The 72089-nt window shown below is 38.6% G+C and overlaps 1 protein-coding gene and 1 non-coding gene across 3 annotated transcripts; both read right to left on the bottom strand.

The window, feature by feature from the left end:
- Positions 1-8219: 8219 nt before the first annotated feature.
- TRNAG-GCC (transfer RNA glycine (anticodon GCC)) lies at positions 8220-8290 on the bottom strand. Its single transcript has one exon. It is a non-coding gene; the product is annotated as a tRNA-Gly (tRNA).
- A 3635-nt stretch (positions 8291-11925) lies between these two features.
- Positions 11926-16626, bottom strand: LOC145113634 (uncharacterized). 2 transcript variants are annotated; one of them, XM_079049706.1, is made up of 9 exons: positions 15958-16626; positions 14854-15039; positions 14688-14780; positions 14417-14599; positions 14236-14338; positions 13637-13822; positions 12840-13555; positions 12429-12730; positions 11926-12338 (listed from the first exon to the last, which is right to left on the bottom strand). In XM_079049706.1, the coding sequence occupies exons 1-9, from the start codon at positions 16180-16182 to the stop codon at positions 12278-12280; spliced, it is 2055 nt and encodes a 684-aa protein (XP_078905832.1). In that variant the 5' UTR covers positions 16183-16626; the 3' UTR covers positions 11926-12277. The 2 variants fall into 2 exon arrangements, with proteins under 2 accessions (XP_078905832.1, XP_078905831.1); XM_079049705.1 differs by having other exon boundaries at positions 13637-13825.
- Positions 16627-72089: the final 55463 nt, after the last annotated feature.

A 72089-nucleotide genomic window follows, 5' to 3' on the forward strand; every position in this document is an offset into this window, starting at 1 on the left:
CATGAACCAATCTTGGGCCTACCACCCTAACGATGTCCAATACTCTGGCCACCTCCTCTGAATCTCCAATGACGGTCCCATCATCAAGGTGCCAAGCATGAATAATAAGCTTGCAATTATCTCTAATTTGATGTATAAGTGGGTGCAATACTAGAGCAAAAAGAAGTGGTCCCAAAGGGTCGTCTTGTTGGACTCTAGTAGTGGATCAAATATGCTTATCTCCCAAATACAACCTTGTTGCATGTCCATATAAGAATTTAACCCATAAGGAAATGGAATGGCACCTCATCCAGACCTCATGAAGTAAGGTAGAACTATCCACAAAATTGAAGGCATTCGAGAAATCCACAGTAACCATTGCAAGAGATCCATCATCATGACGTGCACTCAAAACCCTATTGACACTATGAAGTACAGCTTCAGCGCCAACTGACACACCTACTCCAAATTGAAAGTCATTAAGGTATTGTGTCATTTCTTTACCAACTCCTTTCATAGCAACCTTTGAAACCAAACGCCTCCATATAGTGCCTACAACAATAGGACGGAATCCATTGTCAGGTTTTAGGAGCGGATTAAGAGGTGCAGACGCTGCAAATTATGTCAAACATGACGGATATCTTCCTCCTAGCCATAGATTAACCACTGCGGTGATGGTATTTAACATATGTGGCTATAGCAGACCCCTCCCCATATAGAACATCCAAATGTGTTGAGCTCTCAAGCCGTCTCTCCCACACGAATTTCCTTTAGGAAATGTTTTAATACAACCAAGGACATTGTCAATATCTACTATAAGGGGAGGCTCAGAATAAATGGTGTTCGGCATGCATGGGGGTGGCTAGTATGGATTCTTAGCCTCTAAAGCTTTGATAGTGTCAATGTCGTGTGAAGCAACACCCGAGGAGCACAACACTTTCACTATTGCTGTAAAATGCCCATCAGCAACCTTACGGAGACATTGTCTGACGTTGGTGTTGCCCTTTGTTCTCCCAGTGTCCGATTTTAGCAGCAACAGGGAAGGTGGAGGCACTCACCCCTGCTACATTGAGGATTGCAGACGGCCGTCAGGGCCGGACAGAGGTGCCAGTGGCGAAGAGCAGAGCCTTCCAGTTGACAGCAGAGGAGGCATGTGCAGCTCCTGATGTCGTTACGGGTATGTATCTTCTCTTTATCTCTTTATTTGTATTGATTATTGCTTATGTTTATGTGTTTGTTATAGGATCGTTCTTAGTGAACGGTATATCAGCCTTGGTACTGTTTGATTCGGGTGCCACCCGATCTTTTGTGTCGCTCGCGCTCAACAAGCTATTCATAGGGGATCTTGGAGAACTAGATAGCCCGCTTGATGTGGAGATAGCAGACGATAGGACCGTCAGGGTTGCGAGAGTTCACCGAGGATGTACACTAAAGTTATTTGATAAGCAGTTTTCTGTGGATCTAGTCCCTATTCCCCTGCGAGGGAATAAGGTTATAGTGGGTATGGATTGGTTGAGCCCCAATGGGGCAGTGATCGACTGCGAGCAGCAGCTAGTGAGGGTTTGGACTCCTAGTGGGGGAGGGTTAGTGATTCAGGGCGAGAGGCTGCAGGGTGGATTGACTCTATGCTCAGCAGCGAGAGCGAGGCGCTGCCTTCAGACAGACGGGCAGAGCGAGAGGACGATACAGAATCTCGAGGACATGATACGCGCATGTGTTTTGGATTTCGGTGGCAGTTGGGATACGTATCTTCCGTTAGCGTAATTTTCGTATAAACAATTACCACGCCATCATAGACCGACCTCCCTTCGAGATGCTCTACGGGAGGAAGTGTAGGACCCCAATTTGTTGGGGAGAGGTCGGTCAGAGAGTCATTGGGAGTACTGAGGTAGTACTCAATACCAATGAGAGGATCCAGCAGGTCCGAAGCAGGCTCCAGACTGCTCAGAGTCGGCAGAAGAGCTACGCCGACAAGCGGCGTTCAGACTTGGAGTTTCAGGTGGGCGACATGGTCCTCCTGAAGGTGTCACCTTGGAAAGGTGTCATTCGGTTCCGGAAGTGGGGTAAGCTGGGCCCCAGATATATCGGCCCTTTCAGGGTTATAGCTCGGGTGGGCAAGGTGGCGTACCAATTGGATCTTCCAGCAGCTCAGCCAGATCCACAATACTTTCCATGTTTCTCAGCTGCGGAAGTGCTTAGTGGATGACTCAGCGGTTGTGCCTCTAGAGGATATTCAGGTTGATGACAGCCTGAATTACATCGAGAGACCCGTAGCTATTCTCGATAAGAAGACGAAGGAGCTAAGGAACAAGAGGGTTGAGCTGGTGAAGGTGCAGTGGCAGCACCGCAGGGGTTCAGAGTGGACTTGGGAGCCCGAGGAGGAGATGAGGGAGTACTACCCGGAGTTGTTTTCCGACGTAACAGACTTCGAGGACGAAGTCTAAGACAAGTCGGGGAGAAATGTAACACCTGGTTTCTGGTACGCATTTATTTATTATGTATTCATTTTAGTAGAGCTACTCGACGAGTTGGAAGCCCCAGACTCGTCGAGTAGAAACAAGATTTGGACGTGGGGTTTTAAGCTATCTACTGGACAAGTCGAGAGCCCTCGACTCGACGAGTAGGTCTGCCAGAGTGAAACCCTAATTTCGGGGTTTTGCACCCTATTTAAGCATCTTAATCCCCACCTTTTGGCCTCATTTCCAGCCTCCAAGTCCCAAACCCTAATCCACGAAATCCTAGAGCATTGTGTGAGTGTGTGAGCCATTTTTTAGTGTTCTTGTGTGATTTGAAGCTTGTAGAAGAAGAAGAAGCTAGAGGACTCCAAGAGAAGATTGTAGATCCAGAAGCAACATCTCATTCCCTTCAGTTTCTGGTAATCAAGTCTCTAACTTGTCTATTAGTTCATTAGATCTCCTTATTTCCACTTTTTGAGAGTTTTGGTTCAAGGAGCTTAACCCTTGGGATTTGGACGTCCCAAGCAAGGATCCTTTCAGATCTGGGATCATTAAGGGTTGTTAAGGCATAAAGGTGCAAACTTTATGCCATTCAAGCCCCCATGCAAGCTCTAAGGTGTTGTTATGGCCTCTTTAGCCCTAAAAGGCCATGCATGGAAGGAAAGTCTGAGGCTTTACGTGTTCTTTTGGTGTCTAGGACCTAGATCTGGGTTTTCATGCTTTGGTATGGAGTGATAAGGCTTTTGGACAAAGATCTATGTCCTAAAGAACTAGGGTTTTTAGCTAAACCCATTTAGAAGGATTATTAGCGGGTAAAGTTGGAAACTTTACCCTTAAAAAGGCATTTCCAGTATGTAGATAAAGTATGGAGTTTGGATCTGAAGAGTAGGGGCTTAATCCTTTAAGTTGATCCAAACAGACCAAGGGACTCGGCGAGTCCAGAGAGGGACTCGACGAGTTGATGTCGTTATGTCCCGATTTTGTACAAGGTAGAACTCGGCGAGTCTGCTAAGGGACTCGACGAGTTGGATCACGATTTCAGGATTTCAGGATTTGTAGAACTCGGCGAGTCGGGGGGATGACTCGACGAGTTGAGTCAACTCGGATGGTTGACTTTGACTTTGACCAAAACGTTGCCTTTGACCTGGGGTAAAATGGTCATTTTACCTTAAGGAGGATTATTATGTTTTGACTAAGTGTTATTGTGATAATAATAGTCGGGGAGTCGTTGGAGCAGTTGTTAGAGATTCCTCACTCGAGATTTTAGCAGTCAGCTTTGCGAGGTGAGTTTCCTTCAGTAGGAACGGGTCTACGGCCCCAAGGCCGGCCCGTATACGTGATATGTTCAGTAGACGAGTGTGGGTGGGGCCCGTATCTCATATATAGCACGATATAGTACAGATTTATATGCTTAGTTATACTTGTTGTATGTGTGATACTTGTATGTTATTTGCATGACTAGCCGATTGTGGGCGGGGCCCGTATCTCCTAGTAGCTGAGTGTGTGCGGGGCCCGTATCTCATAGTAGCTGAGTGTGGGCGGGGCCCGTATCTCATAGTAGCTGAGTGTGGGCGGGGCCCGTATCTCCTAGTTTCATGTTATATGTGTATGGTATGTGGTAGTTTGGGGAGACTCACTAAGCTTCGTGCTTACAGTTTTCAGTTTTGGTTTCAGGTACTTCCGGTAGCAAGGGGAAGAGCTCGGGATGATCACGGTGCACCCACCATTTGTTTAGCCTGGGATGTTTATACTCTGATATGTTAGACAGATTTTTATGATATTTGAGATATATGATCTATGGTTTTTATATTATGGTTTATGTTTGGATAATGATTTTCAGTAATTCTGGATTAATTAATGATTTTAAAAACGAAATTTTTAGACTATATTTTTGGGATGTTTCACATGTAGCTAAAGAGTTCAATATACAACAATTTTGTAACGATTTCCTATTCCCATACCTACTTTCTTGTCTATTCTTAGGCCTGAACACCTGCAAAGTACATCGGGGAAGAAGCAATAACCTAACCCATGATTCAACAGACTCGGGGTGAGCGACCACCTTGTTAAGAGTTGTTTGCAACGCTTGAGAGAAATCCATACGCCAACTACGAGGGATACTTTTGACGGTCGTGATAGGCGTCTTGAAAACACAATCAAGCAGCCCAACATCCAAAGCCATCCCTTCAAGTACTACGGTTTCATGCCCTATGGAAGCCGGCTTTGAAATGTCAATAATGTGTCCACTCATGCCGTCAATCCTACCAGTAAATTGTGCAAGACCATCAGGGTGGTGGCAAAAGCGACTCAATGCATGAATACTCATACAATTAGCACATATCTATTGACCAAACGCCTTTAATGTTTCTTCTACATCCATATACAATCCATGGTCTCCAGAAATAGCCTCCCGCAACACATTTTTACGTTCATCGGAAGCAAGGTGTAACCTCTTAATATGAGATATCAAACGAGAAATCCCCTTAGACCCCATCTGACCATCTGGGCAATAATGAAACCCCCGAAAAAGGACATGGCCAAGTACCGATCGAAAAAGTAGAAGAAGAAGCCATGAAAATAAAAGATAAGCAAATTAAGCCTCGAGCTAAAGCCCTAAAGAAGATGCTGAAACCCTAAGATGGAAACGCCGCAACCAAAAGTTGGCGTGCACCAAATGAAGAAATCATCGGGAAGAAACACTACATTTCCTTGAAAGCAAGGGCGATGAGCTCGCTATCAATCTTGATTCCAAATTCGGGGGATAAATAGCCTTAAAGAACTTTGTACAATAATAACCATGGTTTTTCATGAGACTTAAAATAAAACAACTTGAATAGAGTTAAAAATCTGGTTGTAGTATTTGAAAATTTCACTTTGGCATTTTATCGAACACTTGGTGGGAAGTGAAGTTGACATCTGATTTCAACTTGTAGGAGGTTTGCTTGAAACCCATCATTTGCAAACCATAAACAATAACTTAAAAACAACATTTCCATTCAAAAATTACAAATCCAAACATACATCTATTGTTCAGATTGATAAGTACCCGAAACTCAAAGGCGAATTACGAATTTGATTAAATTTAAACACCTTCATATGTTATTTCTTGTGTAAAGTTGTGTTAATAAATGTTTTGTATATGTATTTATGGGACAAAATTTCAAGAATGGTCCATGTGGTTAGGTCGAAATTGTCACTTTGGGCCAAACAGGTTTGGACTAGCACTTATGGTCCAAAGGTTTTCATTTTCTTGTCACTTTTGTCCAATTTACTTTAAACTTTTTTGTAATGACGATTTTGCCATTGGATTTTGTTTTTTCAGTTTTTTATTTATTTAAATACTTTTATAATTAAAAGAACAATAAAAAAAATATTTATCTCTCTCTCTCTCCCTACCTACCTTTTCTCTCTCTCTCTCTCTCTCACACACACACACACACACACACACACACACACACACAATGATTTAGGGCTTTTATGTAAAAAGGGATCTCATGAGATACAATTAAGTGGTCGAACTTAATGAAATTAGGGCTCATATACCCCCGTTTTTGTCTGATTGTCAAACGAAAGGAAGTCGAACACGAAGGAATTGACATAGATAAAATCAACGACGTTGGCAGAATGGAGCATAAGGCTTCGTCGGTCGAATTGCAGGCCAAGATTGTCTCTGGGGTCGACTAGACCGAAGTAATGAAGGCGTGAAGAAGCAGCAAAGTTTCGCTTGTTCCCATCCGAATGTAAGGTGCGAAGGAGGAAGGGAGGGAAGGTGGGCGTCGAGAGAGGGGGAAAAGGTCTCTGGTCCTCAGTTGGTCTGAGACGAAGAAATAGGATCGAAGGTAGGAAGTGGCTCGATGGTGGTAATCTATAACAAACAAGGAGCAGCCGATCTCTGGCGATGGTTACTCGGTCACGAGGAGGGGGAGGCATCTCCGGTGGGGACGGTTTGTCAGCAAGGATCGACGGAAGGATGAGAAAAGGTTCGAGTATAGATTGTTAGGTGATTGGAGTTCATACGCAGAAGGTATCTCCATTTTTTTCGTTTTGAAAGAATCCGATTAAGGGAAATGGTCTCCAGCTAGTCGTTGAGGTTGGAAACGAGGCAACAGCCCCGATTGTTTGCCTTCATTTTTTTTATAGAAATCAATGGGTGTTTGGATTGGGTGTTTGAGTTTATTGTTTGACAGGGGAAGAGCTTGAAGCACCGATTTCATAAAAGAATCCTAGCAATTACTTCTCAAACCCTCCTCAACGAACTTAAATCCCCAAATCAAAACCAGAAATTGAAGTGGAAACAGGTAATGGGCATCGATTAAATCGTTGAAGAGGGGGTGGCGGAGATGAGATGTGTCAGTGAAGGTGGAGTTAGGGTTCCGACACTATGATTATGACAACCGGCTCTGGTGGTTTGGGTGGTGTTTGTCTAGTAAGGAAGAAAAGGACGATAAATGGTTTTGGGAAGGAGGGGGAGAGAGAGAGAGAGAGAGAGAGAGAGAGAGAGAGAGAGAGAGAGAGAGAAAGAAAGAAAGAGAGAGAGAGAGAGAAAGATAGAGAGAGAGAGAGGGAGAGAGAGAGGTAGGTAGGTAGGGAGAGAGAGAGAGAGAGAGAGAGAGAGAGAGAAAGATATGTATTTTTTTTCTTTTTTTTAATTATAAAAGTATTTAAATAAATAAAAAATTGAAAAAACAAAATCTAAGGGCAAAATTGACATTACAAAATTTTTGAAAGTAAATTGGACCAAAGTGGCAAGAAACTGAAAACCTTTTGACCATGAATGCTAGTCCAAACATGTTTGGCCCAAAATGACAATTTCGACCTAACCACAGGGACCATTCTTGCAGTTTTTTCTATTTATGGGAGTATGAGTTTTTTTATATAGCACTACATATTATAACTGGAAATGACAATAGTAACTCCTTTAATTAGATTGATTAATTTTAATTACGTTAAAAGCTTTAAGGTAGCGTTTGGTAATGGGACTGAACAGGACTGAACTGAACAGAACAAGATAGAACTGGACTGGACATAACTAAAATGATTTATCTATATAGCGTTTGGCAAAGCTAGGACTCAATGGAACAAGATTGTAAAATTACTAAATCATCCTTGAATTTATCAAAAAGTTTATAAACTATTCCCATTTTGTTTTAGGGTATAATACGTTCTAATAATCGTATTAAAGAGTAATTAAAAATAAAAAATTTACACACAGCCCACATATTAGAATTTCTTTTTGGCTTTGGCGGCTGCTATGGGGGAATGCATAAATCATGTTATAAAGTAAATTAAAATAGGATGTAGAAGATAATATCGATAATCACTAATAAAATTAATGTAATAAAATAAAAAGGAGAAAAGAAACATAAATGAAATTGATATTTATTCACTGCTATCATTTTTGCAACTTGAAGCCCCTTTGAATAAATAATTGAAAATGTAAGAGGCAAAACAAAAATGTAATAGAAGTAAAAAATGATGGAAGAAATGTTAAACTGAGGAGTAGAATTTGTTTTAGGGTGGGTATTTTGGTCAAATATTAACAGTTCCATTGTGTTCCACCTTTTTGGGTGGGACTAAAATTTTAAGAATTAGTCTCATTTGACTTGGTCAATAACCTCTTTTGTTCTTGTTCCATACATGTCAAACGCCTTTTAAAAACATCTTGTTCCGTCCGGTCCAGTTCTATTCAACCCACCAAACGCTACCTAAGAGAACTATTGTTTTTGAGCTAAATAAATAGTTTGAGCAAATGTTTAATTTTTGCTAAAAAAAGTTAATCTGAGATGCACCAGCCGGGAATCGAACCCGGGTCTGTACCGTGGCAGGGTACTATTCTACCACTAGACCACTGGTGCTTTGTTTGTTGGGCTTTGAGGCAAAGATTTTATAACATACGATTGCTATTAAACGAAGTAGAACGCGTTTACCAAACTCAGAGACTCAAACACATCGACCCTTACTGTGAAACATGAGCCGTTGAACAGCAATGATCAGAATCGGTCCGCATATGGAATTCTTTCCTAACTTTGGTGTGTGGTCTTCTTTTTTTCCTAATCTGTTGGCCTCTCATATTAGTCATATTATATGCCATATTGCCTCATACTTGGCTCATTCACACTTTGGATGACATCTACCAAATATATCCACGCAGAATATGAACTTGTTACTACCATTAAAAAATAATAACCTTAAGTTAACAAATGTGTTTATACAAATGAGGACCGACTAGATATCTCTATTAAGAATATATATATATATATATATATATATATATATATATATATATATATATATATATATATATATATATATATATATATATATATATATATATATATATATATATATATATATATGAATTTTATGTTTCCCTCTAATGACTCGGTTACGATAATAGAAAATTTTCACGTATTTATAAATTTTATAATAATTAGTAGTATCGGTAGTAGCAGCAGCAGCAGTATGAGCTTACTACTAATGGACATCCAATATCCCAATGTACGTCATAGTTTTCATAAACCCAAGATAAATGATCAATTCAAAAAAATGATAAAAAGTGTCGGTTAACTAAAAAATTTCTAAGAAAATTTATCAAACAACTAAACAAGTAAAAATGATTGTTGTTTGCAGGGACCTTTCGATGTTACCGGTAAAGTGCGCTTGGTTGCTTAAGCTTTTATTTAAATGACTAAATACATGTATTAGTGTAGTCACATATGTTTTCTTTGATTTTGAAAGTCTATTATCCGAATTGTGCTTTCTCGTGTTGCTCTTAATAAATGGTTTGTTCACAAGCTAGACGTCATGAATTTTTTTCTTAAACGTGCATCTAACCAAAACTCTCTCCGTGGAACAACCTTTGGGCTTCATTGGTCCATGTTTCCATCATCATCATATCAAAAAGTCTTTTGTCTTAAACAAGTCTCATGAGATTGGTTTCAACGTCTTAGTGACTTTCTCGCTCATATTGGGTTTGTGACTTTATGTGCAGTCAGTCTGACACGTCTCTCTTTGTTTTACAAATATGTTTGTTCACCTTATATTTCTTCATCTATGTTGACTATATTATCCTCATCGACACTCATATGGATACTATTAGCAAATTCATATCACGGCTCATACAATGAATGTGTTATTAAAGATCTGGATCAAATAAACTAATTTATTGGCCTTGAAGTTTCTTGCAATGATGATGGGTTATTTTTAAGTCAAGCCAAGTATACTCATGATGTTTTTATATGGGTCGATGAGCTTGACTCCAAACTAATGGACGCTCCTCTTGCCACCATTGATCTCCTTTCTAGTGATGGTACGCCTTATTCAGACCCTACTCTATATCGATCTTCTACTTTTTTTTTTACTAGAACATTTCAATTTCTCTCAACCCCACATCTAGATTTACCTTACGGCGTGAATCAAGTTAGCCAATTCTTTCATGCTCCCACCTAGAACACTTTCAATCCATACATAGGACTATTCATTATGTCAAACAGACAATTATGTTTGGTCTCTCGTTTCTATACTTTCTGACTCCTCTTTGTGGCTATTCAGATACGGACTAGGCTCGTTGCCATGAAACTCGAAGGACCACTTATGTGTACTCTATCTTTCTTGGTGGCGATCTTATTTCCTTGAGTACCAAGCAACCAACAGTGACTTGCTACAATAGTTAATTTGAGTATCGTGTAATCACAAACATGATTGTTGAAATAGGATGCCTTATGCGTCGCTCATCTTCTTAGAGAGCTACATGTAGCGGCCATGAAAGTAATTGTGTTGTGTTTATCATTTCCTAATATTGTGTACATCCTTGTATTATATATGGTTATTAATACGACTCCCACAATTTGTAATGAATTTGTCAAACCCTACGATAGGTAACGAATCAAAAACGTATCAATGATAAAATAGATAGGTTATGAACATTTTTTGTTTACTTTTAGAATTTTAGTTTTATATAAAAGTATTAGTAAGATAGAATGAGAGTAGACTTGTATATGAGATTAAAAAAAAAATGAACACACGGAACGTTAATTTTGGAAAATAAGAATTTTGAAAAAATTGTTGCTCGGATGCGCATATATTCCGAAATAATCGGGATAGCTGTAGTGACCCAACATTAAACAAAAGCGCAGTTTTCTTCATTGCAAGATTGCACCAGCGGGGAATCGAACACGGGTCTATATCGTGGCAGGGTACTATTCTACCACTAGACCACTGGTGCTTTGTGTTTTGTATTTGGCTTTGTATATTATATTTATGGTAAGAAAATAAGAACTAACAAAAACACGCCGTATTTTGGACTTGGATAAAGTCACTTAATATTAGTATATGATTATTTAGGCGTAAATACATTACAATTTTTTGAAAACGGGGACTTTAAGACTTCCCATTCATAAACAAACCCAACATAATTATTCATTAAAAAACTAATTTTTTTTTCTTCTATCTATACAACTCAACTAAATCCAAATTTTCACTTCCATTAAAAACCCAACCAAAATCATTTTTTTATTTAATAAATAAAATTTATAATTCTTTTTTAGCTATTGATATAAAAAACGTTTAATTAGATAAATATGCACATAATTATTTAAAATATGAGTACCAAAAATTATGTGAACAAATAACAAGTTTATATTTATGATTTTTTTTATTTTATTAAAAACTGTCAAAAATATTAAAAGGAATTATTTGTGCTGACCTTAAATTGATATTTCAAAATAGATTAATAAGAGAAAATCAAAATTAAATACGCAAATATGTCAATATTATATTTAATTTGTAACAAAAAACAAGTTATAAAATTTAGTATTTTTTTAATATTTTCTAAACTTAGATAATTTAAGATTTTATACATCATAAATTCTTTCAAAAGAAAATCAATTATCCTTTTGTAAAGCCACGTTATCCTTTTGTAAAGCCACTTGCAGTTAATAACAAAATAAAAAGAACGACCGGCGTTGTGTGCACCAAACCCGTCAGTGGGTTTTTAAGGACTTCTCTCTTTTTTTTAATATTTTTTAACCAACCAAACACAAATATATTTGCCATTGAGACTAGTCTAATAAAAAAAAAGCAACTTAAGTTATTTACGTATCCATAGTTTTAAATATTAATCACTAAATTTTATTATTTTGATTTTTGAAATCAGAAGAAATACTTTGCTACCCAAATACCTAAAAAGTACAAAGACATTCAATATATTTATCCATTTGGCCAGTATTTAAATTCAAATACATGTTCTATACTTGTATTAGTGAGTAGTAGAATGAACCATTTAATTCCTTGAGCACAAAGTCCAAACTGGATAGCATTTTACCATAAAGTTTAGAATAATTCTATCAAACCGGTCAAAAGTATTATATGAATCAAATTCATATGCATACAATATATAAAATATATAATCAGATTTAATCATTAAAGTTAAATCATTTATAAAATTATCCATACTAAGAAGTAAAAACTATTAGCTAACTCACCAGGACTATTTTACAGATGATTTACAAACTTAATAATAAAAACTAAAAAGGGGTTCAAGTTTCAAAACCAAAACCGGCAGTTAAGGCAGCTGACATAAGCACAAAAAACCAACCCACTAGAAAACATATTCAACAAAAGTCTCCTTTTTCAACTTCTCGACCTTTTTTAACCCTCTCTTATCTCTCTACATTATATCACAACAAACCAAAAAACAAAAAAACAAAAAGGTCTATGTTCCATAGATAACCCGAACTCAAAACTAGGAAAAAAGGTTCGATTTCCTTCCTAAGATCAGTTATATTAGCAGCATATATCTAAAACTTATCCCGCTTTCCTTCTTTTTTTTTTATACATGTTCTCTAGGAAGATAAAGGAGGAAACTCGTCTTCGTTCTTGAGATGGAATGAATTCTCTCCAATCCTAAAAGTAGAAAAAATAATGTAAAAATTATCAGCCCACTATCCAAGAATATTGTAAAAAAAAAAAAAAAAAAAAAAAAATTTAAATTACCTTCCCTGTTTTGTTGTATTCGCATCCAGTTTTTTTGGGGTTTGTGGAGTCTCTGGGAGAGACCGAAAAGATCCAAACTCAAGTTTCCTTGGTTGGTTTACAAAACCACCGTTGACCTGGTCAACACGACCTTGTCTTGGAGACCGTATTTGATTATTATTAGGTTCCACCACCAATTTGGTTTCACGACCACTAGCACGTGGCACGTGACCATTGGACGGTGTTGGCCCACGGCTCCTTCCTCCTCCTCTGCCCCCCCTTGTAGGTGACCGTTTCTCCTTGGATGATGAATTACTGCTATTCTGCAATACAAGAAATAGCAATGTCAATGTACTTTCATTAATTTGTTTATTACTATCATTATAAGTGAAACAAACTACATTCCCTAAAAAAAAAAAAAAAAAAACATACAATAACAGGGATGTAGAGCCCGGTCCCACGTAACGCAGTATTCGGCGGGTAACTGAGATAAGTCGGGGTCGGGTGTCCCATCACTACACCATTTGTGTTTGGCTGGAAGGGCATTACGGAGCATGGTGGGTCCCACGGGTGGTTCTTTTTTTCATAAGGTGAAGTAGGAGGACTGGGACTGGGAGTGGCCCGAACCATAGCTGTAGACAAGGCATAACCATGGCAGCCTTGACCATATAACAGATTCCTTATATGTGCATCATAGTCCCCTGTAAGATCCGAAAACGGGTTCAATAATTCCGTTTCCCCAATCGACAAATTATCCGACCCGTTTTTATCGAAACATAAGCAAAGGGTATCTCCGTCCACGATCTGGGACTCGCTTCTTTCCATCCATAGCTCAAGATCCGACACCTTGTTTTCAGCTAAGTTGGGAATGGGATAATCCTTGTCATCAAAATCGCCATTTGAGAATCTTGAATACATGTCATCCTCGTAATATACGGCTTCACTCAGGGACGATATGGACAAATTGCCAAACCCTTTGACACCACCGTATGTAAAGGCGGGCCCGTATTTCGGTTTGTGCCTTTGCAATGTGTTTGTAAAAAACTTCTTGATTTCATCTCCGATATTCATATTGCTGCTTGATTCGAGAATCCGACCCAGCTTTTTAGCCCCAAATCTAAATGCACTCCGTATCCGATAATAATTTCCTACAATGTGTGAAACGATTTTAAGATATATATTTTTTAAACTAAATAAATAAACTTGAAGAAAGAAGTGTTTGTTTTTACCTCTGTGGACACTACGTCCAAGATTGTTGTTTTCTTTCAAGGGATCAATAATGTTGAGATGCTTTAGGGTAAAAGCTCGTTGATCTGTCTCAAGCCCCTTAGAAGGCACTATGAACATGTCCATACAATTCTTCCTGAATTCCCCAGTTAGCAAAACATCTGTTCCTTGGTTTTCTGGGGTTTCAGCTGCTGACAGAGAGAGAGAATCACCAACATATATAGGTGGGAAAACGGGTGGGTCGCGAGGGAGGTTAATCGGTCAAAACGGGTTGGCTTGACCCACCAACACTTTTTGTCCATTTTTTGAACTTCATACATGATTAGTATGTTCAAGAGATAAATGCAACAAATAGAACTGTTCTTTCACATATCAGTTTACTTTCATTTCTTTCTATTACAGCATTGTACTATTTGAATGACATTGCTATATTTTTTTCAAAGTACAACACTGTAAGAGAAAGATACTATAATAAACACATAAATGAAGGCACCTTGCTTGAAATTTCTTGTATTTAACTCTATATTTAATATGATTACAAAACAGTGACCTGTTTTTCACATAAATGGATTGAAATTTGAGCCCTTTACATATTTCTTACCAGAAAAGTCAGGCATGGAAGATTTGGAAACCGGACCATCCAAACTAATGCAATATTCATCCCAGTCAAACTTGCTATAATAATCCAAAAATCTGTAGAGAACCTAAAAGGAGAAAAAATAGATGATTAGTGGACTTGAACTATGATTTAGTCTGTAAAGTGCAAGAGATTTTATTATTACCTCTGTGGGGCTATTTAAAGATGCATTGAAGACATGGAATATGTATAGGACTAAAGTTTCCAATGCATAAGTAGAAATTAACCCATGATGAGCCCCAAGTATACGGCTTTCATAGTAACACCATGCTTTTATCAAAATAATACTGCGTTTAAAAAGATGATCTTTGCCAACAAGGCGATCAACCTGCATCAAGATTCAAGAAAGTTTCAAGTTATAAGTAATCAAGAATGATGATGTTAAAAATTTGACATAAAGCATAATAAGATGATACCTGTTCAAGAAAACACAATGTACAAAGTCCACCCAACTGATTAAATGATATATCTATGACAATGTCTTGAACAAGGCATTTCACGAGCTTCACCTGCCAATAAAAAATCGGTTTTTTAGTCATTTTCACATAAAAGAATGTGATAGAGCTATGGGGATTCGATTACCTCAGCATCGATGAATTGGGTATCCTTCAGTATAAACTCAGTGTTTCCATTCTGCTCTTCTTCTTGAAGAACACGAAGAACTTCACGAGGCAAATTTTCATCCAAGTTAGGAGTACTAAGGACTGTTAGATCAATGTCTCCATCAGGAAGATAAGTCTTGAGTGGCACTGAACCATATGGGAATACCTACAACAAGTGCACCACCAAAAGTTAGATCAAAAAGACATGATCCATAAAAGAAGGATGTGTAATGTACCAAAAAGTTAAAATATGTTAATGAAACAATAAAAACGGATGAGAAAACAATAAAAATAGAATAGAAAAAGATACATGAACCATTCCTTGAAATAATCCAAGTAAAGCCAATTTCTTGGATATTGTATTCATTCAAGTAGGATACAAAAAACAACAGAGACGTGTGATGTAGCAAAAGGTTCAAATTAAACAGTGAAACAAGAAACAGGGAAAGAAAACATATAATACAAGAGATATATGTTCACTGTTCCTTGAATTAATTCAAGATTAGATGAGTACAAAGTTTTTTTCTTTTCACTCAATTTTCATTTCAGGAGAAGAATATGCAACGATAGCATCAAGCTATAAGCAAAAGTCCTATATTGCTTTCTGAGATTCTTGGGCATGTTATTAAGATCAATCAACTTCTTTTTTAACTGTCGATTCCATAACTTGTCAGTAAAATCTAAGAATGCAACTTGAAAGAAACATTTGTCTTCTAAGACTAAATACCAAAGTCACGAACAAGATAATGAACAACACGCATCAAGAAAAGCTAAAAATCCAAGTGGACTCAAACTGAGGATATCAATTGTTCAAGACTTCAATCCAGTCGCTTAAACATCAATTATATAGCTACATAACAGATTCGCGATTGAACATATAACACTTGCAATAAGGGGGTGTTTCGATGTTAGCTTCAGAAGCAACTCGAAGAATATAATCAAAATGATTAAAGAAATAGTATGCGCAATCAGATCAAAGTTCATGATAAACGGTATAACCCAGAACACGGATGACGGACAAGATTTACGCATGCAAAATGAAGCATAAAAACAAGAAATTATGGAGTAACTGAGTCTAATTAACCTCTAATCGGAGATTGCATCTGATGAGCTTCTGCACGTATTCAATCACGTCTTTCCTCTTCTCATCAGAATCCAAAGTCGGGTGGATGCAATTCAACACTTCTCGAACCGGGTCTTCAGCTAAAACCCAAGTCTCCGCCCGAATCGAATTCGGATCCGGATTAGACAATGGTGCGGCAAACGAGGGCGAAAACGGGCGATCCTCTTCCATAGCAAGATCGCCCATTCAAAAAGAACCAAGAGAAAAATGAAAAAAGATATAGGTGTATCGTATATTTATGGTAACGCAAAAACCCTTGGAAATATCAGTCAAATTCCCCAAAATTCGCACAGAAAAGGGGGTTTTGAATGTGATAGCAAAACCATGATTGTAGAATCGGAAGCAAAATTGAGGGGAAAACTAGGCAAAATTGGAAAAAGGTTTGAAGGGTTTATGGAGAAAGAATACACACGGAATTCTCTATGTTGTGTATACGCTTATCTATAGAGCCCAAATCCAGAAGGCTCACCTCTCGATCTTTTCTTCTTCGTCGGTTACTCTGACATGGATATAGAGATATACAGAAAGTGTACGCATAGGTTAAATATATTGTCTCTTTATGTATGTTATGTATCGATCTCTGAACCGAGCACGATACGCGACGCCCTGGAAGCGAAGGGATAATTTTTGAGCAATTAGCAAAGAGCATGTGTTCTTTACAAATTATAATTTATAATCTATTGGAGAATTTTGCGAAATGCAAACCCTACAGTATTAGTTACATTACTGTTTCTGTCTCTTCCTCTGTTTTTTTTACAATAATCATCCTAAAAAATGATGATAGAGTTGCAACATAATTTGGGGTTGATGGCGACAAATAGCATCATAATATGTCAAGATTTTCAATTATTGCAAAATACATTATTACTAAATATAACAATATATTATTTATTGTTTATGTTTATAAGTACAAGAGTAGATTACTCAAATTGTTCATTAATTTGGTCAAAATTAAGTATTTGACTTTTACAAACAAAAAAATATCATTGACTTTTATATTTTTTCAGTAATTGTTATTATTTGTTTATTATTTATTAATTAAAAAAATAAATTAAGTGATTTATATAGATATATGAGACTCACTCTCACTCCGACCGCCACCACCACCCCTACTAAAAGAATTGATAACTACCGGTAGTCATAACCATCCACCGATAACCACAACCAGAAACCTAAAAATCATCAAATCAACCACCATACGCCACTTGAGAAACCTCACTGTCACCACCACCTCTACCATCAAACCACCTCTACAACCATCTGGAAAAATCCCCATAAAAACCTAAAATTGATCGCCAAGGCGCCAAGCAAAAGTGGTTAAGGTCAGCGATAAACAAGCATATATAAATAAGGTTTAGGTTACAAGGTAGGAAAACGAAGAGAGTGGGGAGGTAATAGATGAGAAAGAAAAAATAAAAGAGAGGGAACGATTACAGGTGCAGCAGTGGGAGGTGTGGGAGGTGATTCAGGGCGGCAGTCCGATGAACAACCAATTGTGGATCATGTTTGATGTTGTTATGCCACTTTTTTGTGGTGCATGAGCTTCAAAGTGTAGGTAGGTGGTGTGCGATGCTCTACGATGAGGATCCAGTGGTTTCTGGAGGCGAATGGCAGCAGCGGGCGGTAGTCTGACGATGATGGTCCATAATGGTTTAGGTTCATTTCAAATCAGATGGGATATATATATATATATATATATATATATATATATATATATATATATATATATATATATATATATACACTAGCCGTTTACCCGCGCCAAGCGACGGGTGAATATTTTTTTTCATAAATTAATATCTAGAGGCGATTAGTTCGACGAGTAGTGATTAGTTTCAATTCAACCATTAGTTTGTTTTAAGAGAAAATTACAAATTTAGCCTAATACACTAAATAATTTGGGGAAAATAGCCAAAAAAAACCCAAAATTACAATTTTAGCCCCTAAAATCGCAGATGGAATAAAGTTATCTACGATTTTGCAAGTCCATCTGCGAATGTACAAGTGCCTAAAGCACATATGTGCTTTAGGCAATTGTACATTCGCAGATGGAATGGTCCATCTGCGATTTCGTGGGTTTTGTATAAAAACGTTTTTTTTTCTTCATTTTTCACTTTCTAAGTTGAAGAAACTCTCTCTCTCTCATTTCCTTTGACGATTTCTTCAACAATATGGACAATTTCTTCAACAATCCCGCCAATATGGTAAGATCTTAACTCATTTTATGTTTTAATCAACATTTATCTAGTGTATGTTTTTTTATTTATGATTTATTCTATTACTTTTTGTAAAAAAAAATGAAACTATATTGTGTGTTATTTAGTAATTATGTTGTATTTGATAGATAGAATATTGTTTATTAGTAGTCTTAAAGTTTTGATGTTATTTGGTTAGTGGTTGTATGAATGTACAAGTATAAATTGCGTAAAATGTGCATTGGGTTGTTGTACATTTAGTAAAATGCCTACAATATGTTGTTGTCTTTTACTTGCCGTTTGTTTATTTGTCGTTTATGTTGAAAAATGGTTACAATATGTTTTTGGTTAATGTTTGTATGAATGTACAAGTATAGACTGCGTAAAATGTGCATTTAGTTGTTGTACATTAAGTAAAATGGATACAATATGTTCTTGTTTTTTACTTGTCGTTTGTTTACTTGTCGTTTATGTTGAAAAATGGTTACAATATGTTTTTGTTTTTCAGCAAGAATATTGAAATTATTGTTTGAATGTTGTTTAATGATTGTTTATGTTTGTAATTTGAATGTTGTATTATTTATTTATTCCATTTAATATCCCGATATTTTAAATGAAATAGTTGTTAAGTTTTCTAATTTTTTGTTGTTTTTTCAGCATGATTATAAAATTTTTAATGTTAAAGCTATTGTCAACTTAAAAGGATCGGGGTGATACATTTGGGAAGTATTGGAGGTGCTACATGGTGCATGATGCGATAGTTTTAGACAAATTGTGTTTGGTAACTTGTTAGACGCCCCTCATTTACAAGGGGACGGATTGTTGTTCTATAAAATGTTTCTTCATCAGATACGGCCGGATGTCGTTTAATCCCCAGTTAGCATAAAACGGTTATATTTTAGAGTGGGGGTATGAAAATGGTTTATAGCCCGGAAGAGTTTTGTATCCTAAAGAAATTGATAAAAAAAAAGATTATTAAAAAAATATGTAAGGGGTCAAAGTGTAACTTTAAAATATAATAGGGGATCAAATCGTAATGTATAAAATACCAATAATTTAACTTTAAAATTATGAGGGGTGAAAACTGTTAAATAAAAATTAATTGAGGGAAAAAATTATAAATATGAAAATCTTCTATGACCGGAACCTAAATGGTTATTTCTAGAAAACTATCGTTTTATATTTAATAATGCATGCTTGACAATATATAACATGATTTGGTTTTAATAAACTTGGATTTGGAAATAGAAAAAAGAAATATAAATCGTGGCAACATCATAGAAAAAGAAAAGGACACGACAGCACAATCGACGGATAAAAATAGAAGTTGAGATGAATAGTGATACGCCTCACAAACCGATTTTGGTAATTAATATATATATATAATATAAGTTATAAAACTTTTGAGTGTTAAATCATAATTAAGAAAACTTTTGAGTTGCATTAGTTAAAAAATGGGGTTTCAAATGAATGTGGTTTGAGGAAGTTAAAAAAGAGGGTTTCAAATGCATGAGATTCAAGAAAAAATGTCAGCTTTATAAGTATGTATGATTATACCTTTTATGTGAATTATTTGAAACATAATTATTTATACTTTCAATATTGTTTTAGTTGCACATGACACCAAAGCAAAAGCGAAGACCAAAGAAGAAGGTTGATGCCAAGTCAACAACCCCCGTTCCTCCTCCAGCATTTGCTTTTGTTCATGACTTCTCGGTTTTGCGCCTACAACCTTATGTAGCAGGCGGTGAGGTTGTGTTACAAAATTATTTTTTTCATGCATATAAACTGGAGCACCGTTTCTACAATTTGGATTTAAATAGAGAGTTTTAGAGTGCGTTGTTTGGGCATACACACAACGGATGGTTGGATGAAGCGGTAACTATATTTTATTTTTTTATTCTAATTGTTTTTTATTTATTAATTAATAACAAAAGTATCATAACTTTCGCAGCATATGACGATTTGGATTAGATTGTTGATGGAGAGACGATTTGATAGTGATCGGTATACAATAATGTCTCCTAATTTTTATGTTTGCCATTACTTGGAGGATGGTTTGGATTGGAGGGCGTTTATGTCTGGTATTGCTACATACCCCGACTTCATGGTTCCTTGGTGGAATGTGGATACGATAAACTGCTATTTAATTTTAGAAATTAATTTAATTATTGTCGTTTTATTTTTGTATCGTGTTATGTAAAAATAATAATTATTTTAAACTTTTTGTAGGTCCTAATGTCGATCCATTCATTTCCTAATCACTGGTTATTTGGGGAACTACGATTGGATTCAATGGAAGTGCATATTTATGATAGTCTCGGTAGGAGTACTTACCAAAAATTCGAGTCTGATGGAACCTTTAGCAAATTTGTTGCTCGGGTGACAGATCATTTAGACAAGATAAACTACTGGGCACACAGGAACATCTCAAGGATTCCATTGGATATGAAATTCATTTTTGAAACAAATGTTCCCCAACAAAGTAGTGAGGTGGGAGATTGCGGTGTTTTCGTTTGTATGTTTATGGAACAAATAGTTTCAGGCCAACCAATACGTGAACTTATTGACCCAAAAACTGCAGCTTTAGAGTTTCGTCTTAGGATGGCAAAATTTATTGGGGATCGTGTGATGGTCCTATGTAGTTGGATTATATATATATATATATATATATATATATATATATATATATATATATATATATATATATATATATATATATAATATTGAATGTTGGATTTGATTATCAAGCATTAAATAATAATTATTTCACACATAATGTAGTGTGATACAATTAAAATGTATATGAACAATTATTTATAGCAGCCCCATATAGTAACTGAAACAATGTTGTCAAGTCAAACAGTTTTCTTTTCCCATTGTATTGTGGTGTCATTCGATGTTATGACTTGTCAAATCGAACAGTCATCTCTTGTGTTCTCAGTTAGTACACTACGTTCTTCAGTAAAGTTGGACTATGAATTGCAGACAACTTATAAAATTTGACTGTGATTATGTGTATAGACTACTATAAATTTACTTTAAGTTAAAAAAACATTTTACTAAACGATATTTTAGTTATTCAAATATTATTTTTGAAAAATTACTCTCTTTGTTTCACTAAAAATGACTTCAATACCATGGAGCAATGAGGATTACTTGGTTCTTACTCATGCATATATTCATGTGTACGAGACCAACAAGTTGAACGATCCAATGTTTTAGACTCGTTTAACCAATATCTTCAACGCTGAAAATAGAATGACTACAACAACTCATCGTTATGAACTAGATATCTTAGCGAAATGGTATGAAATGAAAACTGAAGTTCTATTATTCAACGATCTTTATACCAAAATTGACAACGCTCGGTTAAATGCTACTGAGGAGGTCATCTTGGAAGCTGCTAAGGAGGAATACAAATTATTAAGTGACGGGTCGGAATTCCAGTTTGAAGCCCCTTGGAATATTTTGAAATATGTCCCGTTTATTTAATATGTATTTCTATGTTTGTACTAGGTTATTTTCATGTATTACGTTTGTATTAGATGCACGTCCTCTGTTTAATGTTAATTATAAATACTTGTTGCATTAATTTTAACGATACATTACAATGCATTACTAACAACAATTCCATGAACCATTAAACTAACAACACTTCCATCAAACATTACACTTAAAACATTACTACCAAACAAAACATTAAACTTAAAACAATTCCATGGGTTATTTTTAACAGAAATAGAGCCGTCTACTGTCTTCACACTAAAAAATGTAAAAATCTTTAACATCTTCCATGAACTGTTTGTCCTCTACATAACGAAAATTCGAATTTTTCGCATAATTACACGCTCGATTGAACCATGTGACTTCTTCCTTTACATCCATCCATTTACTGACAATATCTGATTGTTGTCGGTGTTGTCATTCTCCCATCTCATTGTTGAACAAAGCTGTTATGCGGGTCCATTCATCACCTACTAGGCAATGCGGGGGAACCAGTAACGTTACACCCTCCTTAACACTAAGCCAACATCGTGTTAGAACCAACACCTTGTTTGACGTCCATGCTCGTTCAGAATTGGAACCATGTAGTTCATTCGAAGAAGATGTTGCATTCGACGACATTTCTGAATATGGGAGTTGGTTTCATTTAGATGATATTGGTTTTCGTTTCGTAGATCTTAAACATGTATTTATAATAATAAAAAGAGGAGTTAACAAATCTGACTACGAAATGGTTACATTTGGACTATGATTTGCAGGTTATTGCAGTGAGTTATCATGTCATTTATTGTTGGATAAGGTGTCTAAGTCCATAACTATATTTGAGATGTACTTGACCCGACCCGGCATGGTCCATTTGGGTTGCACTTCACCCGAACAATTTATATGGATAATCTTTTGAGAATAGTATAAGTTATGATTTATTAATATATTATAAGTTCTAATATATTAATATGAAATCATATTATTTAATTAGTATTGATCTAAAATTAATTTAGAATTAATTTGGTGGTCAAAAGGGTGACTAATTAAATATGGGCTCTTGTATATATATAGTGTTGGGCTAATGCTTATTTAGAATGGGCTAGGCTTGCATGGAAAGTCCATGGATAGTCCATGGAGCTTTAACCCATGGATCTTATGGAAATGAAAGGTCATGGGTATTAGGGTTTACATGAATGTAACCCTAATCCACCACACTATATAAAGGAGTCCTTGGCACTTGAAATGACACTAGTGTGTGTGAGAACTAAGGTGTGGCCGATTTCTAGAAGTGTGCTACTACTCTCTCAAGTTTCCAAAATTTGTGGTGATTTGTGACTTCCATTTGAGGCATCCACATTATTGGTGCTAGGCTCTCAAACTCCAAGCAATCAACCACTACTAAAAGGTATGTAATTCTACTAGTGTTTTATGATTCAAGTACCCCATAACATGCTAGTTAGGATGTAAACCTTGGAAAAATTATTATTTGCATGTATTTTAGAGAAAACATAGATCCAAGGTTTCTAGGGTTGCATGTACACCATAGGAGTGTTAGAATGCTCAAAACCCTTCAGTGGTATCAGAGCCTAGGCTTGTTTTCTTGATACTTGATGCAAATTGTTGAAGAAACTCAAAAAATCTGCATTCTGCTGAGTGAAATCGTCGAGTCCATGGGGGGACTCGACGAGTCCATGCATATATTCATCCTACTCGTCGAGTAGGTTCTTGCACTCGACGAGTAGGAGGCCTTGAGTGCAGTTTTTCGAGTTTTGCAACTGGAAATGGACTAGAATCATTACCCTAAACTGTGTTGGACTTATAAAACCTGTTTTTGATGTGGTAATGAATATCCTAATCCATTTACAATGGCTATTATCAAAATTTCAAGTTTTGTATGTGTTTATATGATTCTTGAAATTGTTGATATGAATGTTCATGTACTTATGAGTTATGTTAGATCATAGGAATTATTTGCAAATAGTTTGTTAGTTTAATTCTTGATCTTGATGTGTTTTAATGGAATCCATAATTTGTCCTTAACTTATGGATTACCAAAAGTCACTCCTTTTAAAGTTCATTAATGAACACATAGGTTACATAAAATGAAGAGTCTTCATTTTAAATTAACTAATAACTCATAAGTTATGAAATGAAAAGTTTTGAATGTTTTCAAAATTTGCCCTCAAGTTTTGGAATTTGTAAAGTCTCACACACCTTAGAAAACTTTAATTCCAACCCTTAGAGTTTTAAAAGTTAAAATTCAACCCTTATACTTTATAGTATTATAAGTTAATAATATATATATATATATATATATATATATATATATATTGTAACATACACATTTTGAGATCGTGTTTTATATAAATAATATTATGAAATATTATGTGATATTGAGTATTGAGTTCTAACAGATAGTTTTTACTAGAAATAAGGTAAAACTATGTTTAGAATCACTAATAAACTATTGTAAGTCTTATGAGATTCCAATTAAAAGCTAAATAGTGAAATTTAGCGAAAATATAAAAATTAAAATAAGTAAAATTTTATTGTTGAAAGTTGTAGATAATCTCGTTAGAAACGTATAGGCAAAATCCGAGTTGTAACAAAGAAGTTATGACCAATCGAAGATCCGCGATAAAACCGGCACGGTGCCGAATGACGTAAAAAGTGAGTTTTTGATAAACTATTTTTTAGCATTAGTGATCTAAATGAAAGTCGTAGTATTCGTTAAACCGAGAAGTTCGATAAAAAGAACGCCAAAATCTGACTTCGTATGAGGAAGTTATGATTTTTACAAGTTTCAGCTTAGCAGTAGACAGCTAAAAACTCGAATTTTAGATCGATTGATTTTTAGCCGACACAACCTAAACGAGAATCGAAGGTCTCGTCATTATTATTACAACGGTAAATAGTCTGACGAAAACGGACGTCGGATGAAGAAGTTATGATTTTTTAACGGATTTACCAGTCCCGGTCTGTTAAAAATAATAATATAAAAATAAAGTCAAAATTTTCCGATGAAGTCTAAACGAAAGTTGTAGAGCATAATTTTCTCTACGCGTGCATATAAAGAACGTCAAAAACGGAGCTCGTATGAGAAAGTTATGGATTTTACAAGATTTGGCACAATTTTCGAGAACAATCGCATGAATAGTGATTGCCACGTCACCCTCGCTCGGAGCTGGCCACGTGTCCGAAGCTGCTGAGTGGCAGGTTCGAGAAGCGACGCGTGTCGCACAGGTGTCCGAAGGAAGCCACGTGATCCTCGCATGCACCCACGTGATCCGGCCCGCGTGTAAGCTCCTGATTCGACCGAGGAGGAGGCCCAATCCGAAGCAGCCAGCTCTCCGACCGAAGCTTCGCCCTGCTGCCGCGTGTTCCGAGCCTCGCACACATGGCCCCCTCTCCTCGCTTCGGATCTGAGGCTCGCACCTATATAAGGGGTGCGAGACCTCCCGGTTAGATGTTTGAATTTTGGTCTTTTTCACCCCTTTTCAACATTTTCTTACATTCCGACTTCCCCCGAAGCCCCGGTACTTATTCCAAAGCCCGAAGCGCGCCCCGAGATTCCCGAGAAGCCCGAAAAAATTTATCTTTTCGGTTTCGAAGCTCTACCTTCGCAGAGCCCGGTTTTCAAGAAAACTCTCGGTTTTCAACGAAGAAAGTCATATTTAGAGCCGAAGTGCTGCCCGAATTACTATTTTGACCCCCGGTTATTTCTTGGTGAGTTTAATATATAGGAACAATTGTATGTTATGTGTTATATGTGCTATGTGCTTTTCGGTGTTATTATTCCGGTTTATTTTCCCGTGTTAAATTTTATTCGCTATGTTTAATAGCAAAGTAATATCTTTGACCATGTGATCAGTGAAAGGACTTAGATTCATATTGGTACTGGTACGTAGCCTCTGGCCATGTAGAACATGTCTCCGTAAAAGAATGATTTCTATTCTATGGTATTGGCAGAAGGTTAGATAGGGCTATAAGCCTGAAATCTACCAAAATGGTTAATCCGAAGTTGTATGTCTTCTGTGCCAATTGGGCCAAAGCTTTATTAATGTATATCAAGTATGGTAATTGTTATGTCTCATTGATTGTATATTTTTGAATCAAATCAATGATTGATATGGAAAGTTTGTCACATGATTCACATATGCGTTTGTTGTTCCTTGATCCTCCTTGCCTCTGCCATAGTAAAGTATATATAAATAGCATAACGTTATATTGTATCTATTATTGAACTCACTAAGCGTCACCGCTTACCCCTCTCAATGTTTAACTAATTTGCAGGAGATAAGCATCCAGTATAGTGATATACTGGTAGAAGATTTTTGAATAGTTTGAAACTACTGTTTTGATAGAAGATTTTCGAATAGTTTGAAACTATTGTATTTTGCACTCCCATATGTATAAAACTATAGTATCCTAGGGAGTTATGTAATATATAACACTATGAAATAGTGGGTTTGTATCTAGTAGTTTGTAACAGCTTTATCAATATAAAATATTGTTTTATGAATATGCATGTAGCATGTTTTAGAATAACTATATTGTCAAGTATGAAAGTTTGGGTCTTTCAAAAATATGAAAGTATAGAAAGGGGTCCTTTCAATCATGGTATCAGAGCAGTGGTTTAAGTGAACTAAATTCGATGGATTGATATTTAGACTTAAACTATTGGAAGTTCAATATATGAACTTAATCATTGTAAGTATAGGGATACAAACCATAGGAAATATATAAGTAAAAGTATTAGGTAATAGTAAACCCTAATATTCTAAAATACAATATTACTCCCTATTGCAGAGCAATGGCTGAACAGGTTAGTAGCCATACCCCCGAGGTTGGTGGAGGTCCTCAACCTGAGGAAGTGAATACTCCAGTATCTCCTCGTGAGGAGCGACTCTTAGGTAAACTTACCGGCGTTATTCGACAGACTCTCGAAGAACACAAAAAGAGTGGTGATAAAGGAAAAGAGAAAGCCACTGGAGAATCTTCGAGAGGAGAGGTGAAGCGTCCCTCGTTCAAGGATTTCAAAAGTAGCGGTGCTACAGAATTTTCTGGTGTTCTTAATCCAATTGTTGTTCTTACTTGGATCCAGAACACGGAGAAAGTGTTTCGTATTTCTCATGTGGATGATGAAGACAAGGCTAACTATACTTCTGCAATGCTCATCGGAAAAGCCTTGGTCTGATGGGAAGCAACCTATGAAGCTCTCAGCAGGTTTGACCAGGAGAATTTATCCTGGGAAATGTTCAAAACTTGTGTGCTAGAGAAGTACTGTCCTCTAGACATGAGGAGGAGGTTGGAGAAAGAATTCCTCGAGCTTAAACAGGGAGGAATGATTGTGAATGAGTATGAAACTCAGTTTAATCAAAGAGCAAGGTTTGCTACAAAGTATATCCCAACTGAAGACGAGAAAATTTAGTTGTTCGTGGAGGGACTACGGCACGAAATCCACGATTTCGTTGCCAATCGGGAGGTTCTATCATTCGATAAAGCGGTTGAGTATGCTCGAAGGCGTGAGCATGACTTAGAGATACGTGGTGCCACTCTTACTGCTCCAAAGCATCCACGTACTGAAAGAACTGTTCCGGTTCCTTCTTGTGACAACCGTCAATTTTGGCCAAGTGAAAGTCAACTAAAGTCAACAAGTCAAACCGGTCAACTCATCTAACCCTTGTATATTAGGGTTTCCATTATGTTTCTTATTGAACAACTCGCAATCTTAATACAAAGTATCACTTAGAGTTTTCACGTGTTCGGAAATTCTAAACCCTAATCAGGGCAAGTGATGAAACTACTCGATAAAACATTATTCCTTGACCCTCGGGGGCATATAACAATCATAACAAGACTTAACGAGGTTTACGAACCTTGAATTACAGAGCCAAACACTCAAAAAGGTCACAAAAGAAGTCTCTCCCAATCTCTTTCACTCTAACTCTCCCAAAACTCTCTAAGTAGGAGAAATCTCTCCAAGAATGTGAAATCTCTCCCAAATCTCTCTCTGTATGAGAAATCTCTCTAAGAATGTGAAATCTCTCCCAAATCTCTCTCTGTATGAGAAATCTCTCCAAGAATGTGAAATCTCTCCCAAATCCCTCTCTGTATGAGAAATCTCTCCAAGAATGTGAAATCTCTCCCAAATCTCTCTCTGTATGAGAAATCTCTCTAAGAATGTGAAATATCTCCCAAATCTCTCTCTGTATGAGAAATCTCTCCAAGAATGTGAAATCTCTCCCAAATCCCTCTCTGTATGAGAAATCTCTCCAAGAATGTGAAATCTCTCCCAAATCTCTCCAAGTATGCCAAATCTCTCCAAGTATGTCAAATCTCTCCCAAATCTCTCTCAAAACCTTTTTTAAGTTTTGTAATCATTTGGGGCATCCCGACACTTGACTTGGTGAAAAACCATTCGAAACGGGATGATACCTTGAAAAATAGTCTTTTAGGGCCGAAGCCTCCCTATAGGGACCAAACCCTCCTTGAGCCGAAGCTCCAAGAACCAAATCCGAAGTCTCCTTAAGGAACCGCAGCCATCGGACCGGAACGACTAAGGACCGGAACTGCTGAGGACCGAGGCTGATGAAGACCGCAGCGCTGAACCGAACCCGAAGCTGGAGCACCGGACCTGACCCCCGCCTTCGGTCCATTCTGAGGAGATCGCCTGCGGTACCTGCTCGGACCGAAGTCCCTCCCCCTCCGGTTCTAATGCTGCTAAGACCGGAACCTCGCCCCTGACTGCGGATTTTCCCACTTTTCACCCGGTTTTCAATATTTTTAGCGTTTTGAGCCCGTTTTTCGAGATTTTAACACGGGATTTTCACCCAAACTCGTATTTTAACATAATAAACCCTAAAGATTCATATTTTGATTATATTTTGGGGAAAATCATTGCCTATGAATAAAATCTAGTTAGTAAGATATTTAGGTGGAGTGTTGACTGTGCCTTAGTGTATGACACAAGCAACCACCCCATGCCCACTCCATGACCAACCATTGTCCTTCCACCATAAACTGAAATTTAGTCATTCATGATAAGGTTTACTCATTCATTTCGAATACATATAATAAACTTCAATAAGCATAGTTTATGGATTTTACTACATGAAAAAGGTTTTACTCTCAAAACGAATGAGTTTTTCATATCCTACGTGATAAACTATAATAGTAATAGTTTAAGGATTTCATATCACTAATTTATTCAGAAAAGGTGATTTTACTTCCTCCACGGAAGAGGTTTTAATATCAAACCATGTGTAAACTAGTTAACTTAGGTTGTGAGGCAATTCTCTCCCCGTACGTTCGAGTACGGGATCCCAATTCCTGTAAGTTATAACCATAGTCTCTTGTAGGGAGAGCATGATAATTGTGTATAGATCTATATTGGGATTGACACCCCACACCTCGCTGTTAGCTACAGCCGGACCGGCAGGTCTGCGCGTGACAAGAGTCATAGTATCTTAACGTCTGAAAAACGTTGTGCAGGTTATTTCTCGTCATAGTATGGTTATAGGGACTCACATAGGTAGTTAACAATCTTTTAAGTTTACATGGAAAATTCTACTTTAAAAAGGGGTTTTACTTCTAAACTAAACGAGTTTATGTCGATTTAAACTTGCATGAATTACTTTAAGTATGGAAAAATACTTGTTTCCTCCCGGTCCTGGGATTTAGGACTACATAACTTTTATAAGGAAAATATTGGATTTTCTTTGGAAACATATTTCTATTAACACTACATCTCGTCTAGAATTGTTAGACTTCAACGGTTTATTTAACTCAAATTATATATAACTTATATACGCTGAGTGATCATAGAAGGAAATCTATGGGTCCTTCTAGAGTTCATTATCGCATAACATAGGAGCATTCATTCCACACTCAACTAAGAAAATATTGGATTTTCTGGAAAACATACTCTATCGCCTTTACCAGGAAAACGGTTTCTTCCTCAAACAAAACTCTTATGAACTCACCAACTTAATTGTTGACACTCTTTTCAAAACTACTTGTATTCTCAGGAAATCAGTGAAACAGGAAAACATCAGCATTTTGAGGATGGGACGATAAATCGTCAAACAGTTTATTTTGTCATCATAATGTAATTGATTTTGAAACATGTAAACATATACTATGGTGTAACCTTTTCAATTATATTCATGATGGTTGTATTTACTTTGAGCACTATTATACTCGTTGTTGTGATACTATACATGAAGTCCTCCACCCCCGGACGTTTCTGCCATCCTTGGTTTGGGGGTGTGACAGATTGGTATCAGAGCATTGTTTATAGTGAACTAAGTATATCGAACCACATAAGATATACAAACTATAAATGCATTGGGACTAAGGTCTCTGATTTAACATTTTCAAATAACTATACTTTTAGAAATAAATAGTTTCTTGTTAAAAGTACATACATGCATACCGGTTTAGTGTCATGTCTAAGGAAAACGCAAAAGTTAAAAATAGAGGAGTTGTGCAATGTGAATATGCCCTGGGATATGCAATCAAGTCTGGGAGGGATATAGCCCGATCAACTATATTCGTCTGAGAAATGACTAGCATGTGTCGGGGGATAGTCATGGTGGACAACAAGTCTATCAACTTACCAACACCCATACAAGAAAATCGTTAAGAACCAAACATAATATTAAAATACTATAGGAGTATTTGGTGATACTATGATCAACTTATGTGAAAACTAAAGACCCCTATTAGTAGGTCTATAACGACTGAGTGCATACGCCAAGGTTATACATAATTAAAGATATTATAGACTCGGAATCTATGGCTATTGCTCTACTTCCTGTTCCTTGTTTGGTTGTGGACTTAGAGTAGAGTCATTTATTCGAAGGTCTATTCTATCTCAGATTATGTATAACTGGTATGCACTATGTGATTATAGACGTGACTGATAAGGATCACCCCTATAAGTAATTATAGGATTAGACGTCTATTAATTATCTATTCCACCCATATTCTCGCACGGACATCACGACAAGATCTTACATACCGGGAGACCCCTACTTTCCGAACCCGGAGAGTTAGTGAGTGATGAGGAAAAGAGTCGGATGTGGAGCCAGAGGTCGACAACTCTCCTCACATAGCCTGGGCTCTCGCGAACCGTCTCGACTCCATCAAGCATGTGCCCCGTTGGGCAGCATTGATCGAGGGATGGAGCCGCCATCAGCAACATCAATTCTCCATTTGGGGACGTATTATTGTAAGCAAAGTTCATTTTACTCACAAGACCTTGTAGATTAGGTCTATGAGTATGCGTTGGTGTTACTCCCCTCCATGTGTAGTGTTAACCCCACGAGTTAGTGATTACACTAGTCGAGAGATTTATTTGTGGTCCAAACTTTTCTTTCAATGATGTGGTGTAGACCTGCATCAGGCTCAAAACCTTCCTCTAAAAACTAAATATGTTAAAATCATACAAATAAAAGGGGCATGCGTATTATTGAATTGGGAACAATACTACTAAAATTCATAAGTTTATCATATATAGACTCTCGTTATGAACCGTTTTCAGAACACCATAAACAACAGGAACATGATACACTCATAACTAAGGTAAATAACTCCCGACGTATAAGCCCTTATTCAAGACTCACTATCATCTCACCTTTTTAAGCCTCATAGTTGAAAGGTGCCTTTTTCGTAGACCTATGAGAGTGCGATCATACCAGTACTAATGCACCGGATCCCATCAAAACTTCTCAGCTAAGTGTGTTTGGACAAACATGATCCCAAGATGAGTAAAGCTTAACGCCCGCACGAAAACCTACTTCTACCCACTACCATAACTCCGTCTTAGGGACGTTAGCAGAAACACCGAGAATAGTTTAGTAAAGTGAGAAATTTATATATGTGTATATAAATGGTAAGGATATAACTAGAGATAATCATCCCCACTCACAACATCGTTTCTCCTCATGCAACAGGATTATGTCTTCACAAGAAGGTAACCAGCCGACAAGCAAGGTAGCAATCCTACAGATGGATCCTGCTACTTTTCAAGCTGCAGTCACGGCAGCCGTGACAGCCGCCATAGTGCAAATCAATGCTAACAAAGCCAACGGAGGTGGAAGCGATGCCGGAAATACTAATTGCCGCAAAAATAAGGGACACCAGCGAGTGTCTACCAACAAAGACACCTCAGACCACAAACCTAAGAGTAATAAACGAAAGTTTTGGAACAAAAAGGAGCGCAACCTATCTCAAAGATTCGCTAAAAGACAACAACCCATGGCCACCCCTGCTATTACAACAGCAGTCACGACACATTTCTCGACACTAGCCACAAGGCCTGTCACCCAAGCGCCGGCCAGACCATATAAGGGATCACTCCCAAAGTGTAACAAGTGTGGCTTCCATCACAATGGGGTTTGTGTTGGATAAGGTGTATAAGTCCATAACTATTTCTGGTATGTACTTGACCCGACCCGGCATGGTCCATTTGGGTTGTATGGCACCATGCAGTTGGATAAACTAAAATGAGAGAAATAACACTTATGGTTTATTAATATATTATAAGTTCTAATATATTAATAATATTATTTAATTAGTTTGATCAAGAATTAATTTAGAATTAATTAAGTGATCAAAAGATAACTAATTAAATATATGGGTAGATTATGTAAATCTTCCATATCTTATATAGTTGGCTAAGAGGCTCCATGGATTATCAAGTTGGGTTCCACCCATAGGATGCTCCATGGATGCTCCATGGGAGTTACAAACCCATGGGTCATGGAAATGAAGAGTCATGACACATTAGGGTTTACATGGTGTAACCCTAGATGTGTCAACACTATATAAGAAACCCATTCTCCACCAAAATGGCTACACACTAAGAAACAAGAGAGCTAGAGCCGATTTTGCAAGTGTAAGATTCTCTCAAAGTTTACTCCTTTGCATTTGGTGTTGTGTGAAGCATTTGAGGCATCACACTTGGGGTGCTAGGCTCACAAGGTTTCAAAGATCGTAATCAACAACAAGGTAAGTTATTCTATCTTTCATTCAAGTTAAAAATGTTCCCCATGTATGCTAGATAGGAATATAACCTTGGAATTCAACTTTGCATGATTATTAGACAAACATAGATCCAAGGTTATTAGGGTTGCATGTACACTTAGGAAGTGTTAGAATGCTCAAAAACCATCAGTGGTATCAGAGCCTAGGTTTGTTTGTTGTTTTTTTTTTGTGTGCAAACAGCTTGAAAAAAAAATCGTTTTTCTGTTTTCTGCTCGTATGAAAGTTTGCACATTTGTTGCTGGAAATGGACTAGAAACATTACCCTAAACTGTTTTGATGTTTTAAAGCTTGTTTTAGATGGTGTAATGTTTATGCTAATCAATTTACAATGGCAATTATTAAAATTACAAGTTTTTTTTAAGTGTAATTTTTTATTCTTGAAAGTGTTCATATTCATGTTCTTGAACTTATGAAGATTAGATGATCATAGGAATTGTTTGTAACCTTCATGGTAGTTTAATTCATGATCATAATGTGTTTTAATGGAGTCCATAACTTGTCCTCAAGTTATGGAAAACCAAAAGTCTCACTTTTATTAAAGCCATTAAAAGAACACAAGAGTTATAAAAATGAAGAGTCTTCATTTTTATTACTCAATTAATTCATAAGTTATAAGAAATGAAAAGTTTTGGAAGTTTACAAAACTTGCCCTCAAGTTTTGGAACATGTAAAGTCTTGATTAAAACTTTAGTTCCAACCCTTAGAATTTTAAAAGTTAAAATTCAACTCTTATACTTTATAATATTATAAGTTACTAATATATATATGTATAACGTCAAGTCGTCTTACCGCTAGTACGCCTCATTCACGAAGCCGGTCTATAAGGGGGGTATAAGGTTGTTGCTTATAAAATGGCAACTTAATGGGTGTCCACTCTCACCCACCGCTTCCTTGATCGGTGGAGGGTCGTTAGCCGAACGGGTAAGACAAGGACTTATAAATTCTCATTAAAAGTATGATGAATATTATAAAGTAACTAAATGCTTTTATTAAAATCCCAATCTTAGTTACTTTAGGAAAATGTGAATAAGGTGCTAATCCATGAAATTATACTTTACACTTTGTTTAAGTCGTTGGTGGAGCGTGTGTGGTTAACCGGCACACTAACTTGGACTTAACAAGGTAGTTAAAGGGTGACTTAAGGTTTACCATAGCATCGGTGGAGCGTGTGTGGTTTACTGGCACATCGATTGAGTGATAAACCTTGAGGGTACCAAGTGATTTGCATGGTTACTTCACACCTCGTTTTGTGATCCTCGGTATCCCAGTCACAAAACTTGGAGGGCACACTCGAGATTGAAACATGCCTTTGAAAAGTTCATTGAATCTCAAAAGAATCTAGGAATTTCTAAGAACCAATTAAAAACCTAATATTTATATTTCGTTTTTCATGGTGGAAATTGGTGAATCGTCATTCACCTACCTTTCAAATATGTTATAGCTTGGATTACGGCATACCTATTCTAAGTTATAATATATTGTGATTGGATCCTAGCCTTAATATTACATTTGGGTGTTTTATTAAGGACTCTCTTAATATCTAAACTAATCTTGTTCTCTTCTTTCAGATGTCTTCAAACAATGCTGCTTCTGGCTCTAATCCTAATGGCTCCTTTACCCTTATGAACTTGTGTGGGAAAGTCACTTTTGATGGATCCAACTTCAATGAATGGATCAGAAACATCAGGATGATTACCCGCTACGAGGACAAAGAATATGTCCTTGACAAGGAGCTTAAGGAGATTGATGAGACCACTGCAACTCCCCAGGAGATCGCTGACTTCCGGGCACATGAAAGGGATGCTACAAAAGTGGCATGCATCATGTTGGCCACCATGACAGCGGAACTCCAAAAGTCCTATGAGGACTTCTACCCTTTTGAAATGCACCAAGATCTGATGGAAAGATACCATCAAAGTGCACGACAAGAGAGGTATGAAATCATATGCTCTATCATAACAACCATGATGAAGGACGGGGAATCCGTCACGAGCCACATGCAGAAAATGCAAAGGTATGTGGATCGATTGCTGAAGCTTAATGTGAACTTCCCTGAGGAGCTTGCAATAGATATCATTTTGCACTCCTTACCATCGTGCTATGATCAATTCCGCATGACATATCACATGAATAAGGAAGAGGTCACACTCAGCAAACTTCAGGGACTCCTCAAGACCGCAAAAACAGGTCTTAAGGGTAAGTCGGTTGTTAACACTCCTACTCCAAACTCCGCCCCGGTTTTGGCAATCGGGAAAGGTAGAGGGAAGAAGAGGAAGAGCTCTTCGAAGGGTACCAAGGCTAGGACCCTTGATGGCTCTTCTTCAAGTGGAACCAAGAAAGGTTTTGTCACTCCTTCTTCTGACCCTAAAGAGGCTGAATGCTTCTATTGCCATGAAAAGTCACATTGGAAGCGGAACTGCCCAAAGTACCAGCAAGATGTGAAGGATGGGAAAGTTAAACCCAACCATGCAGGTATTTACACTATCTTATCTAATAACTCACCCCATTCTAACTCTTGGGTCCTTGATACCGGTTGTGATATTCATATATGTTCTGATTTGCAGGGACTAAGAAGAAGTGAGAATGTGGAGCATGGAAGAATAAACTTAATCATGGGGAATAGGAAAGCTTTACCTGTCACCAAGATTGGAGTTTATACTTTATCGCTAAGTAGTGGGTTTAGTTTAGATTTGAATAAATGTTGTTATTCGCCAGAAATGGCAAGAAATATTATTTCCTTTCATGCATTGTATAAACAAGGTTTCACCTTTTCATTTGATAATGAAGTTGGTTCGATTAATGCTTTCTTTAATAATGTTCTTTATTTTAAAGCATTACCTTGTGATGGTGTGTATGAAACTGTATCTGTGGTTGATAACTTAGGAAATAATGTATTGTGTATTGATTCTGTTAATGATAATAACTTGGATAAAGCATCATTATGGCATTGTCGTCTTGGACATATAAGCAAGAAACGCATATGCCAACTCGAAAAGGATGGAGCATTGGAGTCATTTGACCTAAAGTCAGATGATAGTTGCGAATCATGCTTACTTGGAAAAATGACAAAGTCACCCTTCACAGGTTCTTGTGAGAGGGGTGAAGGTTTGTTGGATCTTATACACACGGATGTGTGTGGGCCCTTCAAACATGCCACAAGGGATGCTAATCGTTATTATTTGACTTTTACTGATGATTACAGTAGATATGGATATGTCTACTTAATCAAGCATAAGTCAGAGACTTTTGAGAGGTTTAAAGAGTTTAAACAGGAAGTCGAGAATCAATTGGGCAGGAACATTAAGATGCTTCGATCCGATCGAGGTGGTGAGTATCTTAGTTCAGAGTTCCTCGACTATCTTAGGGAATGTGGGATTGTCTCATAATTGACACCTCCCAGGACACCGCAGTTGAATGGTGTAGCTGAGAGGCGTAATCGAACCTTGTTGGATATGGTTCGTTCCATGATGAGTCGAGCTTCGCTACCAATCTCATTTTGGGGGTATGCCTTAGAGACTGCCGCCCATATCCTTAATCTAGTTCCCACAAAGAAAGTTGCCAAAACTCCTCATGAGATGTGGACTGGTAAAGTACCCAAACTAGACCACATTAAGATTTAGGGTTGCGAGGCCTTCGTGAGACGCGAGACTCATGATAAGCTCGAACCTCGAAGTGAGAGGTGTATTTTCATCGGCTACCCACAGAAATCCTTTGGTTACCTCTTCTACAGACCTAGTGAGAATGTGGTCTTTGTAGCTAGGAGGGCTTTCTTTCGAGAGAGATAGTTCATAAGCCAAGGAGACAGTGGGAGGCAAGTTGACCTTGAAGAAATTCAAGAGTCAAGTGGTGAAGGAACTTCAAACCCTATCACTCAACTTGAGGAGGAAACTTCTGTTGAGCCAATTGACAAGTCTGTACCTCTGAGGCGTTCCACAAGGGTTAGGAATGCACCTGAGCATTACTATGGATTCCATATTACTGCGGAAGGTGATACACTTATCAGTGATGAGACACTGATAGGTCTGGATGAACCTAACAGTTACGCGGAAGCCATGGCAGGCCCTGAGTTAGCCAAGTGGAAAGAGGCAATGGACAGCGAGATACAGTCCATGTATGACAATCAAGTTTGGAACTTGGTTGAGAATGTACCAGGTCGTAAGACTGTAGGGTGCAAATGGATCTTCAAGAAGAAGACCGACATGGATGGTAATGTACACACTTATAAGGCACGACTAGTTGCAAAGGGTTTCTCACAAACTCCGGGAGTTGATTATGATGAGACCTTTTCTCCAGTGGCCAAGATTAAGTCTATTAGGGTTCTGTTAGCCATAGCCGCATTTCATGACTATGAAATATGGCAAATGGATGTCAAAACCGCTTTCCTTAATGGAAAGTTGGCTGAGGATGTTTACATGAGTCAGCCAGAGGGTTTTGTCAACACAGAGTACCCTAATAGAGTGTGTAAGCTTGAGAAATCCATTTATGGGTTAAAGCAAGCACCTCGCAGATGGAATCTTTGCTTTGATGAGAAAGTCAAGGAATTTGGCTTTTCTAGGAGTGAAGATGAATCTTGTGTATATGTCAAGGCTAGTGGGAGTATAGTTAGCTTTTTGGTATTGTATGTATATGACATACTACTCATAGGAAATGACATCCCAACTCTGCAGGAAGTTAAGTGCTGGCTTGGGAAGTGTTTCTCTATGAAGGACCTAGGAGAAGCTGCCTATATTCTAGGGATAAGGATCTTGAGAGACCGGAGTAAAAGACTAATTGGACTTAGTCAGAGTACTTACTTGGATAAGGTGTTGAAGAGATTCGGCATGCAGGACTCCAAGAAAGGAGAGTTACCCATCCAGAGTAATGCCAGATTGAGTAAGACACAAAGCCCTAGTACTGAGGCTGAGATAGCAGAAATGAGTCGAATACCTTATGCTTCGGCTGTAGGATCGATCATGTATGCTATGACGTGTACTCGACCTGATGTAGCCTTTGCTTTGAGCATGGTTAGCAGGTATCAGGGGAACCCTGGCAAGGCACACTGGACTGCGGTAAAGAATATCCTCAAGTACCTACGGAGGACTAAGGACTGGGTCCTTACCCTCGGTGGGAGTGAAGACTTGAGAGTTGTAGGGTATAGTGATGCTAGCTTTCAGACTGATAGGGATAATTTCCGCTCTCAGTCAGGCTGGGTCTTTACCTTAAATGGAGGAGCAATTTCTTGGAAGAGTTCCAAGCAAGAGACAGTGGCTGATTCAACTTGCGAATCAGAGTATATAGCAGCTAGCGAGGCAGCAAAGGAGGCGATATGGCTGAAGAACTTCATTGGAGACCTTAGAGTTGTACCAGCTATTAAAGAGCCAATGGAAATTTTCTGTGATAGTGAAAGTGCAGTTGCCTTAGCCAAGGAACCAAGGAATCACGGGAGATCCAGACACATCGACAGAAAATACCATTTCATCAGACATCGAATAGAAGAAGGACTCCTCATGGCAAAGAGGGTATCATCGGATGAGAATCCAGCAGATCCCCTCACGAAGGGACTGACTCGAGTTAAGCATCTCCAGCATGCTCGGAGCATAGGGCTGAAGGATAATATTAGATTTAGTAGTTAGATAACCTTGAAATTTATAAAGTGTAATTGACATTAGATGATGAATAAAAGGTGTTTTATTTATGAGTAAAGTGTTGTTATCTCTTGTCGATCGTTTACTATATTTCTTTTGCATGTTTTGACTTCCAGAATAATTATGTTTGGTATATCACATTATTTGAACCTCCACAGTCGGTCATATGTCGGAAGTAGGTATGAATCAAGACTGTCATGATTGGTTGCAGAGGTCTAAGTTGTTGGACATGGCTACAACACTCATGAGTGCTCATAAGTTCTGAGCATTGGACTCAACCCACGCTCATTGGAATCACTTCATGGAATTTATCTCGAGTGATCGTGAGACGGTAATATCATATAAGTCTTCAAACCTAGAGATATGATTTGTTACTTATGAGTTGGTTATGCATTGATTGTACGTTAACGCATTGGTAACTCGATGTTATAAAACGTGCTTTTGTGTATAATTCAATGAGTGGTAGAACAAACATATGAGTCGAAGTTTATCTGTTCCTTCTTGGATTAGAAGCTGATATCTGGGCCCCTCGATGATTTTGTTTTGACCTATGTACCGGGCCCAGTCAGAACTAAGTTGATGTGTTCAATTAAGTTCTTTGTCAAACAAATCGGAAATCGGGAAACAAACTGCTGGACACAAAGTAAGACACTGTTCCATGTATTTGTCCAGCTGATATCTAGAACAGAGGATTATATGATCACTTATCTTAAATGGCGTATCATCATCTTCTCAGTTCCGAGAGACCTTGAAAGAGCTACGATTGCCGATCGGTTCCTGAAGTATTGCAGTTATAGTTATTAGACTTATCCAAATGGGAGACTGTTGGATAAGGTGTATAAGTCCATAACTATTTCTGGTATGTACTTGACCCGACCCGGCATGGTCCATTTGGGTTGCATGGCACCATGCAATTGGATGAACTAAAATGAGAGAAATAACACTTATGGTTTATTAATATATTATAAGTTCTAATATATTAATAATATTATTTAATTAGTTTGATCAAGAATTAATTTAGAATTAATTAAGTGATCAAAAGATAACTAATTAAATATATGGGTAGATTATGTAAATCTTCCATATCTTATATAGTGGGCTAAGAGGCTCCATGGATTATCAAATTGTGTTCCACCCATAGGATGCTCCATGGATGCTCCATGGGAGTTACAAACCCATGGGTCATGGAAATGAAGAGTCATGACACATTAGGGTTTACATGGTGTAACCCTAGATGTGTCAACACTATATAAGAAACCCATTCTCCACCAAAATGGCTACACACTAAGAAACAAGAGGGCTAGAGCCGATTTTGCAAGTGTAAGATTCTCTCAAAGTTTACTCCTTTGCATTTGGTGTTGTGTGAAGCATTTGAGGCATCACACTTGGGGTGCTAGGCTCACAAGGTTTCAAGGATCATAATCAACAACAAGGTAAGTTATTCTATCTTTCATTCAAGTTAAAAATGTTCCCCATGTATGCTAGATAGGAATATAACCTTGGAATTCAACTTTGCATGATTATTAGACAAACATAGATCCAAGGTTATTAGGGTTGCATGTACACTTAGGAAGTGTTAGAATGCTCAAAAACCATCAGTTTGCCGGGTGATGCACTGTAAAAACTGCAACAAGAACGGACATACTGCCCGTTTCTGCAGGAACCAAACCCAGCACCTCCCTTCAATCACCAACACCAAGGTAGGCCCAGTATGCTACCTATGCGGTGAAACGGGACGCTTCAAGAGGGAATGTCCAACTGAGAAGAATGACGAGGGAGCAGGAGGAGTGTGACGAACAAACCAGCAGGAGAAACAAGGGAACCTTTTTAGGACTTTTGTAATGTTTCTAACAACAAAAATGTTTTGGTACCATATGTTTCTAATGAATTTGGTATGCTTGCTAGAATTACCGTCTTTCTAAGAGTAGTTAAAATACTCCCTTGTTCAAATCAAATCAAAGACACTCGTATATGACCTTAAGATCATTACCGGTGAGCTGTGTCGACCTTGGGTATACATCAGGGTTAATTATAATCAAGTACTAAAGACTTAAGGCAAATAATTCCATCCTGACCCCTGTTCCATGATTAGTAGTGGGGTTGGGGTAGAGCCACCCACTCGACGATTTCACCAATATCAAATTACATACGACGTACATATACCGCTCGATCATAGAGTGACCTGTCAGGGATCATGATATCAAGTATCATTGCTAGCTATCAGAACCCACTCACTACCAGTGCTAGTTGCTGTAGTATGAACCATCTGCGGTAATAATAACATCGAGCAAAACGGAACACACTGAAAAGAAACACAAGATACTCTATCCCTCTAATGAGCATTTCTTGCAAATACAGCTTAACACATGTTTTACCTAAAAAGATATTGTTGTCGTCATTCGATTTCGATTGATATAGTCCTCACTTCCCTGACTAAACAGCTACGAAAAGACCTTTCACCTAATCTCGAAAAACCTTCGTCCCTCATAAACACAAATCCAACACGGACCTCCGGGCCATCTCTCGCCGCGAAACCCCAAAACACTCACCAGAGGAGTATTATACCCTCCGAAACCTTACCACAAGTAATTCCAGAAGACCCTTCCGGAATGTCACGCATGCAACAGATAAGGCTCAAGCACAGAAGCTTGGGACGAATACGGTTAGTCTACCACTACTACGTGTATACGCGAGGATAATGTATAATTAAGATTCTACGGACATTGGATGTGTGTTTCCGCCCTATTTCCTGTTCCTTGCCTAGTTGTGGACTTGGGGCAAAGTCACCCATCCAACTGTCTTGCCAACCTTAAGTACATACGACCTATATGCGCAAGTTAATGATAGATGGACCAGGTACGAGTCCTGCCATGAACTTCGGGACCAGGTTACCCAGGAGTGCAAGTGAACGCCCTATCATCCGAATAAGTCTAGTCGTGTAAACCGAACCCATATGTTCCCTACCGATCTAATCAAACGAGAAACACTAAAGCAGACCCTATGCAGCGCTCCGAGGAGAAGTTATCACTTATGACTTAGTACAAATTCGAGGAAGGCTGAAAGCATCTCGAGAACACTGCAAAACCCGAATAAGTCTTATTATCTATATAAAAATGCAGGGTTTTTACTAGTGAATCTATGATGGCTAGTGTAAACATTATGGTCATGTATCATTAAGTTTCTATGGACTTAGAATGTGTGATTCCGCCTCATTTTCCTGTTCCTTGTTTGTTTGTGGGCTTAAGGCAGGGTCACCCATCCGAATGCCTTTGTAATCTTAATGATATACGACTAGTTTACATCAATCGATTATAAAAGAACTGGTAGGGCTTATAATGTGAATTTCAGCACAATTTGTTGAAACATTCGTAATACTGGAACTCGCTAACTACATTATAAAATATTCATAGGGGTAATACCAAGTATAAAGCGGAGAGCATAAAGGCACACGTAGAATACACTATCATTCCAAAACAATGACTCCTTTAAATCGACTCAGCTCAAGTTACAATAAGAAATTCCAAGGTCGTCATTTAACATCAGGCGGGTTGTTCCCCACCATATCAATTTCTTATACTACAAAAAGTTCCCCCATCTTTCCTCCAAATTCTTGAAGTCCCAGTCGAAACACTAATTTCGGGACGAAATTCTTTCTAACGGGGGATGATGTGACAACCGTCAATTTTGGCCAAGTGAAAGTCAACTAAAGTCAACAAGTCAAACCGGTCAACTCATCTAACCCTTGTATATTAGGGTTTCCATTATGTTTCTTATTGAACAACTCGCAATCTTAATACAAAGTATCACTTAGAGTTTTCACGTGTTCGGAAATTCTAAACCCTAATCAGGGCAAGTGATGAAACTACTCGATAAAACATTATTCCTTGACCCTCGGGGGCATATAACAATCATAACAAGACTTAACGAGGTTTACGAACCTTGAATTACAGAGCCAAACACTCAAAAAGGTCACAAAAGAAGTCTCTCCCAATCTCTTTCACTCTAACTCTCCCAAAACTCTCTAAGTAGGAGAAATCTCTCCAAGAATGTGAAATCTCTCCCACATCTCTCTCTGTATGAGAAATCTCTCTAAGAATGTGAAATCTCTCCCAAATCTCTCTCTGTATGAGAAATCTCTCCAAGAATGTGAAATCTCTCCCAAATCCCTCTCTGTATGAGAAATCTCTCCAAGAATGTGAAATCTCTCCCAAATCTCTCTCTGTATGAGAAATCTCTCTAAGAATGTGAAATATCTCCCAAATCTCTCTCTGTATGAGAAATCTCTCCAAGAATGTGAAATCTCTCCCAAATCCCTCTCTGTATGAGAAATCTCTCCAAGAATGTGAAATCTCTCCCAAATCTCTCAAAGTATGCCAAATCTCTCCAAGTATGTCAAATCTCTCCCAAATCTCTCTCAAAACCTTTTTTGAGTTTTGTAATCATTTGGGGCATCCCGACACTTGACTTGGTGAAAAACCATTCGAAACGGGATGATACCTTGAAAAATAGTCTTTTAGGGCCGAAGCCTCCCTATAGGGACCAAACCCTCCTTGAGCCGAAGCTCCAAGAACCAAATCCGAAGTCTCCTTAAGGAACCGCAGCCATCGGACCGGAACGACTAAGGACCGGAACTGCTGAGGACCGAGGCTGATGAAGACCGCAGCGCTGAACCGAACCCGAAGCTGGAGCACCGGACCTGACCCCCGCCTTCGGTCCATTCTGAGGAGATCGCCTGCGGTACCTGCTCGGACCGAAGTCCCTCCCCCTCCGGTTCTAATGCTGCTAAGACCGGAACCTCGCCCCTGACTGCGGATTTTCCCACTTTTCACCCGGTTTTCAATATTTTTAGCGTTTTGAGCCCGTTTTTCGAGATTTTAACACGGGATTTTCACCCAAACTCGTATTTTAACATAATAAACCCTAAAGATTCGTATTTTGATTATATTTTGGGGAAAATCATTGCCTATGAATAAAATCTAGTTAGTAAGATATTTAGGTGGAGTGTTGACTGTGCCTTAGTGTATGACACAAGCAACCACCCCATGCCCACTCCATGACCAACCATTGTCCTTCCACCATAAACTGAAATTTAGTCATTCATGATAAGGTTTACTCATTCATTTCGAATACATATAATAAACTTCAATAAGCATAGTTTATGGATTTTACTACATGAAAAAGGTTTTACTCTCAAAACGAATGAGTTTTTCATATCCTACGTGATAAACTATAATAGTAATAGTTTAAGGATTTCATATCACTAATTTATTCAGAAAAGGTGATTTTACTTCCTCCACGGAAGAGGTTTTAATATCAAACCATGTGTAAACTAGTTAACTTAGGTTGTGAGGCAATTCTCTCCCCGTACGTTCGAGTACGGGATCCCAATTCCTGTAAGTTATAACCATAGTCTCTTGTAGGGAGAGCATGATAATTGTGTATAGATCTATATTGGGATTGACACCCCACACCTCGCTGTTAGCTACAGCCGGACCGGCAGGTCTGCGCGTGACAAGAGTCATAGTATCTTAACGTCTGAAAAACGTTGTGCAGGTTATTTCTCGTCATAGTATGGTTATAGGGACTCACATAGGTAGTTAACAATCTTTTAAGTTTACATGGAAAATTCTACTTTAAAAAGGGGTTTTACTTCTAAACTAAACGAGTTTATGTCGATTTAAACTTGCATGAATTACTTTAAGTATGGAAAAATACTTGTTTCCTCCCGGTCCTGGGATTTAGGACTACATAACTTTTATAAGGAAAATATTGGATTTTCTTTGGAAACATATTTCTATTAACACTACATCTCGTCTAGAATTGTTAGACTTCAACGGTTTATTTAACTCAAATTATATATAACTTATATACGCTGAGTGATCATAGAAGGAAATCTATGGGTCCTTCTAGAGTTCATTATCGCATAACATAGGAGCATTCATTCCACACTCAACTAAGAAAATATTGGATTTTCTGGAAAACATACTCTATCGCCTTTACCAGGAAAACGGTTTCTTCCTCAAACAAAACTCTTATGAACTCACCAACTTAATTGTTGACACTCTTTTCAAAACTACTTGTATTCTCAGGAAATCAGTGAAACAGGAAAACATCAGCATTTTGAGGATGGGACGATAAATCGTCAAACAGTTTATTTTGTCATCATAATGTAATTGATTTTGAAACATGTAAACATATACTATGGTGTAACCTTTTCAATTATATTCATGATGGTTGTATTTACTTTGAGCACTATTATACTCGTTGTTGTGATACTATACATGAAGTCCTCCACCCCCGGACGTTTCTGCCATCCTTGGTTTGGGGGTGTGACAGATTGGTATCAGAGCATTGTTTATAGTGAACTAAGTATATCGAACCACATAAGATATACAAACTATAAATGCATTGGGACTAAGGTCTCTGATTTAACATTTTCAAATAACTATACTTTTAGAAATAAATAGTTTCTTGTTAAAAGTACATACATGCATACCGGTTTAGTGTCATGTCTAAGGAAAACGCAAAAGTTAAAAATAGAGGAGTTGTGCAATGTGAATATGCCCTGGGATATGCAATCAAGTCTGGGAGGGATATAGCCCGATCAACTATATTCGTCTGAGAAATGACTAGCATGTGTCGGGGGATAGTCATGGTGGACAACAAGTCTATCAACTTACCAACACCCATACAAGAAAATCGTTAAGAACCAAACATAATATTAAAATACTATAGGAGTATTTGGTGATACTATGATCAACTTATGTGAAAACTAAAGACCCCTATTAGTAGGTCTATAACGACTGAGTGCATACGCCAAGGTTATACATAATTAAAGATATTATAGACTCGGAATCTATGGCTATTGCTCTACTTCCTGTTCCTTGTTTGGTTGTGGACTTAGAGTAGAGTCATTTATTCGAAGGTCTATTCTATCTCAGATTATGTATAACTGGTATGCACTATGTGATTATAGACGTGACTGATAAGGATCACCCCTATAAGTAATTATAGGATTAGACGTCTATTAATTATCTATTCCACCCATATTCTCGCACGGACATCACGACAAGATCTTACATACCGGGAGACCCCTACTTTCCGAACCCGGAGAGTTAGTGAGTGATGAGGAAAAGAGTCGGATGTGGAGCCAGAGGTCGACAACTCTCCTCACATAGCCTGGGCTCTCGCGAACCGTCTCGACTCCATCAAGCATGTGCCCCGTTGGGCAGCATTGATCGAGGGATGGAGCCGCCATCAGCAACATCAATTCTCCATTTGGGGACGTATTATTGTAAGCAAAGTTCATTTTACTCACAAGACCTTGTAGATTAGGTCTATGAGTATGCGTTGGTGTTACTCCCCTCCATGTGTAGTGTTAACCCCACGAGTTAGTGATTACACTAGTCGAGAGATTTATTTGTGGTCCAAACTTTTCTTTCAATGATGTGGTGTAGACCTGCATCAGGCTCAAAACCTTCCTCTAAAAACTAAATATGTTAAAATCATACAAATAAAAGGGGCATGCGTATTATTGAATTGGGAACAATACTACTAAAATTCATAATTTTATCATATATAGACTCTCGTTATGAACCGTTTTCAGAACACCATAAACAACAGGAACATGATACACTCATAACTAAGGTAAATAACTCCCGACGTATAAGCCCTTATTCAAGACTCACTATCATCTCACCTTTTTAAGCCTCATAGTTGAAAGGTGCCTTTTTCGTAGACCTATGAGAGTGCGATCATACCAGTACTAATGCACCGGATCCCATCAAAACTTCTCAGCTAAGTGTGTTTGGACAAACATGATCCCAAGATGAGTAAAGCTTAACGCCCGCACGAAAACCTACTTCTACCCACTACCATAACTCCGTCTTAGGGACGTTAGCAGAAACACCGAGAATAGTTTAGTAAAGTGAGAAATTTATATATGTGTATATAAATGGTAAGGATATAACTAGAGATAATCATCCCCACTCACAACATCGTTTCTCCTCATGCAACAGGATTATGTCTTCACAAGAAGGTAACCAGCCGACAAGCAAGGTAGCAATCCTACAGATGGATCCTGCTACTTTTCAAGCTGCAGTCACGGCAGCCGTGACAGCCGCCATAGTGCAAATCAATGCTAACAAAGCCAACGGAGGTGGAAGCGATGCCGGAAATACTAATTGCCGCAAAAATAAGGGACACCAGCGAGTGTCTACCAACAAAGACACCTCAGACCACAAACCTAAGAGTAATAAACGAAAGTTTTGGAACAAAAAGGAGCGCAACCTATCTCAAAGATTCGCTAAAAGACAACAACCCATGGCCACCCCTGCTATTACAACAGCAGTCACGACACATGCCTCGACACTAGCCACAAGGCCTGTCACCCAAGCGCCGGCCAGACCATATAAGGGATCACTCCCAAAGTGTAACAAGTGTGGCTTCCATCACAATGGGGTTTGTGTTGGATAAGGTGTATAAGTCCATAACTATTTCTGGTATGTACTTGACCCGACCCGGCATGGTCCATTTGGGTTGTATGGCACCATGCAGTTGGATAAACTAAAATGAGAGAAATAACACTTATGGTTTATTAATATATTATAAGTTCTAATATATTAATAATATTATTTAATTAGTTTGATCAAGAATTAATTTAGAGTTAATTAAGTGATCAAAAGATAACTAATTAAATATATGGGTAGATTATGTAAATCTTCCATATCTTATATAGTTGGCTAAGAGGCTCCATGGATTATCAAGTTGGGTTCCACCCATAGGATGCTCCATGGATGCTCCATGGGAGTTACAAACCCATGGGTCATGGAAATGAAGAGTCATGACACATTAGGGTTTACATGGTGTAACCCTAGATGTGTCAACACTATATAAGAAACCCATTCTCCACCAAAATGGCTACACACTAAGAAACAAGAGAGCTAGAGCCGATTTTGCAAGTGTAAGATTCTCTCAAAGTTTACTCCTTTGCATTTGGTGTTGTGTGAAGCATTTGAGGCATCACACTTGGGGTGCTAGGCTCACAAGGTTTCAAAGATCGTAATCAACAACAAGGTAAGTTATTCTATCTTTCATTCAAGTTAAAAATGTTCCCCATGTATGCTAGATAGGAATATAACCTTGGAATTCAACTTTGCATGATTATTAGACAAACATAGATCCAAGGTTATTAGGGTTGCATGTACACTTAGGAAGTGTTAGAATGCTCAAAAACCATCAGTGGTATCAGAGCCTAGGTTTGTTTGTTGTTTTTTTTTTGTGTGCAAACAGCTTGAAAAAAAAATCGTTTTTCTGTTTTCTGCTCGTATGAAAGTTTGCACATTTGTTGCTGGAAATGGACTAGAAACATTACCCTAAACTGTTTTGATGTTTTAAAGCTTGTTTTAGATGGTGTAATGTTTATGCTAATCAATTTACAATGGCAATTATTAAAATTACAAGTTTTTTTTAAGTGTAATTTTTTATTCTTGAAAGTGTTCATATTCATGTTCTTGAACTTATGAAGATTAGATGATCATAGGAATTGTTTGTAACCTTCATGGTAGTTTAATTCATGATCATAATGTGTTTTAATGGAGTCCATAACTTGTCCTCAAGTTATGGAAAACCAAAAGTCTCACTTTTATTAAAGCCATTAAAAGAACACAAGAGTTATAAAAATGAAGAGTCTTCATTTTTATTACTCAATTAATTCATAAGTTATAAGAAATGAAAAGTTTTGGAAGTTTACAAAACTTGCCCTCAAGTTTTGGAACATGTAAAGTCTTGATTAAAACTTTAGTTCCAACCCTTAGAATTTTAAAAGTTAAAATTCAACTCTTATACTTTATAATATTATAAGTTACTAATATATATATGTATAACGTCAAGTCGTCTTACCGCTAGTACGCCTCATTCACGAAGCCGGTCTATAAGGGGGGTATAAGGTTGTTGCTTATAAAATGGCAACTTAATGGGTGTCCACTCTCACCCACCGCTTCCTTGATCGGTGGAGGGTCGTTAGCCGAACGGGTAAGACAAGGACTTATAAATTCTCATTAAAAGTATGATGAATATTATAAAGTAACTAAATGCTTTTATTAAAATCCCAATCTTAGTTACTTTAGGAAAATGTGAATAAGGTGCTAATCCATGAAATTATACTTTACACTTTGTTTAAGTCGTTGGTGGAGCGTGTGTGGTTAACCGGCACACTAACTTGGACTTAACAAGGTAGTTAAAGGGTGACTTAAGGTTTACCATAGCATCGGTGGAGCGTGTGTGGTTTACTGGCACATCGATTGAGTGATAAACCTTGAGGGTACCAAGTGATTTGCATGGTTACTTCACACCTCGTTTTGTGATCCTCGGTATCCCAGTCACAAAACTTGGAGGGCACACTCGAGATTGAAACATGCCTTTGAAAAGTTCATTGAATCTCAAAAGAATCTAGGAATTTCTAAGAACCAATTAAAAACCTAATATTTATATTTCGTTTTTCATGGTGGAAATTGGTGAATCGTCATTCACCTACCTTTCAAATATGTTATAGCTTGGATTACGGCATACCTATTCTAAGTTATAATATATTGTGATTGGATCCTAGCCTTAATATTACATTTGGGTGTTTTATTAAGGACTCTCTTAATATCTAAACTAATCTTGTTCTCTTCTTTCAGATGTCTTCAAACAATGCTGCTTCTGGCTCTAATCCTAATGGCTCCTTTACCCTTATGAACTTGTGTGGGAAAGTCACTTTTGATGGATCCAACTTCAATGAATGGATCAGAAACATCAGGATGATTACCCGCTACGAGGACAAAGAATATGTCCTTGACAAGGAGCTTAAGGAGATTGATGAGACCACTGCAACTCCCCAGGAGATCGCTGACTTCCGGGCACATGAAAGGGATGCTACAAAAGTGGCATGCATCATGTTGGCCACCATGACAGCGGAACTCCAAAAGTCCTATGAGGACTTCTACCCTTTTGAAATGCACCAAGATCTGATGGAAAGATACCATCAAAGTGCACGACAAGAGAGGTATGAAATCATATGCTCTATCATAACAACCATGATGAAGGACGGGGAATCCGTCACGAGCCACATGCAGAAAATGCAAAGGTATGTGGATCGATTGCTGAAGCTTAATGTGAACTTCCCTGAGGAGCTTGCAATAGATATCATTTTGCACTCCTTACCATCGTGCTATGATCAATTCCGCATGACATATCACATGAATAAGGAAGAGGTCACACTCAGCAAACTTCAGGGACTCCTCAAGACCGCAAAAACAGGTCTTAAGGGTAAGTCGGTTGTTAACACTCCTACTCCAAACTCCGCCCCGGTTTTGGCAATCGGGAAAGGTAGAGGGAAGAAGAGGAAGAGCTCTTCGAAGGGTACCAAGGCTAGGACCCTTGATGGCTCTTCTTCAAGTGGAACCAAGAAAGGTTTTGTCACTCCTTCTTCTGACCCTAAAGAGGCTGAATGCTTCTATTGCCATGAAAAGTCACATTGGAAGCGGAACTGCCCAAAGTACCAGCAAGATGTGAAGGATGGGAAAGTTAAACCCAACCATGCAGGTATTTACACTATCTTATCTAATAACTCACCCCATTCTAACTCTTGGGTCCTTGATACCGGTTGTGATATTCATATATGTTCTGATTTGCAGGGACTAAGAAGAAGTGAGAATGTGGAGCATGGAAGAATAAACTTAATCATGGGGAATAGGAAAGCTTTACCTGTCACCAAGATTGGAGTTTATACTTTATCGCTAAGTAGTGGGTTTAGTTTAGATTTGAATAAATGTTGTTATTCGCCAGAAATGGCAAGAAATATTATTTCCTTTCATGCATTGTATAAACAAGGTTTCACCTTTTCATTTGATAATGAAGTTGGTTCGATTAATGCTTTCTTTAATAATGTTCTTTATTTTAAAGCATTACCTTGTGATGGTGTGTATGAAACTGTATCTGTGGTTGATAACTTAGGAAATAATGTATTGTGTATTGATTCTGTTAATGATAATAACTTGGATAAAGCATCATTATGGCATTGTCGTCTTGGACATATAAGCAAGAAACGCATATGCCAACTCGAAAAGGATGGAGCATTGGAGTCATTTGACCTAAAGTCAGATGATAGTTGCGAATCATGCTTACTTGGAAAAATGACAAAGTCACCCTTCACAGGTTCTTGTGAGAGGGGTGAAGGTTTGTTGGATCTTATACACACGGATGTGTGTGGGCCCTTCAAACATGCCACAAGGGATGCTAATCGTTATTATTTGACTTTTACTGATGATTACAGTAGATATGGATATGTCTACTTAATCAAGCATAAGTCAGAGACTTTTGAGAGGTTTAAAGAGTTTAAACAGGAAGTCGAGAATCAATTGGGCAGGAACATTAAGATGCTTCGATCCGATCGAGGTGGTGAGTATCTTAGTTCAGAGTTCCTCGACTATCTTAGGGAATGTGGGATTGTCTCATAATTGACACCTCCCAGGACACCGCAGTTGAATGGTGTAGCTGAGAGGCGTAATCGAACCTTGTTGGATATGGTTCGTTCCATGATGAGTCGAGCTTCGCTACCAATCTCATTTTGGGGGTATGCCTTAGAGACTGCCGCCCATATCCTTAATCTAGTTCCCACAAAGAAAGTTGCCAAAACTCCTCATGAGATGTGGACTGGTAAAGTACCCAAACTAGACCACATTAAGATTTAGGGTTGCGAGGCCTTCGTGAGACGCGAGACTCATGATAAGCTCGAACCTCGAAGTGAGAGGTGTATTTTCATCGGCTACCCACAGAAATCCTTTGGTTACCTCTTCTACAGACCTAGTGAGAATGTGGTCTTTGTAGCTAGGAGGGCTTTCTTTCGAGAGAGATAGTTCATAAGCCAAGGAGACAGTGGGAGGCAAGTTGACCTTGAAGAAATTCAAGAGTCAAGTGGTGAAGGAACTTCAAACCCTATCACTCAACTTGAGGAGGAAACTTCTGTTGAGCCAATTGACAAGTCTGTACCTCTGAGGCGTTCCACAAGGGTTAGGAATGCACCTGAGCATTACTATGGATTCCATATTACTGCGGAAGGTGATACACTTATCAGTGATGAGACACTGATAGGTCTGGATGAACCTAACAGTTACGCGGAAGCCATGGCAGGCCCTGAGTTAGCCAAGTGGAAAGAGGCAATGGACAGCGAGATACAGTCCATGTATGACAATCAAGTTTGGAACTTGGTTGAGAATGTACCAGGTCGTAAGACTGTAGGGTGCAAATGGATCTTCAAGAAGAAGACCGACATGGATGGTAATGTACACACTTATAAGGCACGACTAGTTGCAAAGGGTTTCTCACAAACTCCGGGAGTTGATTATGATGAGACCTTTTCTCCAGTGGCCAAGATTAAGTCTATTAGGGTTCTGTTAGCCATAGCCGCATTTCATGACTATGAAATATGGCAAATGGATGTCAAAACCGCTTTCCTTAATGGAAAGTTGGCTGAGGATGTTTACATGAGTCAGCCAGAGGGTTTTGTCAACACAGAGTACCCTAATAGAGTGTGTAAGCTTGAGAAATCCATTTATGGGTTAAAGCAAGCACCTCGCAGATGGAATCTTTGCTTTGATGAGAAAGTCAAGGAATTTGGCTTTTCTAGGAGTGAAGATGAATCTTGTGTATATGTCAAGGCTAGTGGGAGTATAGTTAGCTTTTTGGTATTGTATGTATATGACATACTACTCATAGGAAATGACATCCCAACTCTGCAGGAAGTTAAGTGCTGGCTTGGGAAGTGTTTCTCTATGAAGGACCTAGGAGAAGCTGCCTATATTCTAGGGATAAGGATCTTGAGAGACCGGAGTAAAAGACTAATTGGACTTAGTCAGAGTACTTACTTGGATAAGGTGTTGAAGAGATTCGGCATGCAGGACTCCAAGAAAGGAGAGTTACCCATCCAGAGTAATGCCAGATTGAGTAAGACACAAAGCCCTAGTACTGAGGCTGAGATAGCAGAAATGAGTCGAATACCTTATGCTTCGGCTGTAGGATCGATCATGTATGCTATGACGTGTACTCGACCTGATGTAGCCTTTGCTTTGAGCATGGTTAGCAGGTATCAGGGGAACCCTGGCAAGGCACACTGGACTGCGGTAAAGAATATCCTCAAGTACCTACGGAGGACTAAGGACTGGGTCCTTACCCTCGGTGGGAGTGAAGACTTGAGAGTTGTAGGGTATAGTGATGCTAGCTTTCAGACTGATAGGGATAATTTCCGCTCTCAGTCAGGCTGGGTCTTTACCTTAAATGGAGGAGCAATTTCTTGGAAGAGTTCCAAGCAAGAGACAGTGGCTGATTCAACTTGCGAATCAGAGTATATAGCAGCTAGCGAGGCAGCAAAGGAGGCGATATGGCTGAAGAACTTCATTGGAGACCTTAGAGTTGTACCAGCTATTAAAGAGCCAATGGAAATTTTCTGTGATAGTGAAAGTGCAGTTGCCTTAGCCAAGGAACCAAGGAATCACGGGAGATCCAGACACATCGACAGAAAATACCATTTCATCAGACATCGAATAGAAGAAGGACTCCTCATGGCAAAGAGGGTATCATCGGATGAGAATCCAGCAGATCCCCTCACGAAGGGACTGACTCGAGTTAAGCATCTCCAGCATGCTCGGAGCATAGGGCTGAAGGATAATATTAGATTTAGTAGTTAGATAACCTTGAAATTTATAAAGTGTAATTGACATTAGATGATGAATAAAAGGTGTTTTATTTATGAGTAAAGTGTTGTTATCTCTTGTCGATCGTTTACTATATTTCTTTTGCATGTTTTGACTTCCAGAATAATTATGTTTGGTATATCACATTATTTGAACCTCCACAGTCGGTCATATGTCGGAAGTAGGTATGAATCAAGACTGTCATGATTGGTTGCAGAGGTCTAAGTTGTTGGACATGGCTACAACACTCATGAGTGCTCATAAGTTCTGAGCATTGGACTCAACCCACGCTCATTGGAATCACTTCATGGAATTTATCTCGAGTGATCGTGAGACGGTAATATCATATAAGTCTTCAAACCTAGAGATATGATTTGTTACTTATGAGTTGGTTATGCATTGATTGTACGTTAACGCATTGGTAACTCGATGTTATAAAACGTGCTTTTGTGTATAATTCAATGAGTGGTAGAACAAACATATGAGTCGAAGTTTATCTGTTCCTTCTTGGATTAGAAGCTGATATCTGGGCCCCTCGATGATTTTGTTTTGACCTATGTACCGGGCCCAGTCAGAACTAAGTTGATGTGTTCAATTAAGTTCTTTGTCAAACAAATCGGAAATCGGGAAACAAACTGCTGGACACAAAGTAAGACACTGTTCCATGTATTTGTCCAGCTGATATCTAGAACAGAGGATTATATGATCACTTATCTTAAATGGCGTATCATCATCTTCTCAGTTCCGAGAGACCTTGAAAGAGCTACGATTGCCGATCGGTTCCTGAAGTATTGCAGTTATAGTTATTAGACTTATCCAAATGGGAGACTGTTGGATAAGGTGTATAAGTCCATAACTATTTCTGGTATGTACTTGACCCGACCCGGCATGGTCCATTTGGGTTGCATGGCACCATGCAATTGGATGAACTAAAATGAGAGAAATAACACTTATGGTTTATTAATATATTATAAGTTCTAATATATTAATAATATTATTTAATTAGTTTGATCAAGAATTAATTTAGAATTAATTAAGTGATCAAAAGATAACTAATTAAATATATGGGTAGATTATGTAAATCTTCCATATCTTATATAGTGGGCTAAGAGGCTCCATGGATTATCAAATTGTGTTCCACCCATAGGATGCTCCATGGATGCTCCATGGGAGTTACAAACCCATGGGTCATGGAAATGAAGAGTCATGACACATTAGGGTTTACATGGTGTAACCCTAGATGTGTCAACACTATATAAGAAACCCATTCTCCACCAAAATGGCTACACACTAAGAAACAAGAGGGCTAGAGCCGATTTTGCAAGTGTAAGATTCTCTCAAAGTTTACTCCTTTGCATTTGGTGTTGTGTGAAGCATTTGAGGCATCACACTTGGGGTGCTAGGCTCACAAGGTTTCAAGGATCATAATCAACAACAAGGTAAGTTATTCTATCTTTCATTCAAGTTAAAAATGTTCCCCATGTATGCTAGATAGGAATATAACCTTGGAATTCAACTTTGCATGATTATTAGACAAACATAGATCCAAGGTTATTAGGGTTGCATGTACACTTAGGAAGTGTTAGAATGCTCAAAAACCATCAGTTTGCCGGGTGATGCACTGTAAAAACTGCAACAAGAACGGACATACTGCCCGTTTCTGCAGGAACCAAACCCAGCACCTCCCTTCAATCACCAACACCAAGGTAGGCCCAGTATGCTACCTATGCGGTGAAACGGGACGCTTCAAGAGGGAATGTCCAACTGAGAAGAATGACGAGGGAGCAGGAGGAGTGTGACGAACAAACCAGCAGGAGAAACAAGGGAACCTTTTTAGGACTTTTGTAATGTTTCTAACAACAAAAATGTTTTGGTACCATATGTTTCTAATGAATTTGGTATGCTTGCTAGAATTACCGTCTTTCTAAGAGTAGTTAAAATACTCCCTTGTTCAAATCAAATCAAAGACACTCGTATATGACCTTAAGATCATTACCGGTGAGCTGTGTCGACCTTGGGTATACATCAGGGTTAATTATAATCAAGTACTAAAGACTTAAGGCAAATAATTCCATCCTGACCCCTGTTCCATGATTAGTAGTGGGGTTGGGGTAGAGCCACCCACTCGACGATTTCACCAATATCAAATTACATACGACGTACATATACCGCTCGATCATAGAGTGACCTGTCAGGGATCATGATATCAAGTATCATTGCTAGCTATCAGAACCCACTCACTACCAGTGCTAGTTGCTGTAGTATGAACCATCTGCGGTAATAATAACATCGAGCAAAACGGAACACACTGAAAAGAAACACAAGATACTCTATCCCTCTAATGAGCATTTCTTGCAAATACAGCTTAACACATGTTTTACCTAAAAAGATATTGTTGTCGTCATTCGATTTCGATTGATATAGTCCTCACTTCCCTGACTAAACAGCTACGAAAAGACCTTTCACCTAATCTCGAAAAACCTTCGTCCCTCATAAACACAAATCCAACACGGACCTCCGGGCCATCTCTCGCCGCGAAACCCCAAAACACTCACCAGAGGAGTATTATACCCTCCGAAACCTTACCACAAGTAATTCCAGAAGACCCTTCCGGAATGTCACGCATGCAACAGATAAGGCTCAAGCACAGAAGCTTGGGACGAATACGGTTAGTCTACCACTACTACGTGTATACGCGAGGATAATGTATAATTAAGATTCTACGGACATTGGATGTGTGTTTCCGCCCTATTTCCTGTTCCTTGCCTAGTTGTGGACTTGGGGCAAAGTCACCCATCCAACTGTCTTGCCAACCTTAAGTACATACGACCTATATGCGCAAGTTAATGATAGATGGACCAGGTACGAGTCCTGCCATGAACTTCGGGACCAGGTTACCCAGGAGTGCAAGTGAACGCCCTATCATCCGAATAAGTCTAGTCGTGTAAACCGAACCCATATGTTCCCTACCGATCTAATCAAACGAGAAACACTAAAGCAGACCCTATGCAGCGCTCCGAGGAGAAGTTATCACTTATGACTTAGTACAAATTCGAGGAAGGCTGAAAGCATCTCGAGAACACTGCAAAACCCGAATAAGTCTTATTATCTATATAAAAATGCAGGGTTTTTACTAGTGAATCTATGATGGCTAGTGTAAACATTATGGTCATGTATCATTAAGTTTCTATGGACTTAGAATGTGTGATTCCGCCTCATTTTCCTGTTCCTTGTTTGTTTGTGGGCTTAAGGCAGGGTCACCCATCCGAATGCCTTTGTAATCTTAATGATATACGACTAGTTTACATCAATCGATTATAAAAGAACTGGTAGGGCTTATAATGTGAATTTCAGCACAATTTGTTGAAACATTCGTAATACTGGAACTCGCTAACTACATTATAAAATATTCATAGGGGTAATACCAAGTATAAAGCGGAGAGCATAAAGGCACACGTAGAATACACTATCATTCCAAAACAATGACTCCTTTAAATCGACTCAGCTCAAGTTACAATAAGAAATTCCAAGGTCGTCATTTAACATCAGGCGGGTTGTTCCCCACCATATCAATTTCTTATACTACAAAAAGTTCCCCCATCTTTCCTCCAAATTCTTGAAGTCCCAGTCGAAACACTAATTTCGGGACGAAATTCTTTCTAACGGGGGATGATGTGACAACCGTCAATTTTGGCCAAGTGAAAGTCAACTAAAGTCAACAAGTCAAACCGGTCAACTCATCTAACCCTTGTATATTAGGGTTTCCATTATGTTTCTTATTGAACAACTCGCAATCTTAATACAAAGTATCACTTAGATTTTTCACGTGTTCGGAAATTCTAAACCCTAATCAGGGCAAGTGATGAAACTACTCGATAAAACATTATTCCTTGACCCTCGGGGGCATATAACAATCATAACAAGACTTAACGAGGTTTACGAACCTTGAATTACAGAGCCAAACACTCAAAAAGGTCACAAAAGAAGTCTCTCCCAATCTCTTTCACTCTAACTCTCCCAAAACTCTCTAAGTAGGAGAAATCTCTCCAAGAATGTGAAATCTCTCCCAAATCTCTCTCTGTATGAGAAATCTCTCTAAGAATGTGAAATCTCTCCCAAATCTCTCTCTGTATGAGAAATCTCTCCAAGAATATGAAATCTCTCCCAAATCCCTCTATGTATGAGAAATCTCTCCAAGAATGTGAAATCTCTCCCAAATCTCTCTCTGTATGAGAAATCTCTCTAAGAATGTGAAATCTCTCCCAAATCTCTCTCTGTATGAGAAATCTCTCCAAGAATGTGAAATCTCTCCCAAATCCCTCTATGTATGAGAAATCTCTCCAAGAATGTGAAATCTCTCCCAAATCTCTCCAAGTATGCCAAATCTCTCCAAGTATGTCAAATCTCTCCCAAATCTCTCTCAAAACCTTTTTTGAGTTTTGTAATCATTTGGGGCATCCCGACACTTGACTTGGTGAAAAACCATTCGAAACGGGATGATACCTTGAAAAATAGCCTTTTAGGGCCGAAGCCTCCCTATAGGGACCAAACCCTCCTTGAGCCGAAGCTCCAAGAACCAAATCCGAAGTCTCCTTAAGGAACCGCAGCCATCGGACCGGAACGACTAAGGACCGGAACTGCTGAGGACCGAGGCTGATGAAGACCGCAGCGCTGAACCGAACCCGAAGCTGGAGCACCGGACCTGACCCCCGCCTTCGGTCCATTCTGAGGAGATCGCCTGCGGTACCTGCTCGGACCGAAGTCCCTCCCCCTCCGGTTCTAATGCTGCTAAGACCGGAACCTCGCCCCTGACTGCGGATTTTCCCACTTTTCACCCGGTTTTCAATATTTTTAGCGTTTTGAGCCCGTTTTTCGAGATTTTAACACGGGATTTTCACCCAAACTCGTATTTTAACATAATAAACCCTAAAGATTCGTATTTTGATTATATTTTGGGGAAAATCATTGCCTATGAATAAAATCTAGTTAGTAAGATATTTAGGTGGAGTGTTGACTGTGCCTTAGTGTATGACACAAGCAACCACCCCATGCCCACTCCATGACCAACCATTGTCCTTCCACCATAAACTGAAATTTAGTCATTCATGATAAGGTTTACTCATTCATTTCGAATACATATAATAAACTTCAATAAGCATAGTTTATGGATTTTACTACATGAAAAAGGTTTTACTCTCAAAACGAATGAGTTTTTCATATCCTACGTGATAAACTATAATAGTAATAGTTTAAGGATTTCATATCACTAATTTATTCAGAAAAGGTGATTTTACTTCCTCCACGGAAGAGGTTTTAATATCAAACCATGTGTAAACTAGTTAACTTAGGTTGTGAGGCAATTCTCTCCCCGTACGTTCGAGTACGGGATCCCAATTCCTGTAAGTTATAACCATAGTCTCTTGTAGGGAGAGCGTGATAATTGTGTATAGATCTATATTGGGATTGACACCCCACACCTCGCTGTTAGCTACAGCCGGACCGGCAGGTCTGCGCGTGACAAGAGTCATAGTATCTTAACGTCTGAAAAACGTTGTGCAGGTTATTTCTCGTCATAGTATGGTTATAGGGACTCACATAGGTAGTTAACAATCTTTTAAGTTTACATGGAAAATTCTACTTTAAAAAGGGGTTTTACTTCTAAACTAAACGAGTTTATGTCGATTTAAACTTGCATGAATTACTTTAAGTATGGAAAAATACTTGTTTCCTCCCGGTCCTGGGATTTAGGACTACATAACTTTTATAAGGAAAATATTGGATTTTCTTTGGAAACATATTTCTATTAACACTACATCTCGTCTAGAATTGTTAGACTTCAACGGTTTATTTAACTCAAATTATATATAACTTATATACGCTGAGTGATCATAGAAGGAAATCTATGGGTCCTTCTAGAGTTCATTATCGCATAACATAGGAGCATTCATTCCACACTCAACTAAGAAAATATTGGATTTTCTGGAAAACATACTCTATCGCCTTTACCAGGAAAACGGTTTCTTCCTCAAACAAAACTCTTATGAACTCACCAACTTAATTGTTGACACTCTTTTCAAAACTACTTGTATTCTCAGGAAATCAGTGAAACAGGAAAACATCAGCATTTTGAGGATGGGACGATAAATCGTCAAACAATTTATTTTGTCATCATAATGTAATTGATTTTGAAACGTGTAAACATATATTATGGTGTAACCTTTTCAATTATATTCATGATGGTTGTATTTACTTTGAGAACTATTATACTCGTTGTTGTGATACTATACATGAAGTCCTCCACCCCCGGACGTTTCCGCCATCCTTGGTTTGGGGGTGTGACACTTCTTTTCTACCAGCTCAATCCGTTCGGACTGAGCCTGGTAATCAAGTGCAAACTCAAAATGCCTCTCGTGGACGCAGTAGATCACAATCTTTTTCTATTCAATCGCCTTCATATCGTGTTTGTGGTAGGAATCATCCGGGCCCATCCAAAATAGACAAGGAATCCATTGTTTGTTTTGGATGTGGAGAAAAGGGTCATATAAATCCAGCTTGCCCAAGAAAGGATGTTACTTGTTTTGCGTGTGGTATTACTGGCCACAAGAAGCGTTTTTGCCCCACTCTTACTAGTCAGATGACGGGAAGTCAAGCTTCCGTTCAACAACCGGCGAAAAGTCAAGCTCCTGTTCAACAATCAAGGGGTACTCCAATTAAAAAGGAGGAGGTTCCAAAAGCTAAGGGTCGTGCATTCCAGATCACCACAGAAGAGGCACGCGAGGACCCGAATGTTGTGACGGGTACATTTCTTGTTAACTCTAGACCTGCTCACATCTTATTTGATTCTGGTGCCTCAGATTCTTTTGTGTCTGATGAATTTGCGCATTCTTTTCAAATTGCTTGCTATGCACTCACGTAACCCTTTCACGTAGAGACTGCTGGGAGTATATCATTACTTGCCGATAAAGTCTATAGGAATTGTGTTATAGAAATTGAAGGCTACAATTTTCTTGCTAATCTAATTCCTATCTCCTTGCCCAACTTTGACATTATTCTCGGCATGGATTGGTTGTCAAAGAACCACGCAGACCTCTTGTGTTATGAAAAGATAGTACGTATTCCCATTGAAGGGGAGAATCCTATCTATGTCTATGGTGAACAAGGAACCTTAAAAATAATATCTTTCCTCAAAGACCATAAATTCATATCGAAAGGGTGTTCTATCTATCTGGCCTACACGGTTGATGTCTCAAAAGAAGATAAGAAAACGGTGAATGATGTTCCCATTGCTAAGGAATATCCATATGTTTTTCCCGAAGAATTGCCTGGACTTCCTCCAGACAGGCAAGTAGAATTCCGAATTGACCTTGTGTCTGGTGCTGCTCCGATTGCTAAGACTCCTTATCGTCTTGCGCCAGCTGAGATGAAAGAAATGATGATCCAACTGCAGGAATTACTTGACAAAGGCTTTATCCGACCAAGTACCTCTCCCTGGGGTGCTCCGGTATTGTTTTTCAAGAAGAAGGACGGATCGATGCGGATATGCATTGATTATCGTGAGCTGAATAAGGTGACTATCAAGAACAAGTACCCACTACCTCGCATTGATGATTTATTTGATCAACTTCAGGGTGTTAGCTATTTCTCAAAGATTGATCTAAGATCTGGCTATCATCAGTTGAAAGTTCACGAGCAGGATGTACCGAAGACTGCTTTTCGTACCCGATGTGGGCATTACGAATTCCTTGTTATGCCGTTTGGTTTAACGAATGCTCCTGTTGTATTCATGGATATGATGAATCGAGTATGCCGCCCAATGCTCGATAAATTTGTCATCGTATTCATTGACGATATTCTAATCTATTCCAAATCTGAAGCTGATCATGTCATTCATATTCGTGCGGTATTAGAACTTCTTCGAAAGGAGAAACTTTATGCTAAATTCTCGAAATGTGAATTTTGGCTTCGCCAAGTTCAATTTCTCGGCCATGTTATTTCTGGTGACGGTGTATCCGTAGATCCTACTAAAATTGAAGCTATTGAAAATTGGGAAGTGCCTCGTAATGCTTCCGAAATGCGTAGTTTCTTGGGTCTCGCGGGATATTACCGGAGATTTATTAAGGACTTTTCTCGTATAGCCGTACCTCTCACGAGTCTTACACGAAAGGAAGTGAAGTTCGAATGGGGTGAAGCCCAAGAAAAAGCCTTCTCGACTCTAAAAGATCTTTTGACCCATGCTCCAATCTTATCACTTCCAGAAGGTGATGATGATTTCTCTGTATATAGCGATGCTTCAAGATTAGGACTCGGTTGTGTGTTGATGCAACGTGGTAAAGTGATAGCCTATGTGTCAAGACAACTGAAAGATTATGAAAAGAATTATCCCACTCATGATTTCGAACTCGCTGCAGTGGTATTTGCCCTAAAACTTTGGAGACATTACCTCTTTGGTACAAAATGTCAATTGTATACCGACCACAAGAGTCTCAAGTATATATTCAGTCAGCAAGCTCTGAATATGAGACAACAACGAGCCATGGAGCTTATCAAAGACTATGACTGTGAAATCCTATATCATCCTGGAAAGGCTAATGTAGTTGCCGATGCACTTAGCAGAAAGGTTTATCGTAATAGTATGTGTTATGCTATTACTCACACCACAGTAAAGTTCACTATTCTAGATGAACTAGAGAAATGGCAAGTAGAAGCCCTAAAGCCAGAAAATGTGAAGAAAGAAGGGATGGTACATTACACTGATGTTTTACTTGATAATCCGCGAGGATTGAAGGTATTCAAGAATCGGCTACGGATTCCGAAGATTGGTGGATTACGAAAGAAGATTTTAGATGAAGCCCATAAGTCTAAACTGTCAATACATCCTGGTACAAGTAAAATGTACTATGATGTAAGAGCTGATTATTGGTGGCCTAGATTAAAGAGAGACATTGGAAGATATGTACAAGAATGCTTAGTATGCTTACAAGTCAAAACAAAGCACCAAAAGCCTTACGGAACCCCAGAAAGTCTTAGTGTACCTGTATGGAAATGGGAAGAACTGTCCATGGATTTTATTACCAAATTGCCAATGACTGCTAGACAACATGATAGCATTTGGGTAATCGTCGACCGCCTGACTAAAAGCGCTCATTTTCTTGCCATGCGTGAAACGGCTCCAATGGAGAAATACGCACAAGTATACTTGGATGAAATTGTTGCAAGGCATGGTGTGCCACTAAAGATCGTTTCCGATCATTATACTCGCTTCACTTCTCACTTTTGGGTGAGTATGCAACGTGAATTGGGATCTCGAGTTGCTCTCAGCACAGCCTATCATCCCCAGACAGATGGTCAGACGGAGAGAACAATCCAAACTGTAGAAGATATGCTTCGTGCACGTGTCTTGGAGTTCGGTGGTAACTGGCATAAATACTTACCTCTTGTCGAATTCTCGTATAATAACAGTTACCACGCTTCAATTAAAATGCCACCATATGAGGCATTATATGGTCGCAAGTGTCGTACTCCATTATGTTGGCGTGACATAGGACAGAAAATCCTTGGAGGCCCTGAAATGATTCAAGACACCACCGACAAGATTCAAATTGTACGAGAAAGAATGAAAGCCGCCCAGGATCGACAAAAGTCCTATACGGAAAAGAGGAGGCGACCAATAGAATTCCAGGTGGGGGATTTCGTAATGTTGAAGGTATCCCCATGGAAAGGTCTTATGCGATTTGGAAAGAAAGGAAAACTAAGTCCTAGATTTGTTGGTCCTTTCAAAATCCTTCAGAGGATTGGTAAACAAGCATACCGCTTGGAATTGCCTGAAGATTTGGCAGGTATTCATGATGTCTTCTGTAACGCCCGCAGATCCGGGCTAGTCAATTTAGAAATAATAGGGGTCGAAAACGACTTTTCGACAAAAGATTATTTAGAATAAATAATCTTAACCAAGTTGTAGAATATGTCTCAAAGGTTCCGTACATATAAAGAACGCCGAAATCCGAGTTATAACGAAGAAGTTATGGCCCGTCGAAGTTTTTCGGCAAAACCGGCACGGCACCGGGAGACGTAAATAGTGAATTTAAGATAGATGACTTTTTGGCCTTAGTAATCTAAACCAAAGTTTTAGTATATGTTAAACCGAGAAAATCCATAAAAAGAACGCCCAAATCTGACTACGTATGAGGAAGTTATGATTTTTCGAAGTTTCGGCTTAGCAGTGTACAGCTCGAAACTCGAATTTTAGATCGAGCGGTTTTTGGCCTACGCGACCTAAAGGATAATTGAAGATATCATTAATAGGAAGTCAACGGTAAAAAGACAGACGAAAACGGAGTCCGTATGTAGAAGTTATGAATTTTACGCGGACATTTAACAGTATAATCTCCTCGTACTGTTAAATTTAAGATCGGTCGAGAATTAGACGATGGAGTCAAAATGAAAGTTGTATATCTTATTTTTACCTACGCGTGGATATAAAGAACGTCAAAAACGGAGGTCGTATGTGAAAGTTACGGATTTTAGAAGTCGGAAGTGTGCTGTGCGAAAATGGGTGATGTGACACAATCTTGGCCATTGCTTTCTCCCCAAGTCTTGCCACTAGATGGTGACATGTGGCACCAAGTTCAGCCATTTTTCACTCTATAAATAGAACCTCTCCCACCCTCATTTTCTTCACACCTTTCCCATTCTTTCTTCTCTTTACTCTCTCTCTAGAACCTCTCTCTAGCCCCGAAACCCCCCGAAAAGCCTAGGGAACCTCCCTAGCACGAGGCGGAAGCCCCAGAGTGCTCGAAGGCTCCGAGAAGAAGAGCTTTTCAGCTCGGGAACGCTGCTCCAAGCAAAGCCCGGTTTTCTATAAAACCCGCTGTAAGTGAGCTACGCCTACGCTAGTTTTAATATATCGTTTATTTAATTATAATAGCGTTATTAGGAACTTATAATAAGTACTTGGGCTATTATTATGGGTTATATAAGTATTGTTTAACGCTTATATAATAGTAATAATAGCTAGACTATTAATTAGTCTCGGCGAATAATAGACTAAACTCTAGTGGTAATAATACTAGGTTTCGTCGAAGGAAATTATTTTTAAGAAGCGAAGCGCTGTCTGAGTTCGGATTCACCACCTTTTCAAGTGAGTGCATAGTTACTTTCATCTTACACATAGATATGAAGTATTTTATATAAATTACATGCTATGTGTGCATATTATCTGTATACTTGCTATCTATGCTGGATGAACGATTTTATACATGTTTTAAATGATTTAAACTGTATATATATATATATATATATATATATATATATATATATATATATATATATATATATATATATATATATATATATATATATATCTACGAGAATATGTTGGGTAAAACATGGGTAGATGTAATAGATGGAATATGAGTTGGATGATGAATTGAGAGGTGTTATAGACCACGAGGTGAGTGTGAGAGGTGGACGATGTGAGAAGCCTTTCCCAAATGATGGCCCCGTCATCTAGCAGAGTATGGATGACAACCACGGACTATTCTAGACAGTCCAGTGAAACACTGGCAGGCTCGCAACCTGTAGGTGTTGTGAACGATGTGTTCACCGGTGTACTCTAAAAACCCATTGACATGTATTGCCATTGGACTCTCGAAAACGATACTGTCAATAAACTAGATAACCCTAGCAGCTGTGCTCGAAGGACAATACTGGTAGCTGTGCCTCACATAGAATGTCACAATTCTGGCAGCTGCGCCTAAGTGATAGAACTAGCAGCTGTGCTTGACAGCTGTGTCATTGACAACGATGGACTTCGTGCCGATTCCTTAGGATGATCCTTAGGAATGAATGAACGAGGAATAATTGATTCTTAGGGTAGATCCTTAAGAGTAAAGAAGATAATGGGGATGGGTAATTGGGTTGATTGTTTGATGTTTAAACATAATAATTATATTACTGTGGGTTGAAAACCCTATGTACTCACCAGGTTTCCCAACCTGACCCACTCAGTTTATTTGTATCACAGGTGTCGATATGAAGTTACATTACACTGAGAGATTTAAAAGAGATGTAAATCACTAGTGTAAATGAATGTAAGTTCTGTTTATGCTTATGTTTCTGTATTAACGATGACATCCCAAATGTTTTAAAATGAATAAAAATACATTTCTTCGGAAATGCTTTGATAACGTATTTATCATGTTTTTCTGGGAACAAATTCCGCAAGATTTTTATTAAAAGAGGTACTCTGATTTTTATAAAGCATAAACAAAATCGGTCTTTTCTGGCCGTGAAAATGGGGATGTCACAGTTGGTATCAGAGCATTAGTTTAAGCGAACTAGGAATATGGATTTATTTCTAGACTTAAACTTAGAATGCTAAGCGATGATTGTGAGATGTGAGCACTAGCTTATTTAGGAAAGTATGCCTAATATGCCTTATGTGCTAAATGATTTATGCCTCATATGTTGTTATTTGTTCGGATCTATGGTCTGTTGCCGACCGGATTTGGAAAACTTATGTGTTTAGGATTCTAAACGTACGACTACGATATTATAACTAACATGTAAACGTTTCGGAGTGATAAGGACGATTTAAACGACTATCCTAAATAAAGATCTAGATTCACCTTATTCGGTGTATAGATCAAAATGGCAAGAACCCGCAGTGGAGCCGGGAATGCTAATGGGAACAAAAACCAACCCCCAGTGATTGAGCAAATACCGGTTGTGGTAGTCGCTGCTGAGCCAATAACCATGGCCGGAGTACAAGCGATGATCCAAATGATGTTGGATCGTCAGATGGAGGAAACAAGGCATTTACTTTAACAAAATCGAGAGGAACTTACGGTGCCTATTGAACAGCCCGAGCTCAGTGATGGGCAGTCAGAAGGAGGGAACTACAGTGCGACGGTTGGTCGAGCCGACCCACCGATAGTTAGACGAAACAATCAGGATGGAGGAAATGACGGACGTAGATGCAAGTACAAGGATTTCATGGCATCAAAACCCCCAAGTCTTTCTGGAAGCCCAACACCGGTGGAAGTTATGGACTGGATCTACGAGATGGAGACAATGTTTGAGAGTTGCGAGTGTAGCAACAAACAGAAGACCGCTCTCGCGATCCCTCTGTTAAAGTCTGGAGTACTGAGCTGGTGGAAGCTACTAGCTAACACGATGCCCAAGGGAGAAGCAAGCCAGATGTCTTGGGAAGATTTCGTGGTGCAACTGAAAATGCAGTACTGCTCTGAGTAGGATCTCCTAGAGATCAACAATGAGTTTCAAAATCTGAAGAAGGGAAGGATGAGTGTCACTGAGTATGCTGCAAGTTTTACGGAGAAGATGAAGCTTGTTCCTTACCTAGTTCCAACTGAGCTCTCCAAGGTCAACAAGTTTGCCCATGGATTACCAGCGGACTTTGGTCCAATGGTCAAGCAAGCAACCACTTTGAAAGCCGCCATCTGGGCAGCCAGGAATGTTGAGACTCATATTACGGAAAAGGGTCTGGAGAAAGCTGAAGTTGGAGAGAAGAGGAAGTTTGAAGGATCTTCAAGGTCCAACAAGGAGACCAAATTCCTGAAGTCTGGAGGAGGAAGAGGAAGTGAAGAAAGATGGTGCGAGAAGTGCAAAAAGAAACACTCTGGAACATGCGGTGAAAAGGTGACTTTTTTCAAGTGTGGAAAGCATCGGCATTACGCCAACGAGTGTACATTCAACAAAAGGGTATGTTACGCATGTAACGAGGAAGGTCACTTCAAGCAAGACTGCCCAAAGAGAGAAGGGGCTACAAAGCCAAATGTGCCGCCAAAGCCAAAGGCGAGAGCATTTCAAATGATCCTTGACGAAGCAGATAACAATGCAAGGATTCAGGAGTGAAGGCTTAATATCCAAAGATCGAGTTATGAAGTAACCAAGGGATAGTATCGTATAATGTAACCTGTTAGAGGCATAGTATAGGGTGAACTCGAACACCTATGTAATAGTTTCAAGAAATAATAAAGCCTTCGTTTTGTTATGTGGTGTGTTAAACTGTTATGTGATTTTCTTGTATGGTGACTTGGGGACTGCGAGACAATACTTGGGACGAGTATGAGTAGGTGTGACTTGGAATTCTGCATGTTGAACCTTTTCAACACCTTATCCAAGTAGATACTCTGACTAAGTCCAATTAGTCTTTTACTCCTTTCTCTTAATATCCTTATCCCTAGGATATAGGCAGCTTCTCCAAGGTCCTTCATAGCAAAGCACTTCCCAAGCCAGGACTTAACCTCCTGCAAGGTTGGGATGTCATTTCCTATGAGTAGTATGTCATCCACATACAGTACCAAAAAGCTAACTATAATCCCACTAGCTCTGACATACACGCAGGACTCATCTTCACTTCTTGAGAAACCAAACTCTTTGACCTTCTCATCGAAACAAAGATTCCAACTTCGAGATGCTTGTTTCAATCCATAAATGGATTTCTCAAGCTTGCACACTCTATTGGGGTACTCTGCACTGACAAAACCCTCTGGCTGATTCATGTAAACATCCTCAGCCAACTTTCCATTAAGGAAAGCGGTTTTGACATCCATTTGCCATATTTCATAATCATGAAATGCAGCAATGGCTAGCATAACCCTAATAGACTTAATCTTTGCTACTGGTGAAAAGGTTTCATCATAATCAATACCCTGAGTCTGAGTAAAACCCTTCGCGACCAGTCGAGCCTTATAAGTGTGCACCTTCCCATCCATGTCGGTCTTCTTCTTGAAGATCCATTTGCACCCGACTGTCTTACAGCCTGGTACATTGTCAACCAAGTTCCAAACTTGATTGTCATACATGGACTGTATCTCGCTGTCCATAGCCTCCTTCCATTTAGCAGACTCTGGGCCTGCCATGGCTTCCTTAACACTGTTAGGTTCATCCAGATTTACCAGTGTACTGTCACTGATAAATGTATCACCTTCCGTAGTAATATGAAATCCATAATAAAACTTAGGTGTGTTCCTAACCCTTGTGGAACGCCTCGGAAGTATAGACTCGTCAGTTGGATCAACAGGAATTTCCTCCTCAAGTTGATTGCTAGTGTCTGAGGTTCCTTCACCAATTGAGTCTTGAATTTCTTCAAGTTCAATTTGCCTCCCACTGTCTCCTTGGTTTATAAATTCTCTCTCTCGAAAGACCCCTCTCCTTGCCACAAAGACCACATTCTCACTGGGTCTGTAGAAGAGGTAACCAAAGGATTTTTGTGGGTAGCCGATGAAAATACACCTTTCACTTCGAGGTTCGAGCTTGTCATGAGTCTCGCGCCTCACGAAAGCCTCGCAACCCCAAATCTTGATATGGTCCAAATTGGGAACTTTCCCAGTCCACATTTCATGAGGTGTTTTGGCAACCTTCTTTGTAGGGACTAGATTAAGGATGTGGGCGGCAGTCTCTAAGGCATACCCCCAAAAAGAGATTGGTAGCGAAGCTCGACTCATCATAGAGCGAACCATGTCCAACAAAGTTCGATTACGCCTCTCAGCTACACCATTCAGCTGTGGTGTCCTGGGAGGTGTCAATTGTGAGACAATCCCACACTCCTTAAGATAGTCGAGGAACTCAGTACTAAGATACTCACCACCTCGATCGGATCGAAGCATCTTAATGTTCCTGCCCAATTGATTTTCTACTTCCTGTTTAAACTCTTTAAACCTTTCAAAAGTTTATGACTTATGTTTGATTAAGTAGACATAACCATATCTACTAAAATCATCAATAAAAGTTACATAATAGCGATTAGCATCCCTTGTGGCGGTTTTGAATGGTCCACATACATCAGTATGTATAAGGTCCAACAAACCCTCACCCCTTGCACAAGTACCAGTGAAGGGTGATTTTGTCATTTTTCCAAGTAGACAAGACTCACAACTATCATCCGACTTGAGGTCGAACGACTCCAAGACTCCATCCTTTTGGAGTTGGCCTATGCGTTTCTTACTTACATGTCCAAGACGACAATGCCACAAAGATGCTTTATCCAAGTTAGTAGAAGAATCAATACATAATACATTATTTCCTAAATTATCTACAACCGATACAGCTTCATACACACCATCACAAGGTAATGCTTTAAAATAAAGAACATTATTAAAGAAAGCATTAATACTACCAACTTCATTATCAAAAGAAAAGGTAAAACCTTGTTTGTACAAAGCATGAAAGGAAATAATATTCCTCGCCATTTCAGACGAGTACACACATTTATTCAAATCTAACTTTAACCCACTATCTAGCACCAAAGTATAAACTCCAATCTTGGCAACAGGTGCAACCTTCTTGTTCCCCATGATTAAGTTTATCTTTCCGTGCTCCACATCCTCACTTCTTCTTAGGCCCTGCAAGTCACAACAGATGTGAATACCACAACCTGTATCAAGAACCCAAGAATTAGAATATGGTGAGTTATTAGACAATATAGTGTAAATACCTGCATGGGATGGTTTCACTTTCCCATCCTTGACATCCTGCAAGTACTTTGGGCAGTTTCGCTTCCAGTGCCCCTTATTTTGACAGTAGAAGCATTCAGTATCCTTAGGGATGGCAGAAGGAGTGATAGAACCACCTTTGGTTCCAGATGAGGAGCCTTCAAGGGACTTTCCCTTGGTACCCTTCGAAGGGTGCTTCCTCTTCTTCCCTTTGCCTTGCCCGATAGCCAAAATAGGGGTAGTAGTAGGAGTAGGAGTAGTAACCGACTTACTCTTAAGACCACTTTCGGCAGTCTTCAGAAGTCCTTGAAGCTTACTGAGTGTGACTTCCTCCTTGTTCATGTGGTATGTCATACGAAATTGATCATAACACGAGGGCAAGGAGTGCAAAATGATATCAATTGCTAACTCCTCAGGGAAGTTCACATTCAGTTTCATTAGACGGTCCACATACCTTTGCATTTTCTGCATGTGGCTCGTGATTGGTTCGCTATCCTTCATACGGGTAGTGATCATGGAGGAGATTATTTCATACTGCTCTTGACGAGCACTCTGATGGTACCTATCCATCAGATCCTGATGCATCTCAAAAGGGCAATAGTCCTCATAGGACTTTTGGAGTTCAGCTGTCATGGTGGCCATCATGATGCATGCCACCTTGGTGGCATCTCTTTCATGTGCCTGATACTCAGCGACCTCCTCAGGAGTAGCAATGGACTCATCAAGCTCCTTTAGCTCCTTATCGAGGACATATTCCTTGTCCTCGTAACGAGTGACCATCCTGATGTTCCGGATCCAATCCATGAAGTTGGAACCATCAAAGATGACCCTCCCACAAAGGTTCATGAGGGAATAGGAGCCAGTAGGGTTAGAGCCCGAAGCATTGTTGTTGGAAGACATCTGAAAAGAAGAAAACAAGTTTAGATTAGATATATCGAATCCTTAATAATACACCCAAATGTAATATTAAGGCTAGGATCCAACACAGTATATTATAACTTAGAAGAGGGATGCCGTAATCTAAGCTATAACATATTTGAAGGTAGGTGAATGACGATTCACCAATTTCCACCATGAAAACGAAATGAATTATTAGGTTTAATTGGTTTTGAAATTCCTAGATTCTTTTGAGATTCATTGAACTTTTCAATGGCATGTTTCAATCTCGATTGTGCCCTTCAAGTTTTGTGACTGGGATGCCGAGGATCGCAAAACAAGGTGTGAATAACCATGCAAATTCACTTGGTACCCTTAATATTATCACCTAATCAATGTGCCGGTTAACCACACACGCTCCACCGATCTATGATAAACATTAAGTCACCCTTCGTGATCCTTACTAGTCCAAGTTAGTGTGCCGGTTAACCACACACGCTCCGCCAACTACTTGGTAAGGTACAAAGTGTGAATTTCATGGGTTAGCACCATATTCACATTTTCCTAAAGTAACTAAGATTGAGAATTTATTAAAGGTTTAGTTACTTTATAATATTCATTATACTTTTAATGAGAATTTAAAGTCATTGTCCTACCCGTTCGGCTAACGACCCTCCACCGATCAAGGAAGCGGTGGGTGAGAATGGACACCCATTAAGTTGCCATTTTATAGGCAACAACCTTATACCCCCCTTATAGACCGGCTTCGTGAATGAGGCCTACTAACGGTAAAACGACTTAATCTTATACATATATATAATAATTAACCATTAATGTTATAAATAGTATAAGGGTTGAATTTTAACTTTTAAAACTCTAAGGGTTTGGAATTAAAGTATATTAAAGTGTGTGTAACTTTACAAATTCCAAAACTTGAGGACAAGTTTTGAAACTATTCAAAACTTTTCATTTCATAACTTATGAATTAAAGGTTCATAAAATGAAGACTCTTCATTTTCATGTAACTTATGTGTTTTAAGTGTGCATAAATGAAAGTGACCTTTGGAAATCCATAACTTGAGGACAAATTATGGACTCCATTAAAACACATAAATGATCAAGAATTATCAATAAACAATTTAGCAAATAATTCCTATGATCTAACAATAATTCATAAGAACATGAACATCATATCAAAAATTCTAAGAACATATGAACACATATTATCATGCAATTTTGATATAAGCCATTGTAAATGGATTAGCATAAACATTACACCATCTAAAACAGGTTTTATAACACCAAAACAGTTTAGGGTAATGTTTCTAGTCCATTTCCAGCAGCAAAACTCGAAAATCTGCATTCTGAGGCTTCTACTCGTCGAGTGCACGAACCTACTCGACGAGTAGGATGAATTTACTCATGGACTCAGCGATTTCCCCCATGGACTCGGCGAGTTCATGCTGCAGAATGCAGAAAACTTGAGTTTTTCAACAAGTTTGCAACAAGTATCAAACAAACAAGCCTAGGCTCTGATACCACTGTTGGGTTTTGAGCAAACTAACACTCCTAAGGTGTTCATGCAACCCTAGAAACCTTGGATCTATGTTTGTCTAAAATACATGCAAAATAATTTTCCAAGGTTCATAACCTATCTAGCATACATGGGGT

The sequence above is a fragment of the Lactuca virosa genome, chromosome 5 (assembly GCF_052849685.1).
Source record: "Lactuca virosa cultivar CGN04683 chromosome 5, Lactuca_virosa_CGN04683_v6, whole genome shotgun sequence".
Lineage (NCBI taxonomy): Eukaryota > Viridiplantae > Streptophyta > Magnoliopsida > Asterales > Asteraceae > Lactuca > Lactuca virosa.

Coding starts and splice junctions, on each gene's coding strand:
- LOC145113634 (XM_079049705.1), bottom strand. CDS start 16,182: ATGGGCGATCTTGCTATGGAAGAGGATCGCCCGTTTTCGCCCTCGTTT. Junction 14,781..14,853: donor CCCAATTCATCGATGCTGAG/GTAATCGAATCC, acceptor TTTTATTGGCAG/GTGAAGCTCGTGAAATGCCT. Junction 14,339..14,416: donor CTTTAAATAGCCCCACAGAG/GTAATAATAAAA, acceptor TTCTCCTTTTAG/GTTCTCTACAGATTTTTGGA.